Below are 72,089 nucleotides of genomic sequence, written 5' to 3' on the forward strand. Positions count from 1 at the left end.
TATCTGAACCTTGGAAGGTTTCCAAATGATCGGTAAACCCCCCAAAGCTCCTTCAGTTGAGACAACAACCTGCATGCATCCAGAATATTGATTCCCAAGCCCTACTCCAAAGGATTCTGCTTGTTGAAGGTCAAGTTTTTTTTCTTGAAGTATTATAATCTCTGCATTGATCAAAAGGATTCTTCTTTTGATCAAGTGTTTCTTGTTAGGGACATTTAGGCCCCTAATATTCCACGATAGGATTTTCATTTTTGTTCGGGAAGGGAAAACCCCTTCCTTAGTTTCAGGATATCAGTTATCTTCATTTTCCCATCATTTAAACCATCCAAGACTAAGTGTTCACTTAAAGATTTCTAGCCTCTCTTAAGGGAGACCATGCCAAAATAAGGCTTTGCTTTGCAAGCAATCATTTGCTTAATACCCAATTTCCTCCTTTCTTTCACTTGAGAATAAACGGCTGCAAGAGGGGTCTCCGTAACTTGATCTGGGACATCCTCTTCTTCCATATAATCATTCAGGAGATTGTGAGTATTGGGATCTAGATTCATATATGAGAAAGAAGCATGAAGACTAGGGGAGTCAACAAAGGGGTTTGTAGATTCCGGAGAGAGAACAATATGCTTTGCCTTCTTAGGGGCCTCTCTAAGAGGAGATGCTATCTTAAAGTGGGAGTTTACACAAGGAGCCCTCTCTAGATTATCTTTGACTCCCAGAGCAATTTGAGTCTTGTCTGGAGCTAGAAGGGAGACAAGCGGATTTTAAGGTTTCGAAACCTCCAAGCCTTGAGAGAGAGTACCTATATCTTTGGAAGAATTGAGCTCTTAAATTATGTCTGTTTTGAGGGTTTATGTCCCATAAATAAGATTAGAGAGGGTTAATTCCTTAGCCTTGTTTGAATCCACTTGACAATTTTTTTATCGCACCTTTATCCTTCTGACACGTTTTCTTTTCCTAATAGCCAATCTAGATTTAGCAAGGAAAGCATTAAACACACCCTGATTAAGGAGGGATTTTCTTTTAAGCCCATGTGTTTTCCTAGAGCCAACAAAGGAGGTTGGCTTGACAATAGAGAAAGAATTATCGTTGAAGTGTCTGTTGAATGTCCTTCCAGAAGAGCATTCAGAAGCTCCCAAGGGGGAGAGACCAGAGGATCTAGCTCATTTTGGCTCAGATTTTCCTTGCTAACTTCGACAAGGGAAGTACTATCTCTAGCCATATATGGAAAAAGCTCCTTAAGATTGAAATAACGAGCCAAGAGAACCTCTCATTGAACTTCCATCTGGTTTCTTAGAAGGCATTTCCTCGAAGTTCTTTCAGTCAATCTCTTGACCTTTTGTTTCCACCTCCCTACTTCAGAGACAATTTCCATTCTCCATTAAAACCTAAATCTAGGTCTATTTCTACATAAATATTAGCCACGTCCCCTTGTTTTCCATTTGAAAAATCATCTTCTATACCCAGCAACGAGCCAAGGGCATCTCCAATGTTCAAAAGGGCTTCAGCACACCAATATTCGAAAGGAAGCCCAACGAGTAAGCCAAATCGGGGATTTGTTGATTCTATGGTTCAACGGATCAAACCCAAGCTTCCAATCAATCAAATGAAATGTGAACCCAAGATAAATAAAATGGGGCTCCCATGCATAATGCTATTTTCCAAGCTTGAATCTATGCACTCTATGAATAGAAAATCATTTTGCAGGGAGCAGACCGAAACCATGCCAGGAAAGGATCAGAGCCACCATTCAATTATATCTTGTTTGTTATCTCCAATGCTACACCATTTAGCAAATATGACTTTGTCCTTAAGGCGCCCAATAGCAGGGTTGATGGCAAGACGTTCAGTTTACTCCCAGGTCCTTTTTTCTTCCATTTTGTAGCCACAAGCTTTGCCTGAATTTCCTTTGAGAGAGAAGAAGAATCGTTGCCTTTGACTCCCTAAAGCTCTTTGAAAACATGACGAGCATTTGAAACATTTTTCTTTTGTGTGAACTGAGAAATACCCAAAGATGAACTCTGTCTCTTCCTTCCCACACTCATCCCCTGCTTTCTGAATCCTTTTGTGCCTATGGAGGATGGATTATCCTTAGCCAGAATGTCACAACAAACGAGGGAATCTCGCCCCTTGCAACCCAGCCCAGGGATTCTCAAGCCTTTCGAACAATTGAATCTACTATTTGACTTATGTAAGGAACCACTTCCCTGTTGAATGCTAAGAGGACGCTTCTCTACCAGAGTAAAAACCTTCTTTACTCCGAATGCTGACTTATTGGGCCAAAAGCTTCTTACTTTCTGCAAGAGAAACCTATTAGCTCCTATTGCCACCTTATTTGGCCGAGAGCTATACCCGCCCACACTCCAGGGAGCCCTTAATGGGGAGAACTTCAGCCCCCTCCCTGCCCTAGAGGGGAGGTCGCTAGGTAAACTCTCTGTTTAGATGGTTTCCTCCATAATCCCCGCCAAAAATTTCCCCTCCAATGCTACCAAGCAGGATTAAAATCTAGCTTGGGAGGGGGAAGAGAGGTAGGAAAGGAAAAAGGACGCTGCAAGGAACGAAAACTGGGATTCATGTACGCAGTGGACGCCATTTGCTAGCTAGAAGCCAATATTAGTTTCACATATTTATCTCGTCAGGTCTAAGATAAATACCAACTCTGATAGCAGATCCTACAATCTTTGACATGTTTTACTCTAGAAATTTAAAACACTTAACTAAATTGACATGTTTTACTCCAGACACATGGATACATAACGAGAGCCGATTCCAAAACCACGCAGATCAATAACCTTCGTGTTATTGATTTTTGCGAAAATTACAAATCGTTGATCGTGATTAGCAAAATTACCTATGACTTTGCGAAAATTTTTGAAAAATCAATAACACAAGTTTTAACATGCAGTTTTGGAGCTAGTTTAGTCGCGTCCAAACGGGAGGGGGGAGGTGGGTTATATAGACTATGTATAGACCTACATGTACCGGAAAAGCTTGTAAAGCTATTGTAGATAGGGTGTAAAGAAATAATAACAAATAGATTGGTTAGTCTTAGGCTCTCAATCGATCGATCTCAATACACGTGCTACCTGACTATTGAGACAGGTCATTTTAAAGTTCTCTACAACTCAAGAACAGATGAAAAATGTCATTACTTCCTTCTTAGAGTTAGATGTGCCCAACAAGCATCTATTCCCCCTCCCTGACCCCTACGTTTACGGCATTCTTGATACAATGATCTTTACTTAAGTTGTAATTGTTGCGAGCTTGAATTTAAAAGAGGATAAATTGTAAATGTATATATTCAATATAATAAGGAAACAATGAACCCAAATAATAAAATAACTAGCATACAAATCTTCCAAGACGCAAATCTAAAAGACGTTAATCTTTATTATTGATGTAATTAAGATATCTGAACTAATTTAGCTTAAGATAATAAAATATATAATTATTAGCAATTGATTTCATTTTATTATAAAAACAATTCTAATTAAAACACACAATAAGATTTTAAAATTTTAAGTAGGGTTCATTTTGAATATACAGGGTTTCAACAACTCTAAGGAGACGGCACTGCCTAATATCGAACTTGTTCTACCTCAACCTACAATAACCAACCAGACTATAGATATCAACTAAGGAGACGGCATTGCCTAACATCTAACTTGTTCTACCTCAACCTACAATAACCAACCAGACTAGAGATATAATTCTATTAAGTTTAAAAGAATATAGCCAAGCCTAGTACTCTACCTAATACAATTTGAATGTGTGTTTAGTATATAAGAAATGTGATACTTTGAAAGCCTTTAAAAAGACCAATTGTGACATTTATCGACAAATCCCTCCGCTTTCCAAAAGTTTTTTTTTCTGTTTAATTATAAAGATATTAAACGAACGTCATTCTTTGGAAACTTGATATTTTCAGTGAATTTGACTTCAAAATATATTCATGTGAATTCCCATCTTTTTTCAATTTTTTAAGTTATTAAAATCGCATAAAAAAATGGAATTTCATTAAGATCTCTACATTTATTAATTTATATCAATTTAAAATTCAAAACATTAATATCACTTTTAAGTGATCCAACTTTATATTTATGTTAAAAATATCAAGAGTTCTAAACTCATACTCTACTATTTTTAAATAACTAAAAATAACAACACGAACATAAAAATGTTAAAATAGATTCTATTTAAAGGAATGTAGTATGTAGATTAGGAGCATGCCATGAAAAACATAATCACTTCAAAACAAATCATACCGCCTATTTTGCTGCTGCTTTTCTTTTTCCCTTTTTTTTTGAAAAAATGTCAGTCATATTGGTTTCACAATTTTTATGGGGTGTCCGCACAAAGTTATTCGAGTTTTTATTATCCACTCCTAACATTACATCTTTTGTTCCCACTGTATGGTGTCTGTCGTTATAACCATTTTCACTCAATGGATTTAGTACAGAAGGGATGAACACCTGAAGATACATACAAACACATTTACCCTCAACCACGGTGTGGATACAAAAAAAATCACCGCCATTCCTTTCTCCACAAAATTTACATCGGCACACAGCAACAAGTTTCACCATCGAACAAAACCTATACATACAAGTTCTCTTATACTCTTCAGTGATCTGCGCTTGCTTCTCCGGGTGCTGTCAAGAAGAAAGTCAAATAAACAATCATTTAGGATCCCAAAAGAAAAAATCATATTTTAATATAACAATCTAAAAAGCATTTAAATTTTGGAACTTTGAGTAGAGAATGGCTTCAGTATCACATCTTCATTCTTAAATGTCTCAATCTAGCTTCAATGAGAGAAAAAGAAGCCTGTGTGTACCTGACGACTCTTTTCTCTTAGATTTCTTTCGCAAATAGTCAGCAAATGGTCTTTCGGGCACAGGAATACATTTCACAACAGCAGCAATTGGCCAACTATTTCATAATAAAGAGAAAAATAATCATTCAAAATCAATTAAGGTTGTAAATATAGAGGGAATTAAATAAAGCAATAAAATTATTAAATTATAAACTAATCAGATGACAAGTAATTTCCAACCTTAGAAAACCAATCACTATACAAAGGATCCATTGTTTTGGATTAAGTTGAGTGGTTTTTGCAAATTTCTTGAGGAACTCAACGATGATAACCTAAACATTAAACAAAAATTGTGTCAGTGTAAAAGATTTATAACCTTTTTGTTTGGCATCAAATATGGCTATTGTTCATTGTGGCATTAGATAATTGAATAATTCTGGTTATGATTTGCTCATGAAATTTGTGTGCAGACAACCACTTCGCCTAATAATTATTAGAACCGAAAACAGCACTATAAATGGCACCCTACCTGAAGGATAAGGGTCATGCATATGATGCCAATAAACAAACGATTTTTGTGTAGTCCTCGAAATATGTTCTTTTGATCTGGCTTCCTTGCATTGAATTCATTGAATATCTGTTCAAAAGAGCTTTCTGAACAGTCAAAATCATATAACCATACAACCCAAAAAGGGTAAAATTTCCTCTTGACAAAAGCATATTAACCAAAGAACATTAATTATTCAGGCAACATGGACGAAGCAAAAGAAGAAAATTAAAGCAGAGATTTACCTGGCAAAACACAAAGGCATTAAAAATTATTGTGTTTCTAAGTTTGTCCGCATGACCTGCTACATTGCCATCCTTCAGATTTAGGATGTCCTTCCCCTTGAAGGTAAGTGTAAGGAGGACTATAATTTGATAAATCGCCTGTCAAGTTTTCTAGGAAGTTAGTGCAATGATAAATTGAAATAATACTGTAGTTGACATTCAGTACAGTAAGGAAAGAGAAAACATACTTGAGCAATAAGATTCCTCCACATTATATTTGTAATAAGTGGCTCCCTGCAGAAAATATTTTACAGTAAGCCAATAGGGTTTCAGTGTTCAGAATTTAATGTTTTGTTACTGAAAAAAAAACATAAGATAGAACCACCAAAAGTAGAATGAGACACAACTTTTTATGAGGAGCAACCATGCATGACATCTTAGAAAGTCTACACACAACTTGCTCGCAACTGTCTTGTGGATCTTGTCCTATCTACCGAAGAGAACTTACATTAATTTGAATATATCCTAGCTCCCGAAGATTATCAAGGAAATAACATGAAATGAATATCACATTAATTTTCTAGAACCCTTTGTAAAGCACATTTGCTTCTTCTAAATGTGATACTAGTAGACAGAAAGATGGCAGCCTGTAACTCTGGGAAAGTGGAGCTGCTTTCCTTTATAAGGTCCTGGAGGAAGAAAAGCTACAGATGCCTCTAATAATGATTTGTCTATACATTTTCACAGCAAGATCTAGCCAGTAACCAGATTAACAAAAAAAAACACTCTACAAGTATCAAATGGCTAAATGCAAGGCTGCAATGATTAAACTCGTTCCGAAAGATTCCACACAAAATGAAGGTTTAACACCGATTACCCCCTCAATGTCTCATAACCTAATATTACTAGGCAAATTAAGGGTATAGAAACTGAGTTACCAGCAAAGGTTCAGTTTCAGGGATGGGTATGGAGTTCAGATACAGGGGTTCGTAATTTTTTGGACCCTAGGTAAGGAACAGCTTGGTAAATCTATACAAGGAGGAAAAAATATTAAAAAAAATAAAAAATTGTAGAACAAAAATAGTAACCATAATATGACTTAAAGTGAATAAATTAACCACACAACACTACTGAGTTTTTCTCTATGTTACACCAAGATTCCGGCATGTGTAATATACTAATATGCAATCACAAGATGTGGCCAAGTCTTCTATTCCCATACCGTTTCATGTGGCAGGCTCTCCATATTTAGAACAAATGTTTTAAGAAGAAATTATCGTCAGTCCTTCATTAGTCCCTCTCTGAAGAGCATAAGCTATGCAATTCCCCCCATGATAAAGAGTATTCCAAGGTAAGCATAGTGATGGAGGAGATGAGACAACTTTCGACAAGGGATGGTTGCTCTATCATCATGGATGGGTGGACAAATATTAAACTTGTCTAAAAGGTTCTTATTTTCTTAGAGCCATTGGTTGTTTGAGAAAGAAGATGCAAAACATATACTGTTAGACTTCGAAAGATGTCATAGAAGAGGTTGGGATATTTAATGTTGTACATGATTAATTCAGTCCATGTACGTAAGTTGGCTTGATGAAGGGTGTTTACAAGCACATTTTTTGGACACCATGTGTTTGTGCATTGAACAATGCATTGAAAGACTGGAAAAATAGATTGGGTGAACGCAATGGTGGCAAAAGCTAAAGACATACAGATATTTACTTGCAACCATTACACTCGCTTTGTTCAATACCTTAAGGAAAAAGTGTGAAACAAAAAAATCCTCAACAATGAGTAGCAGTTCATAATAAGATAAGAAATTGTTGTTTTTAATAAATTGTTATTTTATTATTAAATTTCTAATTTTATTGTTTCTAAGTTTCTAAGTTTCTAACTTGTGAATTATTTTCATTCTTTGCAAATATGCTTATCATACTCTCCTAGCCCTAGAGAGATTTATAAGACATTTGACATCATCTCTGACCAGATTCATAGCAGACAAATAATGGTATTTTATGAAGAGTATATCAGTCCCATTATGATGTGGCAATGGAACACTATGAACATCCTGTTCACATGGCAACCTACACTTAAATCCCAAATATTATACAGCAAGGCTTAAAGAAAGCCCCCATTTGATGATGAAGAGGTGTTAGAAGGGCTCATGAAGACTCTTGAAGAAATGTATAGTGATGAGAAGTCTATCGTACTTAGAACACAGTGGCTAGCCTTTGACAATCTTTGTGGTCCAAAATTCAACCAAAGGCAAAGGACAGATTGAGCTAGATAACTCAAACCAATGTTACAAGACTTGCTTGGACTTGCCAAGACTTTGCAAGTCTCGGGGTCAGTGACCATGACAGCGTCATGGAGACTCAAGACTTGGTTACCCAACAAGTCTAGCATTCGACAATCTTTGTGGTCCAAAAGTCAACAAATCAAAGGCATGGACAGATTGACCTACATAACTCAAACCAATGTTACAAGACTTGCTTGGACTCACCAAGACTCTGCAAGTCTCAAGGCAGGTGACCCGATTCAGTCATGAAGACTCAAGACTTAGATAACTCATCAAACCCAACAAGTCCTACAGGCTAGACTTAGTTAAAGCTAGGAAAAGAAATATTTATAACAAGGTAATCAAAAAAGCATATAAAGTGTTCCAACAAATACACTTAAAATCATCTCTTACATCCTAAAACACATTCATTTTTTTTCAAACACATGGAGTGAAAAAGTAGTTTTTGAGCAAAAAAATATATACCATTGGTTGAGAAAACTAGCACATTGTTTAAGATTCCCAACCATGCAGTGCTTCAAGATATGAGAGCAATTAAGGTATGTTTGGGCATATAACCTCCAAGAAGCACAATTGGTTGTTAGTGCAAAGGTTGAATGATCTTATGTATACTCACTACAATCACTCCAACCTTCACCTCTGCAATAATAAAACCTTGGAGAATGACTTATCTCCCATTGGTCTAGAAGAGATTGATCCACAATCAAATTGGATTACCAAGGTTGCCAATCCTATCTTAAGCAATGAGAACCTTGCATGGGTTGATCAAATGGAATAAGAGGCAGAGACAAGTAGCTAAGATTGAGCACAAAGAGACCCCTTGGATGTTGGTGTCACCAAAACATGAGCAAGACCTATCTTAGACGCCAGCATACGACTTGTCATAATGTTGGGACAAGCAATGCAGGCTCCTTTGAGCCATAGAAATATATTTATAGTTTAATATTTGGTTTTGATGCAATCCATATGATTTGTATACATTTGAGAATATTAATAATTTTAAATTTATGTATCTAATCATATTGTTTCCTTTAGCTGAAGATTAAAATTTGTTTTTATACTCATTTCACTGATGTATACTTGCGTATATGGTCAAAGAAGCTTCTATTTGATTAGTTGTTATGTCTTTGAATATTATTTATTAAAGGGTGCATGAAACAAGTTTTAAATCCTTAAAAATCTTTAAATTTCATGGTTTTTTTCAATTTGCCGAGTCTTTGCCAAGTTTGGACACCGAGTCCAAGTCAGAAGTCAGAGAGGCAAGTCTAAGTCTTGTAATTATGGCCCAAACCAACCCTGTTGAGTGGTGAACATGGCATGGAAAGGATACACTGAAGTTGAGGATAATTGCCACTCGTATATTTGTACAAGTTGTAAGAGGAATTGTTCTACATAAATCTTCATCCAATCAATCAAGAGGAACAAGCTTACCTCTCAATAATTAAAGAAAATAGTGGTAATGCATGGTGGTTTGTGGTTTCATGATCAACAAATTCCTATGTATCGTCAAACTCCAACTCATATTGGGCATTGATTCCGAAGATGCCACACAAGTTGAAGAGGAGGCACAAGAGGGATTAATTGGGGTTCCATCGGATGAGGCAACTTTCCTCATAGTAGTAGTAAGTCCAACTCAAACACTAATTTTCATGCAATGTTTGTATGCTAGTTAGGGACAACAGCATATTTATATTTTCTATGCTTCTGTCATTTTGTAGATAAAACTTGTAGCCTTTTGGGCAATTCATACCCATCTCCAGTACTAGAAACACATCCCAAACTCAAAAGAACGTCCAAGGGTTGGAAGATGCATCTCCTTGCAACCATAACATTTATAAAAATTGGAAAAAAAATGTAGCAAATGGAGATAATAATAAATATGGAACTGTCAAATTGCAAGGCACGATGTGAATAGAACTATGCAATGCTAGTTGAGAGGATTGTATGTGGGTGAAGAAGATAGTAAAAGTGGGAGTGCAAACCATAGGTTCAACTTGTGTGTGAAGCACAGCTCAGCCTCCTCTGTGCCTAATGCAAAAGGAAGTGCAAGGAAATGATGCTGAAAAAGAAGGGAACTATAAGGATCTTTAAGTTCCTCACTGATATCTGGAGTAACGTGCTCACTTAGCCACTAGGTGGCTGGTTTTAGATCTTTAGGATTTTTAAAATATAATGTTAAGACTCTTAATCATCATACTTAAACTGCTAAGACTCTTTTTCTGTTTTTGTTTTGATATTGATATGCTGTTAGAGAGGTGTTAATGTTGTTAAAGTGCCTTTGGGCTGTTAGTGTAAAAGGCCAGCACCCTAGTTTTGCTACTTTTAATATCAAAAACAATATTTTTAGGGGATGCTTTTGTTAATATTAATATTGTTTTATTGTAATATTTTAGAAAGAGCTTCCAAAATAATACAAACAGCTTATTTATAGATTCAATATATTTATTTTCTTTATTGCCTTCAAAATCTACTGAACTCAAGATTAATATTACTCTTTGCTTTGCAACAAATGATCTATATTCTGGTGTACATTTTCATATGACTAGAGAAATGAGATTATTATGGGAGCCTTGAACAGCTTTTAAGGCATTGATACAAAATAAAGGAATCATGGAGCGTCAAGTATAAAGAAGGGGTTTTTCAAAAAGATTGATAATAAGCTCTATAAGAGAAGCAACTTGATGGAACCCACCAATTTATTTTTCTTTTTTTTATGTTTTTAGGCTTTTTTATTCAAGTATAAAGAAGGGGTTTTCCAAAAAGATTGATCATAAGCTCTGTGAGAGAAGCAACTTGATGGAACCCACCAATTTATTTTCCTTTTTTTAATGTTTTTAGGCTTTTTATGTCCTAGAAATCACTGGGCATGATCTTAGTTCCGCAAGGGCCCATCCCTACCATGCCAACTACCCTATGGGTACATCTAGGACAGCAAGGCCAAACCCTAGATGTCGCAATGCTGCTCTTGGTCCCACTCACCCTATCATTCCCATTACCATCCAGTACAGATACAAAACTGATTCGACAAGGACCAATAAAATAGGTTATTTAGTTGATATTGCATTGTGTGGATTTATCACATGCATGACATAAAATTGTGGTAGTGTTACGAGTCCATATTAAGTGTGTAGATTTCTTTCCCATGGATTATACCTCACAACTGTGCTTATATATTGCTGTTCTAAATAGGGAAGCATCTTGAATCATATTTTCTATCAGAGCTTCTGCTCCAAAGGAGATAGCCCCCAAGTAGAGGCCAGATTCATGAATATAAGCAAATTTGCAGCTATCTTCTGTTTGCATTGAGCATCTTGTTCTTTTTATATGTTATTTGTTCTATTGATAATTGTTTGAGAGTAAGATCATAAAATTTACAAGCCCTGCTGACCTCCTTTTCATTCTTCCTTTTTTTTTTAACACTTTTCAAATGCAAAATGGCCTGAATCCTGACATGTATGGAGATACTGGTCATTGGAAAAGAGTAATGGAAACTACCTTTTAATTCTTTGAAACTAAAAATATAAGAAACAAGATCATACAATGTCTTCAATAAAAGTGGCAAACCTAAAATCCAGAGGAAGAATGGTTGCTCAAAGCATCCGGAAGACTGATCCATGTTTCAGCCATTTTTTTGTGTTGAATATGACATTAAGCAGTCAATATAAGATTGTGTATAATAGAGTGATTCTTACCTGCGCCCTACTGGAGGTCGGTGCATGAGGTGATCTGTCGGTGGTTCTGTAGCCAACGCAAGAGCTCCAAGTGTGTCCATGATTAAGTTCACCCAAAGAAGCTGTACACACACAGGTTAAGGTCCAGTAGTGAGAACAAATAAATAACAGTCTGTAAAATGTTAAATCAAGGCAACACCTTAAAACTTAGCACTAACCTGCACAGCATTCAGAGGAACATTTCCAGATGAAATAGCAGCAACAAAATTAATCGTAAGTGCTGCAACATTTACAGTAAGTTGAAATTGAATAAATTTCTGAATGTTTGCATAAACTGACCGTCCCCAGCGAACAACCTGCAAACATGCATAGAAAACTAAGTTATATGTCACTTGTGGTATCAATTGTGTAATCTTTGAGATCTAATTTACATCTAGATATGCATCTGTAGCAAACCTTTACAACTGAGGAAAAGTTGTCATCTAGAATAATGATATCTGAGCTTTCCTTTGCAACTTCTGTTCCTTGAATACCCATTGAGAGGCCAATATCTGCCTAAATACCACAAAAATTACAAAACAGGTTCTATCAATTTGACTGAATAGCAATTCATATATTATTCCTATGTTAACACTTGCTTAGTGATTTGAATTCCAGCAAACTGCAATATTCAACCTTACCTCATGCAGTGCAGGTGCATCATTTGTTCCATCTCCAGTCACAGCTACAACTTCACCGTTTCTTTTCAGAGCTTGTACCAACAAAAGTTTATCTGTAGGAGATGACCTTGCCATTACCTGACATAAAAGAGTCAAAACAAAATGATGTCACTTTTCAATTATGATCTTCAGAAAACATGTTTATGTATACAGTATTACCAATGGACAAAAAAAACCACTGGCCCACGCATACTCACACAAATCTTATCCACAATTTTATTCCTCTCTTCTTCAGTTAAGGCACGAAAATCCTTTCCCTCAATAACAGTTGGCATCTCTATGCTTTGATCTGACTTGAGTATGTCACATTCAAGAGCTATGGCTCTAGCTGTGTAGATGTTATCACCAGTCACCATGCGAACCTGCAAGAATAATACAAGCACAGAATGTGACTGGAAGAAATTAAATGCCAAAACAATGAATTAAGAATATGTACTTCGCATAGATTTCAGTTGTTAATTATGTGCAGTAGCAGTCAAGTAATTATGTAACAAACTGCATATGAATCAGAATTATGTAGCATGACCACCAAATATTCATCATTTGCTCCAAAAATAATTTTATTGTCTGTTATGATGATTAATAACCCATAAACAACAACATAAAAAGGGTAAATAAATACAGAAATCCAAACATAAAAGAGATTATGCAAACAAGATTTAAGCAAAGGAAAAAAGTTGTAGACATGCCACAATAGGCTAGGTCATAAAAAAATAGGTAGTGGAAGTCCAAAAATCATAATTTTTGTACGTACAGGATGTGACCTGCATAATAAAATTAAAGGTAAAATTTATCTTTATCCTCGAGCTTAACATCAGTATCTACAAAGAATATCAAAAGGAAATTATTCACCATGTAAGGTTATGAGTGTCCAGTTCATCTGACAGCTATTCAAAACAAAAAAAAATGCACAACTAATCTTGAAAAAGTAATCATACATTCAATATAATTTAGGCATTCTAGTTTACTACACTGCATTTAGAATCATTGTGCATAAATATTTCCATGCTTCCTTCCTGACAGTAACATAAATGAGTTTTGATGTGCCCAAACATATATAAATTAAGAATAATAATGTTATATTGCTAAGCACAAATATAGGGATCGTTTTAGGGGCTACTATTCACCAGTGAACTACAGCCAATTTTCCCCAAAAAAATATTCCCCATTTGAGAACCTTTGAAAAAGATATCTTGTCCAACTTCTAATACAACCATTTTTCTTGGTTGATTCTCCAACTTTCTTTGTAAAACATATAGAAACTTAAGGAAATTGAAGAATTTTTCAAACTAATGTTGAGATTCAATATTACAAAGAATATTTACCATAACTTTTATACTTCAAAAAATGTAGGCTTCCTTGAAAAACACCCTTAGGCAAGAAGTGACTAATCAAAAGTTGATTCCAATTATGCACATAGTAAAACTATCTTTGGCCATTTTACCTTGACACCAGCATTCTGACACAAATTCACAGCTTCTTTAACACTTGGTCTACATGGATCCTGTACAAAAAATTTGCCATCAGGAACATACAATGATAATCAACATGCACCGGTTCACATTTCAACAGTTACAGATAGATGCAATAGTGGGCAGTAGATGCATGGAGAGAAGAGCTTGTACTCTCAAACTTTCTACTTGAAAATGCTACTTTTTCTCTGTAAAAAGCAATCTCAGTTTAGGTTTGCACCAAACTTGGCACCCAAACATAACAATAAGAGTATATTACAGTGAAAACTACTTAGCAATTTTACATGCTAAAATCATCTGACAGAATACCAAAACCATTATACAAAAATGGATCCTAGGTAAATTGATAGATTAGTGCCTTAATATTCACCTTTATACCAACAATAGCCAGAAGTGTTAGATTGTCTTCAGGAATTTCCCATGATTCAAGTTGAACCTCCTCCCTAGGAATGCTTTCAGTATCATATGTTCTGTAAGCAAAAGCAACACACCGCAATGAAGCAGCAGCCATTCCTTCAATGGTTGTCTTGAATTCATCAGACTGCAATAAAGGAATGGAAAAAGCCATAAGCTTGGGCCCAGGCAGACGTTATATATTTAACAAGCATCATGTTTATGAGAAAGACTAATATAATTAGCAACGCACAACCTTGGAAGGACTCATGTTTTGCACTACACCACTGCTGTCCATCCATGAGCTGCACAGATCCAATATTATCTCTGCAGCTCCTTTCCAGTGAATGTGTACTTCAGATGGAGACTGCAACTGCAACTATATATTCCAATTTAATTAAATATATATCAACACCTATTATATGTTCACCAGTAAATTAACATCTTCATAACTACAAAATTGATTGTACTATCTGGACACTGAAAAGAAAAGTGCAATCAATTATTACCTTCTTCAGAGCAACCCCCCCACGTTTCTTTTCTGAGTTAAAAGTGACCACTTGCAAGATGGAGGATTTTGATTTTTCTTCGTCAAAATTCATTCCAAACTATCAAAAAACAAAAAAAACCGTCTCAGAAATTTTGCCTTTACTAAGAATCCCAGTAAAATAACAAAGATTTTTACATAATATACATAAACAAGCAGCAAACCTCCAATGCCCAGGAAAGAATAGCCTTTTCAGTAGGAGATCCTGTCACTTCTGTCTGTCCCCCACCCTAATTAAGATCCAAAGTTCTTGTTAGGAGACATTTGATAGACATATAATGAAAAAGGTTAAAAAAATAAAACATAATGTTCCTTCTGCAGACATATTGCCATCGTTTTGTACTACAGTACCAATTCAACTGTAAGGAGTGAACACTGAATATTATAATAGAAAAATGAACAATCAGATGTAACAAAAAATGTTACAAATCAATGCCAACTAGGAGAAGATAGTCAATCCAGGCAGGATATTAGTTCATTTTCTTTGTTTATATGTAACAAATATAGTTACCAGGAGATGAGTACCAAGTTTCTTGACCCTTGGTGCTCCTCTCAAGTACCAGAAATGCATACCTGTCTCAGTGAGACATATGAGGACGTCTCCAAAGATGAAGAGAATTCATATGAAGTTTATTTGCATGTCTATGTGTCTCCTAGACGCATCCCTCGACAATGGGAAACTTACTATAGAGGTTTATCAGATGTATCATATATATTACATCGAGTTTTCCTAAATAGCTTGATATGTGGTCTAGCAAGTTCTTTTAGCAGAAAATTTTTTTAAATCCCAACAAAGTAATAGTACAAAGAGAAACAATAAGTCGTCTTCAGATGTGCGCATGCATTGAAGTTTGAAAATATAGTGATCTCTAAAGACCTCCATACAACATTTCTAAAATAATGGCATTCCATTTCCCGAGTGTTCAAAGACCTCAAACTTCTGCCTGAGAAAGTACACCCAAGTATTCATAAAAAGTCATCAATGAATATCAAAACATACCTAGCCCTACTAAAGGAAGGATGTGGAAATGGACCAGCTAAATCACCATGAACCAACTCCAAAAACTATGAAGCTCACAATGCCTTACCTTTATCAAACTTCTCTTCAAGATGCAACCCTAACAAACACCATCACAAAAGTGAACAAAAGGCACCCCTATAACCATGCTCTTCTGGCTGGGCACTACAAGTAGCAATTGTTAAAATGGCCAAACCATTAATGCTACAACTTACTTCATCAAAAAGAATGCACAAAATAGTCTAAGAAGAATAAGGAATAAAGTGAGAAAAGAGATAGAATCTAGAGTAATGATATGCTCTCCCCACTACAAGTATAGAACCATTCTACATATCATTCATAATCATTTAATTGAGAGCAGTGAAGTCAACCCAATGAGAGCAGTGAAGTCAACCCACAATCTTGGAACCTACATGAGTGGTTTGACAAACTAATAGGAGATTAGTTGACAATGAAAGCACACTAGTTACAACCTAAAATGTGTCATCCCCCACATCGAGAAGCCCTCTCACACACCTCAATAAGAATGTTTTTACCTATAAAAATAGTTGGCATAGAACAAGGCTCCAAAGATGCATCGACCTAGAATCAACTCCTCTTTCTTTTTCACACAAACCATTTAGAATAAATGTGAATGGATTTAACTTCAATCCTCAAGGGAGAGCCAAACAATCGTAGATCCACACCTAATCTGTTTCATGAAGGGGGTTGGGGTGGTTGTGATTAGAGATTGGTTGAATGCATATAATTTACTAGGTTGAATGAAATCAAAACAAACAAGTTTACAAAAGATCCACACCTAATCTGTTTCAAGAAGGGGGTTGGGGTGGTTGTCATTAGAGATTGGTTGAATGCATATAATGTACTAGGTTGAATGAAATCAAAATAAACAAGTTTACCAAAACATGCAAAAATGCAAAACTAAAATGCCAGAGAGAGTGCCAAACAAGAGAAATCAAATACTATGGTCCTGGAGTACTCTAATTCAAAAGAGAGTGACAAGAATGGTCCTAGGAGGTTTCTAGGTTGTCACCGTGCTAATCTCAGTTGAAACTAGAAGGACAATGTCATTGGGCACTCTGGTCCTGCGATTTTCATTCATTTGTGTAAAATCACTATGTACTTTGTTTGACTATATAATTGTCTCAATCACAATCATCAAATTTCATCCTGTACACATGAACAAAGGGGGAAAATGGTTGTGTTGTATAGGGGCTTGCCTAAGTCAAACCACATGGTGTTCCCACCTCCGCAACAACAATGATGAATGATAAAGAGTGTTTGCTCGTAGGGTAGTAAAGGCAAATAAATAATGATAATGCTAAAATGATAATGATTACCTCATATGTAACGCCCTACCTTGGATTCCATATAAGATGTTGATGAAGATCCTACAAATGTTAGTATATTACATGATAACAAATAAGAAATACAATTACTTCAATGGCAATTGATAATGTGCTTTGATAATGTACTACAATTTCTCAACTCTATAGGCTTTTGTTTGCTTGATCCTTAGGGTGCTTGATTGCATATGAAGATCCATTAGGAGAGTCAATAGACCTTCAAATGAGAAAAGGAGTCACCTTTAAATGTGACTTGCACCTCTCCGTCAATAATTATCCGAAGAGTAGCCAACACAGAAATACCAACATTCAGGGTCTAACACTGACATTCAAACATTTGAATTTGGAGCCAAATTGGGAGGACATGGGTGTTAGACACCTTAGTCCAGCTCAGTTAGGCTACACAAAGGTCAAGGCACTCGGGGGTTAGACCAAAGTTGTCAATTTGGACCCAGCTTGAGCTTGTTTGCATCAAATCACACTACCTATAAAATGAGTGCTAAATGTAGCATGAAATAGTAAAGGGTATACAATTTCCAACGTTACCAATGTGAAGCACCCAAATTAAGAACCCAAGTAGATGGTGTGAAAGCAACTGATATTAAGACCTTGCCCTTTCCTTTCCCTTTTTCTCTTGATTTTTTTTGCCATGTTAGACCCCTCATGTGAACTCTACTAACTCAAGAACATTGATATTATTCTTCTCTAGAATATGTCACAAGTGATCTATCTATTTCTTCAAACATTTGTGTTCATCATGACGAGACATTTCGCAATAGGCACATTTAACATCCTCCTTAAGCTTGTCGCCTTTTGAAGAAGAGATCCCATTGGTTGCTTTTGGGGCAACTGATTTCTAACCCTTTTTCTCCTTGCCATTTGTTTTGTTTCTTACCCTTACTATTCCTTTTTGTTATTTCATGTCTTGGTTGACAACTAGGGCATGTGACTGAAGAGGATCTTATAGTGCTCATCTAGAGCTTATCCTATTCCCTAGTGAGAGAGATGAAAAGTCAACCAAAGACATAATGGTAAATTGAGTACCAAGAGCACTCTTCGTATCATAAAAGATAGAAACAAAAACTAATTAAACTGAAACAAGCTTAGAAACGAAATCATGATAAAGTCATCCACCAAAAACCTCAAATTCCCCAAAAAAACCTCTTTTGGCCTAAAAATATCAAAATCAATCATCGGAATGTCACAAAACCACTCCATGCTATTCAAAATTTCTAAATTCAAAATGAAAACCACTTTTTCACAATGCGAGAACACCTTCCCTAAAAACAATTGTTTAAATGGAATATTCTCATATATGCCCCAAAATATCCCCTTTTGGTCTAAAAATAACAAAATCAATCATCGGAAAGTCGCAAAACCACTCCATACTATCAAAATTATTAAATTCAAAATGAAAACCACCTTTCCACAAGACCACCTTCCCTAAAAACAATTGTTTAAATGGAATATTCTCAGGTATGCTTAGTTGGATATGTTGGTGGCTTCAAATCTAGATGCTAAAGATTGATAGTGAGATGGTGGACCACTCAGTTATGGTGGTCAAAGTAACTACCACCTATAGGGGTCACAAGTTGTCATGTCCCCTTCTGTTAAAAACTGGATTTTGGTCAATATTAACCCATTTTATTCTTTTGTGGGTTAATTGGACAAGCTTAGGTAGAAAAAGTAATTTAATATTTATGAATGTCCAAATATTGTCAATATCAAAAGGACATTTAAATATTAAATTAAATATTTGGGAACATTTAGCATGGCATTGGATTTTGTGCCATAATGAGAACTTTGAAATATTTCTAATTAATGACTTTCCCACCAAGAGTGGATTGGGAAACTGAAATTTTCTAATTAATTATTTTCCCACCAAGAGCAAATTTGGCAAGGAAGAGTATAGTGGAAAATTGAAATATTTCTAATAAATGATTTTCCCACCAAGAGCAAATTTGGCAAGCAAAAGGGGAGTGGTAAGTTGTTGCATGATGAATTTTAGAAATTTCCACCGTTACAAGTGGAGAAGAATTTTGGACAACTCAATGATGACTTTTGGAAATTGTCATAACCAAATTAACAAGAATTTCCAAGAAGGCTTGTGGACGAAAACCCATTAGCAGCAGGTGGTCAGAGGACAGAAACCCTTTGTTCACAGCAAGCAATCTCATCCAAAGTTTGCATTTGGGCTGAAGGAAGATAGAAGATTTGTTAGCTTCTTTATTTCAGTTTGCAGAACTTAATGGAGTTGTTTGGAGTGGTTTAATGAGCATTTTTGTGTGTTTGTTGTTGTTGTGAGTTATTTCTGGGTGCAATTACAGCAATATGTTGCTGTTATAATGTTTGTAACAAACTATATATTCTGTATTTTGCATTTGGAAGTGAAACAGTGAAATTTGTGGTGTTTTAAGTGATTTGGGCAAATAGTGGGAGTGATAGTTTGTGCGTTTTGTTTAATACTTTGGAGTTTGGGAGATATTATGTTGCTGCTGTTATTAATCAGTTTCAGACCTGATTATATAGTGCTCATATCAGAAAAATCAGTTTCAATAACGTTCTAAGGTTTCCTTTATATTGGCCTCTTTAGTGCAAGACTAGCTATCTAGTTTATAGATAGTTATCAGTGTTATTTGCAAAATATATTGTTTATTTATTTTCAGATCTGAAATTATTGATAAATATTTGGTTGAAAGGACATTTCAGTGGTATCAGAGCATGATCTTGCTCTGATTGCAGGGTTAATTAAGTTGTTGATTTGAATTATGGGAGAAATCTTTGAATGCTTGAATGACTTGGAGAATACACTTCAAAAGCTGTATGATTGCATGAAAATTATAGAGCAATTGGGAGAGCTAAGTCATTTGAAGAAATGCAACACAGCATGCTATGTGAGGTATAAAGTTCTTGATCCTAAAAAGGTTTGTAGATGGCATACAGATTACAACTCCCTACCTGAAGAGATCAAATCTATAATGTCTTGTAGAGAATATGTAGAACATGCAAGGAAGAGTGAACCTCGGAAAAGAGGTCAAGGAAATTACAAGAATAAAGGTAATGAAGAGATGAAGAATAAATTCAAGGGAGAAGTATTGGCACACCATTATCATGGGATTGACAAATTTCTTGAGTTTCCTTGCAAAAAATGTTTAGGAGAGTTTCTCTGCAAGTGAAAAAGGAGGCAGCAAAAATACTCTTAGAAGACAAAAATTGTGCTTTTCTTGCAAAGAGCCTTGGGATACAAGTCATAGATGTCAGAGAAAAGTTGAGGTTAAGCTGGAGGAAGAACCAGAAGACATTAGTACCAAAAGAGGTGATGGTTACAATAGAGCCACAAAAGATCAAGGGAAGCTCGAACTAGAGCTGGAACTAGATCCAAAAGAGGTAAAGAGACCTACTATGGTTGTCCCAGATAAAGACTCCTTAATACATATCTCTATGTCCTCCAAAAATCTATCACATGAAGAAAATATTTGCAGCGATGAGGACATTGAAAAATCAGCTTTTCATATTGAAAAAAAAGATTTGAAAATAGAAGATAATATTCCAATGATTTTCGATGGTGTTCAAGAAACACCTATCAATATTTCTCCCATGGAAAAGATGGCACCATCAATATGTGAGATGGTCAACAGATTAACTATGCAAATGGATTTAAATATGTGAAGGAAATTTAGTTGATGATGTTCACTTTGGTAATACTGTTGCAAATCTTTCAAAAATGTTCAAATCAGCAACAAAAGGTAAGAGCATTAATAATTTCTTTGATCGCAGTTCAAGGAATAAAGAGGATAATAGTAAAGAGGAGTTATTGCACCATCTTGGGTCCATATCATTGCAAGGAATTTATCATCGTGAGTGAAAAATAAATTGAATGAATGATTCAATAATCGGATAATCTATTTAACAATATACAAGCGTATATAAGGACGACATTCTAAATTAAGAACAAGTTGTTTAAAGTGAACTACTAAAAAGCTAAATGCTGAATAAAGCTTAAAAGCTAATTAACTAAAAAGGAAAAGCTAAATGCTAAATAAAGCTTAAAAGCTAATTAATGAGCATTTTAACAATGTAGAAAAGATGAGTGCTGCGAAGTGGAATGGAAATCCTTTCTCTCAACTTCAAAATATCTCATGGATGATGTTGCAGGATCCTGATGTTTCAACTAAATCTAGCATATAGGTTGCAGGTAAAAATCCTTTGGTAATAGAAAGAGTTTTATTAACTTTTAATGATGGCATGTGTCAGCAAAACAATGATAAAGTCAAGGAAGAAAGAGGTTTACTTGTTAGATTTGAGGGTTTCAAGATGAAGGAATGTGCCCTATCCTCTATACTCTCAAAGGGTGATCCATTGATTGAATTTCATAGTAGCATCATGGATAGACATGCATTTGAAGAAAATGTTTAGAGTTACAAGGATATACATGTTGAGGGTATTCCTACCTGTTGTGACGTTTTCACACATCGCCCCATTGCAAATGGGGACCCTTGCTTTTTTTTGCTTTTTAGGGTTTGTCTTTTTAGGTTTTTAGGGTTTTGTCAGTTAGCCTTTGCATTTTGAGTGTCGCCCAGGGGATCACATGGATAAGCAAGTCCGGCTTGAGTGAGGTCCTGATCCTGAAATTTGGCTAAGTCTGGAATGTCCTGATCCTGAAATTTGACTAAGTCTAGAAACTGAAAAACCTCAAAAAACTAGATTTTGCAATATAACTCCTGGAGGTCTGAAACCACTCTCAAACATCCTGAAAGTATATATGGAATATAACTTAAAGTATAAGACTTATACTTAAATGTTATATTCCATAAAAGTTATCCTGATAGAGAGTTCGAAAAGTCAAATTTCGCTCCTGTCCTTCACTGAGGATCCAGAGCGAATTTCGCTCCTGTCCCTCCCAAGAGGACCAAGGCGAAGCGCTTCTGTCCCTCACCAAGGGACCAGGGCGATAATACTTATTTGAGCCATTCCTGACCTTGTTTGGACGAATTGAGACATCAAAGGCATGGTGAAGGGCAAAATGAGCATGATAGAGCATCCAGACTTGATCAAAAGCAATGAAATGATGAAGTTTTTGCCTAGAAGGTCAAATTCGCTCCTGTCCCTCACTGAAGGACCGGAGCTTGAAATCCAAAATTGCCTTGTCCTTGAAAGATTTGAACGATTTCACAAATTGAGAAGATCAAAGGAGATACATTTTATCAGTTGAATATAACTTGAAAGCGCAATCATAAGGAAAATTAGATTTAGAAGAAAAATCGCTCCTGTCCCTCAGTCAGGGACCAGGGCGAACTTAATGGTAGCTCCCGTCCCTCTCCCAGGGACCAGAGCGATTTTCCTTGTAAGGCAAAATTTGAGCGAAGATCAAGTAAGTTTTGAGTTTGAGGCAAGTAAAGGTGGCGTAACGAACCCATTGAAGATAATTTGAAGATTGCAAAACGCCAGGTGAACTCCATATTGTCCTAGGCGCTCCTGTCCCTCAGCCAGGGACCAGAGCGATTTCTTACTAAGGAGAATTTCTCACTAAGCTCAAGCGAATTTCATGCCAAGGATGAATGAAAGGATGCACAACGAGTCCATTGAAGACAAATTTGGGAGTTAGCAAAACACAATTGAGCCTACAAGTGCAAGTTCGCTCCTGTCCCTCAGCCAGGGACCAGGGCGAACTCAAGGTTATTTAATATTCCCCCCAAGCTTAAATCACTCCAAGCTAAGACACAAAGGGGCAATGATGTTTGGAACGCCTCAGAGAGAAAGTAAAGTATCAAAGACCGCAAAGGTGATGGAAATGCTCAAGTTCGCTCCTGTCCCTCTGCCAGGGACCAGAGCGAAATGTTCAAGTGTGTTCAAATTTAAGTTGCCACTCACATTTCAAGTGTTCAAAAGGGAGTAAGGAACATCATTTTACACCGTGAAGATAGTTGCAAGTTGATATAAACAAGGATGAGCACAAGGAACAAAGGTTCGCTCCTGTCCCTCACCAAGGGACCAGGGCGAAAGTACTTTAAAGCACACTCCTTCCACAAAAGGGACGAATTAAGCTCAAGATTCCCAATTAAAATGCTATTTTGGACGTCTACGACAAGAATTTGAACGTGAAAAACATGAAAAACAAGGCCAAAATGAAGGAGCGCTCCTGTCCCTCTCCCAGGGACCAGAGCGATGTGGTTAGTGTCCCTTATTCCTCCCATGCTTAGGCGCCAATATTTTCGAATTACATTAAAATGCCAAATTCGATAAAAATGTGAAAGATTTAATTAAATTGGTATTTAAAAATAGCGCATGGACATTCAATAATTAATTTAAAGCCTTTAAAAATCGAAGTTTTTAATTACAAAGGCATTTAATTAATCATTATTAAATTAAATTTTAAAAAAGGGAGCGCTTGGGGTATTATTTTGCAAGGTCGGCCCCCTCTTTTATTAAATTTTATTTGTTTTTTGGGCCTATTTTCCAAGTCGGCCTAGGGGCAATTATCAAGATGAGCGCCTATCTAGGAGGGGTGTGTTGAGCATGTTAATCCATCTTTCAATCATTTGTCCAAGTGCGATTTTGAAGGAGCAATAAAGGAGTGCGAGTTGAAGGCTAGAGGTGGAGCGAATTTTCCTCAAGACGTTGAAGGCTAGAAGTGGTGAAGTTGATAGAAGAAGCACATTTTGAAGACTTCGATCCACATTTTGCCTAGCAAACTTGCTTAATTTTGCATCTTTTCTTAGAGTTAATTCCCAAGTGGAGGTATGGCGAGATTCTCCTAGTCTCAATTTTCAATTTTCAATTTTCAATCTCAAGTGGCTTAGTTAAATTTAGGAAATGATAATTCAAAGATTTATCATGAGGTTTCCTAATTTAAAACTTAAATCCTCTTTCTAGTTTATATTTCCACGTTGCAAAACATGTTACTAATTTTGAAATGTTGTGTAGGTATCAAGATGGCGACTCCCAAGCTCAAAGGATTTACAAGTCGAAAGGCTCTCATCAAGGAAAATCAAGCCAAATCAAGGACGATCAAGCAAGGACAAGGGCGACCTCCTCCAGCCTAGCATCGACAAGGACGACCTTCTTTGGACTAACGTCATCAAGGACGACCTCTTCCAATCTAGAATTCCAAGGCGAGGTACATCATCATCCTACAAATCAAGGACACAAGAAGTTAGAACAAGGGTTCGTTGAAGAAGCAGATAGTTCCAGATGAATTAATTAAAGCTAGCTTCTCAACAACATCAAGTTGAATATTTACCAAGTTACAAGTGTCAGACGAGGTGGCATCCTAGTCATCACTTCTCCGGTTAGTGTGGTCCACCTCAGCATGTCCAGATTCAATGTACCTAACTCATGGAATGTGGCACAAACTCCAATGTACCTACCCCGACTATCCATTGGTCGATTTTTCTAGAGAGGACATGTGTCCAAGCAATACAATTTTATCATTGGTCAAGCATTAAATGTTATGTAATGGTTGTAACAAACCCTAATTAGGGTTTTCATTGTTGAATCTTGGCCATTGATCTCGAATTGATCTTAGCCATCGAATTGTATTGAGGGCATTATATAAGCCCTGGCATTTCATTTTGTAAAGGCAATTAGAAATAAGATAGAAATAGTTGGAAGGAGTTAGCAAATAGAGAGTAGTTAGCTAGTTGATAGAATAGTAATTAGAGTAGAGTAGAGAGAGAAGGCAAAGATTGTTGCAGAGATGTTGTTGTAAAAGACTTGTAACTTCATTGAAGAAATGGTGAAATTTATGGGTCGATTCGACAATTTGCATGGTTTTTATACTTCTCATATTTGATTTCATGTTATTAGATGAGTGGAAGAAATGTGCTTGATTGAGGGTGAAATTCGTATATCCATACTACTAGCAGTTTGTTGATTGCAGACTTGCCTTGTGTAGTCAACTGGAATCGTTCAGCTTAAGATTAACTTCAATTATCGCTTCTTCATTGATATGCATCAACCTGATGGTGTCTATGCCTGCAGTGATGATTTGAACATCATAAAGCTTCCCTTCGAAGATCACACTAGCCTTGTGGAGATGGTCCTGCGATGTCAAAACAAGACCTAGTTAGAATTTCATCAAAGATCAATCATTGCTCTTACATTTTTAGTATTAGGATTAGATCCTCTCTTCGCCCTCATCTTTTTTCCATTTTTCAAATCTAAGGCAGTAAGATCCTGTGTTCCAGCAATATTCAAAGGCAAATCAGAAGTTCAATCATCAAATGTAAGTCCCCTTGTGATTCCAGCAAATCACATCATACCAAAGAGAGCTTATCCACACGTAGAGACCCTACTAAAAAGAACATTGGAGTCATCCTAACTGATCCTTCTTGCGATATCTTCAGCAGTTAGCAACTTTATTCAAGAGAGGATAAGATGCCTTTGGGTATTTTATTTTGTGTATGATTGTGTACAAAATACCTCATCAAAAGAGGTTGAGCTCATTGTTGGCAGGCTAAGGTATGCAACTAATGATCAAATTTCATATCCATTACTTCCTCTTTCATCACCACAGAAATCTATTCATCTTGGAAAGCATGCTAACAAGGGTGATAGAGTAATGGTTATAATTCTCAGTATAGGGCATGAGGATTATTTGATTCAAATTCAATATTGTTTTCACATATGTGATCCTAGTGATCTTTTGAGGTTCAAAATGGATACATGGCTTGATATAATTGTTGAGTTCTCCATCTCTCACATTTGGAGTCAAAGGAAATTTATCGAATTTGTTGTGCATTCTAATTGCCTTGTGAAGAGTCAATGTTCACAAATTGCAAATAACTTATGGTAACCAAGTACCACAATTGAGGAAAAAACTATGAGTAATGGGCAAAAGGAGATAGTCACATTGAGAGTTATGATTCTAGACTAAGTTACCGGTTCTTCCCCTTTTGGCCTGGGTCTCGGTCCTGGTTCGTGCCCGGGTTCGACCTGGGTTCCACCTGGGTCCTTCCCAGGTGGTCGGGTTCCCTGTGGGTCCTGCGTAGCAGAACCCACAGGGAACCTGGCCACCTGGGAAGAACCCAAGTGGAACCCAAGTCGAACCCAAGAGGACCCGCGTGAACCCAGGAGGACCCTCGTGAACCCAGGCCCGTGGGTTCCCAAAAACAAGGCCCACGAGTAAAAAAAATAATAAAAACAATTAAAAAAGACTTTTTCAAATAGTTTTTTAATAATAACACCCTAATTCGCCCCTTTATGACTTTTTAAAAAAGACTTGAAACTTGAATATTATCTTTTTTGCAAATTATGAATATGATATTAGACTTCAGTTATTAGTTTACTGATTACATTTGCGATATATGAATATTTATTGGCATTGGCAATTATGGATTTATCATTTATCATTTATGATTTATGTTTGGAAAGTCACATTGTATATTTTATTTTTGTATGGATTGTATATATTGAACATATATATAATATATGTGTATATATATATATATATATATATATATATATATATATATATATATATATATATATATATATATATAATTAAAATATATATATGTATGTATATATATATATATGTATGTACGGATGAACCCGTACCCGTACCCAGGAAAAAAAAAAAATTGCCGAATCCGCAAATCCGAACCCGAACCGGTAACTTAGATTCTAGATGATGGTAAGGATAAGAGGTATTCTTACATGGTACAAGTTGTTTGGGCAGAAAATTGCTTAATCTTGGAGAATATGCATACTGTTTCAGGTTGTGGTGAGAAATATAGTCTTTACGTTGATTTTCAAATGCTTCCCAATCAGCATAGTATTGTGTGCAATATTTTCTCAGGATCATTATCAGGTAGGGAACGACAGCATACCATCAGATCTGAAATTGGTTGTGGGCGTGTGAATCAAGTTATCATCATATCTTTGTTTACATGGGTTATGCACAGAAGATAACCTTCAAGTGCCTTATCGGATACATTGAAATTTTGAATTCTTGCCATCTAATATGATTAATGCATCAGCCACTTTTCCATCCATGACGAATCTGGTATATAGTGATCAGTTGGACAATTTATTTTGATATATTTTGATGATTTTGTTATGTGTACCAAAGAAAAAGAAAATGATTTGAGACACCAAAAATTAATCACTGGGATTCTAGGCAATGTGAGAAATACAGGGGCTTTTATATTGATGGATAGAACTCGTGAAGATTGTGATGTGCTTCAGGAGGTAATCATCTCATATTTCATATTTTTCATTTCAAAGTTCTCACAACCATTGGTTATAGAATGTGATGCATCAAGAAGAAGATATGCACGAAATGTTTGTCCTATTGAGGAAGCACATGGCACCATAAGAAAATTTCAAGTAATCAGTATAGCATAAAATTAAAGCTGTATAATCCTGGAGTAATGTATTCCAAAGGTGGTAAACACGTCATAATCAGAAAGGGATAAAAGTTCACCATAGTTCCTAATGGTTATAAAGGTATCTTCATATTTAGCTACTACAATCCTCTACATGCAATTGAACAAGCATTTCCAAGGATGATGACCTTGAAGGGTTTGAGAAGTATGAAGATGCTTTCAAAGACAATTTCATTTTTTACATGGCTGGCCACCCATTTTACATTGATCACATTGATTAGTATTACACACGTTTGCTATTTTTGCATTTGTTACATCATTTGAATGTTGCTGATTTTGATGACTTTAGTTTTGAACTATATAATGTTGCATTTGGAGATAATTTCCTTGCATAATGATAATGGAAGGGTTAGTGTCAGATACTCCAGCAATCATAACTTTAATTTGGAGGAGATTCAAGAAGGTTGTCCCAGTGGTACAATATGTATGTGTTGTCTACGGGTTTTGAGTGAAATTGTGTGAAGGTTTGTAGGTGTTGGTACGAGTATGCTGACGGTATAGATCCTTTTGATGCTAATATAGACCATTTCATATTTATATTTTCTCAATTCACATCAGCTTCAAAAGTTGTGGGTTTAACCATTTGGTTTGGAACAGTACAATGTTGGCAAAACAGTTGGATTTGGAGTTATTGTTCAGCTTTTGGAGAATTGTGGATTTTAAGTTGCTATTGTATGGTGCTATTTTCTGCTCCTCTCCTAAATTCTTTCTCTTATAGATCAGTCCATGAAACTGCAAGTAACATCTCTCAAGTTGAGGCTAGTATGGGCCTGTTGTTATAAATTCCTGGGATGTATATTTCAGCACTGTAGAGGTAAAAGAAGTGGCTATTTCCAAACTTCAAATTTGCTGTATCGGAGAGTATATTGACTCTTGCAACAGTCCTGAAAGTAGCAAATATCAGATATATATTGTCGGGAGAAGTTAAAGGAGTTTTAAGTTAGACTTGTCTCATGCTAGTGCATATACACAAATAGAAAAGCAAGTTGCAAAAGGAAGGAAGATGGATGAAATTACATTTGGTAAATTTCTTTGGGAAAATGTGGTTCAGATTTGGAATTGTAGTCGACGTATAGAAGGTTTGCATGGATATCTTTGTTGATTTCATGAAACTATCACACAGGGATTTGATGTTTCAAGTTTGCATGGTGACTCTTGGCGTAAGATGCTACTCCACACAGGAAAAGGATTAAGGTTTGGTATACAAATTTTCATGAAAAAACATTGTTGCATTAGGAACTTGGAGCTCTATTTTTGTAATTGCTCGAGGACAAGCAATTTTGGGCAGGAAGACTTGTCATGTCCCCTTCTGTTACAGATTGGATTTTGGTGAATATTAACCCATTTTATTCTTTCATGGGTTATCCCCTTCTGTTACAGATTGGATTTTGGTCAATATTAACCCATTTTATTCTTTCGTGGGTTAATTGGACAAGCTTAAGTAGAAAAAGTAATTTAATATTTATGAATGTCCAAATATTCTCAATATCAAAAGGACATTTAAATATTAAATTAAATATTTGGGAACACTTAGCAGGGCATTGGATTTTCTGCCATAATGAGAAGTTTGAAATATTTCTAATTAATAGCTTCCCCACCAAGAATGGAGAGGGAAATTGAAATATTTCTTATTCATTATTTTCCCACCAAGAGCAAATTTGGCAAGGAAGAGTATAGTGGAAAATTGAAATATTTCTAATAAATGATTTTCCCACCAAGAGCAGATTTGGCAAGCAAAAGGGGAGTGGGAAGTTGTTGCATGATGAATTTTAGAAAGTTTCCACCATTACAAGTGGAGAAGAATTTTGGACAACCCAATGATGACTTTTGGAAATCGTCATAACCAAATTAACAAGAATTTCCAAGAAGTTCAATTTGAGCGCCAAAATCTTAAATGCAGGATGGATACAAATATTGTAATTTTGGTCATTTGGAGGGTATTCTTGATATCACTTTTTCTCTCATATCTGCAGATTTGCAAGAAGATTCTTCAATGGACGAAACTCCATTGGGGTAGAAGGCTTGTGGACAAAAACCCATGAGCGGTGGGTGGAAAACCTTTGTTCACAGCAAGCAATCTCATCCAAAGTTTGCATTTGGGCTGAAGGAAGATAGGAGATTTGTTAGTTTCTTTATTTCAGTATGCAGGACTTAATGGAATTGTTTGGAGTGGTTTAATGAGCGTTTTTCTGTGTTTGTTGTTGTTGTGAGTTATTTGTGGGTGCAATTACAGTAGTACGTTGTTGTTATAATGTTTGTAACATACTATATATTCTGTATTTCACATTTGGAAGTGAGACAATGACATTTGTGGTGTTTTGATTTGGGTAAATTGTGGGAGTGATAGTTTGTGGATTTTGTTAAATACTTTGGAGTTTGGGAGATTTTATGTTGCTGCTGTTATTAATCAGTTTCAGACCTGATTATATGATGCTGATATCAGAAAAATCGGTTTCAATAGCGTTCTCTAATGTTTCATTTAAATTGGCCTCTTTAGTGCAAGACTAGCTATCAGTTTAAGATAGTTTTCAGTGTTATTTGCAGAATATAGTGTTAGTTTATTTTCAGATCTGAAATTATTGATAAATATTTGGTTGAGGACATTTAACAAGTTGTTGCCTCTATTCTTTGACAATCTATCATTTTCAAAAGGTGGTACGGTGGTACTATACAGTCCCATTCACCTATTTTGGTCAAAATTATAAACATTAAAATGATTTATTTCTTACTTTCTTTCTATTGTGCGCCAGATATAAACTCCTTATTTTGGTGTATGCATTCATTTCCAAACGGAAGAAACAATTTTCTGGATGCAAGCACTGGATTAGTCACTACATGCTTGTTACTAAGGCAATTTTTTGCTTCAACAGATAAGAATTTGATTTCAACTGTCTTCTCTCCCTAAAAGTGCTGCAAAATAAGGATTCAAAGAGGTCACCTAAAGAATGAAAATTGCTTAAGTTTTTTATTATCCATAAATAAAGAAATAAATATATCATAATTTATATACATAGTTACCAAAAATTGACGTCTCCTCCTAGAAAACTTAGGGCAAAATGAAGTAAAATGGTAAAAAAGTAAAGTCATAGGGAAATGGTTTCACAGGAAGACAAAAATCCATGCAAAGTTATAGTGATCGGATCTACTAACAGTGTATACCTTTTGAGAGGACTGATTTCTTGTCATTGTAATAGTCTAAGGAGAAATTGCCTTCACTATTTAGCCGACAATATTGAGTGTGCTCAACACTTGTATTACATTACTTTCACTAAACAATTTAGACTGCTATGGTATCAGCAGTACAAGCAATTTTAATTTCAATTTTTGTTCAATTAATGTTAAACTTTACAACTGTTCTTGTTTTCAAAGCTTTGTCATGATACTTTTTGAAAATTATTAAAATTATATTGAAAAAAATTGGCATCTCCAAGTCCCCCATCTCCTAAATTTTGAAAATTAGTCGTACCAATACCGTTACCAGTCTCCAAAATCTCCAAGTACCCGTCTCCTGGTAACCTTGTTTATATATTACATGTGAATATTTTCGTAATAAAATTAGGTTAATTTTCATATTGCTGCTCATCTCTTCATTTTCATTTCTAGATTAATCTAATGAGACTATCAGACCCAATCAAATACAGGGCACCAGATAAATATCAAATGCACACCTTATCTTCTTCTTCTCCTCATAGAAGACATTGGTAAAGTTCAATATGAGCTTAAAAAGGCATATAGCATTGCAACTGTTTCAAGAAAGAGAGTAGAACCTTATAAAGGTATTTGATTCAGTGTTTTGCCAAGAAAATTTTTAACTCAACTGCACAATTGGCCTTAACCATCCGCCTAAAAAACCTTTTAAAAAAGCTAAATAAACGTTTGAAGTTGTCATTTCTTGATACAAACATATTCTAGAATTACTAAAAAATCTTGAATGACATGCCATGCTTATCCACTTTCTCCCTTCTTACAAACCTTAACCAGAGTTTTTTAAGAACACAAGCTTAAATTGGTTATATTATTTCTGCTACTCAACAAAAGGCATTTTTAACTTTGAACCCTCAATATATAATACACTGACAACCCAATATTTGATTGGCAAAAGCCTTAACAGAAAAACTGACACCTTCTAATAAGCTTAAGTAAATAAAGCTAATAAAAATTCTACATCACCATTTCTTCACAGAAAAACTGTCCTAGTTTATGAATAACTCTGAAGGCTGCTACATGGAAAAGTCACGACATGTCGAAATTTATTGCTAAGATTTAATGTTGTTCTGTTTGTTCTGTTGTTTACAACATAAACAAACGTTTTAAACAATAAGAACTATATTGATAGTTACTAAATATACTCGTATTTGCTAGATGGAAATCTAATTTTCACCTCAGGCTTAAAGATGCTTCCTGTCGTATTCTGTGAGATGCCCTCCTTAAGAAGATTGTGTGCAACAGATGTACTCTCTGGTGGCAAGTTCATTTCCCCAGCAACACATGCTTTAACAACTGTCATCTGCAATCAAGTATGGTTTGTTGGTAAGGATTAAATATGGCTAATGATAGGAAGCGTGCATTGCATGACAATAAGGATCTTTTGTTTAAGGAACCAAATTGTCAGTGCTGATCAAATAGTAACTATGACTAACCTGATTCAAGGTAAGAGTCCCTGTTTTATCACTACAGATTGTTGTAGCAGAGCCCATAGTTTCACAGGCTGATAATCTACGCACCTGCAATGTCATCAACTTTTCAGAGTTTGCATCACAGTCACCATCAAACAATAGCAGTAAGCTTTTAAGATAGAATACTCACCAAAGCTTTGTCTCTCATCATTTTTCGCATTGAATAAGCCAGACTGAAAGTAAAATTAGAACGAACATGTTAAAATTGATTAGGGGACAAGAAGGCATCATAAAAAAAATGATTGTCACAATCTTAAAATGGGTTATTTAATTGTCCTGCAGTCAGTCATACGTTAAGGTGACAGCCAATGGAAGCCCTTCTGGAACGGCAACAACAACAATGGTCACCTGAACAGAAATAGTTCAATCAGTAATTAATGCTTTTCACGATTTTGTAAACTAAAATATTTGTTGCTATAGAGAGATTATCCATTCAAATATAAAATGACAGATCACTTGAAATTACAAAATGCTAGCTCACCGCAATGGCAAATATTTCAACAACTCCATTCATTGCATCTCCAAACTTCGTCTTGCCTGCCTTAAACTTGCTAGTGTCTGCAGTCTCTTCTGTATGTCCAGTAAAGTATCTGAACAAACAAAAAATATTCAATATCCGAAATGCATGAAAGTAACAAAGACAATAATTTATAACTTAACAGTCAAAGGTACTCTTACTCACCTTATCAAAAGGACAATTAATACAACAACTGCAACTGTAAGTCCAACCTTACCAATAAATGTGGCAACACCATTTAGACGAACCTGTTGCAACAAGGAACCATTGTGTGTTCAAAATCTGAGTGTGAAAGTAACAGCATTTGAATAGATATAAAGGATAAGTCAGGAAGGGTCCAGGACAAACCTGTAGTGGAGTTTCTTCCCCATTATCCTCTGATATACTTGCCATTAAAACACCCCACTCAGTATTTAATCCTACTCCAGTAACCTATAATAAGCCAGTAGAATTTGTCAATTGATTAATAATAATCAGAAAGCATAACAATATTTTTTTCAGATAAACACTTACCAGCATTGTTCCATAGCCATCTGCTACCTTACATCCAGACATCAAAAATGGATTTTTCTGATCTTTGTGAACCTGCAGCCAAAATGGGGCAGTTAAGTTGATGACAATGTCCTTGCACTTAGCGTCAGAAACTTATAAAATATCTATCACTTGGCAAACAAACCATGGAAGCCACATAAGAGAGAGTTACATACAAATTTGCTTTCCCCAGTCATGCTAGATTCATCAATTGACAAGGAGTGTCCTTCAATTAGAATGCCATCTGCAGGGACCTGAAAAGAAATGATAAATGTCTAAGAAAACAATAATCTATTTTCCAAAATGGACTAAAAGAATGTATTGGATAATAATGTTAGGCAGTTTATATATATACCTGATCACCGATATTTAAAGGTAGAACATCACCAACAAGAAGATCAAAAATGGAAACTTTAAATCGTCTTCCCCCTCGGATAACCTGAATAGGTAATGCAAAATACTGTCAAATCAAAGCAACTGACAGTAAAAGAAACAACTTGATCAATTCGTCATAACTGTTGGTGAAATATAAGATGGAGGAAAATAGCAACAAGAAATATACCTGCAGTTGAATGTTTCTTTTTTCTTCATTCAGATTTTGGAACTGAAGAGATTGCCGGTAGTCACTAATAGCTGTAAATCAGATAGACAAGGCACATAATTGTTTGTGAAATACGGCACAAAGCTCAACAAAAGAAATTCCCATGTGAATGCAAGTTCTCAAAAATAGTTTTCCACATAACTTAAAGTTATTGGAGAAGATGTTAGCAGTAATATTCCTTTAGCTAGCTAAAAAATTTCAGTACCCTATATAAAATTCAAGACTTCAATTTTGAGTTTCAAATTCAATTTAAGAGATCTTTTATTTCCAAGGAAGATTATCTACATATGAAAAGTAGCAAGCACGCAGATGAACAAAGCGTTTCAAATTATATCCAGCAAAAGAAAAAGCTACAGCACGCAGAACAAAATCTTACCTGTGACAAAAATTACAAGAATAACAGCAAAAGCTATACTTCCACCATCATACCACCCTTCCTTGATGCCCTACATATTGCAAAGTGAAAATTTGTTACAGAACTTCAGGAGAGGGACATTTTAGCCATATTATTAGGAGAAATGCAAGAGGTACAAAAGACTCTATGGCTTACTTCAGTCTTTATTTGAAACCCAAGAGACAAAGCCGCACAAATCATTAAAATTATTAATGTCGTATCTTGACAAGCTTCCCATAGAAAAACCTAAATGCCAAAGGAAACAGCACATTAATAATCAAAATATCAATTATGTAAAAAACAATTCACAATAAGAGTAAGTGTTATTGAAAGTACAAGAAAGTAAAGATTACAAAGAAATTGCGTGCAGCCTTTTGGGGATAAGTATTCTCCCCATACGCATTTCTACGGCATAGCAATTCTTCAGGGTTTTCTTTAATACCCTTATCAGCATCAGTGTGTAGGAGCTTTGCTACCTCCTTTACCTATTACCAGTTAAGTCTGTTACAACCATAACTACCTTAACAGAAATTTCTTTGAAAAACATAAAGACCAATATTACCATGTGCAGATCATTTTATTTTCTTACCCCTCCTATCTGCTGTAGACTATCAAAGTCTTTATCCCTGACTAACTGTGCAAGCTTTACTGCACTGATTCCAAAGCCCTCTGGGGGCTTATCTGACAAATGAAAGATCTTATAAGCTTCAATATCATATGATGTTTTTAATGTTGTCAAACCACAAAATGGAAAAACAAAAGATAAAATTGAAATGCACTTGGTTTGCAGACATTCAAAAATTTAAAAAGATCATAAAAGCATCACTTAAATTGAAACTAAAATAAGGCAAGTAAATCAAGGACTATCAGAAAGCAAATAAATAGAAATTCTATATCTAGAAACAAATTCTTTCCAATATATGTATCCATCCTTCAAATTGTGTGGTAGAATCATATATCAAGGGCAAAGTTGCATGACTTGTACCAAAAAAACATCATTTGATCACTTTAGAAACCCACTAAATAGACATTAAATGAACATAAAAACATGCATTGAGTACACAAACATCATTGTGATATAATGCACAATCATCAAAATTAAGGTATTTGCCAATTAAAATTCATATTATTATATTTATATTATGTCTACGAAACACATCAATGCAACTTGGACTCAAAAAAGACACAACAAAATGAAGAATAAAAGTAGACTCAAAACTTTACGAAAAAAAGGCAATATCTTAGCAAAAAGTTGGCTCTGATTCTTTTCCCCAAGGATGGAATCAAATCCACAAGTACTTGAAATATCAGAAAGAGTATTGCGACAAATAAGAACCCTGTATTTTCTAGAAAATCAATACAAACAAAATGCATAAATATATAATAATAATGAAAATTAGTAGTATTTAAGAAACAGCAATGGTGATACCCAAGCTGCTTCCCGTCTCTTCCTGGAGTATTTGCAACTTAAAGATTTTTTAAAATTATTGAGCAATAAAAAAAATGGATACGCATGATCGATAAACAATATCTTAGAAATGAATATTTTGTAAAAACCAATACAAACAAAATCATCTATAGCCTACAATGGCATAAATATAAAGTAATATTGAGAATGAGTTGTACTTAAGAAAGAGCAATAGTGATACCCAAGTTGCTTCATGTCTCTTCCAGGACAGTCTTTGCAACTTCAAGATTTTAAAAAATTATTAAGCAATAGAACAAAATGAACACACTAAATTCATCTTCCATGATCAATAAACACCATCTTAGAAATGAGTTTAATTTCTTCTCTCAACATAGGCATACCATTTCTTAATTTTGAAAAAAATCTTAAAAGAGATGGGCAGTGATTTGGAATTTTAAAGCATTCCCACAAATTATGTATAGACACCATCAAATATATCATTCATTTCGGCAAGAAGGCTTATAAGTTTATAACCTACAACTATCCAAATCTTCTATTTCTAAATTCTCTTAAATGTTTTCACTTTACCTCATACAACATGTTAACCAGCAGTCATGACCACATTAAGGATAAAACCTGTACAAAAAAAATAACAAGGAAAAGTCACGTACCGTCGTCCTCTTTTTTTTTCTCACCCCCAATCTGCTTAAAACGATGGGCTGCCTGACAAAATGGGAAAAAAAGAGTTAAGCAAGATGTGTGCGTTAATTTATGCCTTATAAAAGAGCAATGACAGTGGCATGTAACTTACCCTTACAGCTTGAGCATGGGCTCGGATTTTGCTTATTGTTTCTTCCCTTTGCTCTTCCCTTTTAAGATTTAATGTATACCTGAACCGCCGAGTTGCATTCAAGGCTAATGTTGCTTGCTGCATATGCACAAAACTAGAAATTTGTTAGAAACGTTAAGGAATCAGAAAAGATTAAATCAAGTGTCTTAGAAGGTTGATGATTTGGATATAGGTGAAAAATAGTGTAAACAATAATCCCTCACTGTTGTTCTTAACAGGTTTAAGACACAGTCCTGATAAAAAGCAATTTGACACATTCTGTAATTTAAGCTTGAATAGCCTCAACTCTATTTCAGTTGAACAATCACAAGTTCATATACATAACTTGATTAAGCAATAATCCACAACAAAATCCAAATCAAGGCTCCTATATTGTGTTACTGTTAATGATTATAAATTGAATGGTAAAGGAGATAAAAATGAAATCCCTATTCCCTCCAAGAACATTTTGACAGGATGCAAGCATGCATATTTGACCCTACAAATTCTTTAGTTGTCCTCAACTGTTCCGGCTGCAAGGGAATGACGACAAACTAAGAACAACAACTAAAGCACATAAAGGAATAGTTCATAATACATATTACTTAAGGCAAAATGTATAGATTTGCAGGAACAAACAATTCACCAACTACATTAAGCAACAGCCAAGGTTCTTCCAAAATAAGGTTATCAAGTTGATATATTGTGGCATGGAAATAATTTCAGAACACAGCTCGGTATGATGGATTTTGGGTGTCCATGGTGTCTGCCTACGAACCCTAATGGCTTCCAACCAATATGAATCTCAAGCAAATTTCAGTTGTTATTCTCCCTGCATTTATTTAAATAAAAATGTTGATGTAGTATTGACATACATTCAATTCAAACAAATAATAACTGCATAAGCAAATTCAGAGTGAAGAAAAGGAAGACCTGCTATTGCCAGTGGGTATGGTAACAACCCAAATCACTGTTTGTAAAGAAACTCATATATGTAGTCAACTAACATTAACTGAGCAACAACTGATGAATCAATGGGCTGAGAAGAATCACACGCAAGAATGTATGCCACATAAAGAAATCCTATACTAGCCTATTCTCCTTGTGTGAACTTGTAAAGCTATCATTTCCAGCTTAACATAGGTTAAGACATCAAAGAAAAAGGAAGGATGAAAATCTTTAAAGAATATATATGGCATAAGTTTCTCTGTTTAAGGAATTCATAGATTATAGCTAAGTCACAAGGTTCGAATTCGACAGCCATGAAATTTGGATGAGATTCTTACAAGGGATAAATTGGAAAAAAAAAATTCGGATAAAATTCACCTTATATAGTTTTTTTTATTTTTAAATATATGTATACTTCTAATAAATTATAAGTATGCAGACACTCGCGAAAATCCAACTGCGACCCTTGTTGCAGACACCCGCGAAAATCCGACGGTGACCCAGTAGATGCCCACGACACCCGCGAAAATCCGACGGCAACCCAGTTGTAGTTGCAGACACTTGCGACCCAGAAGATACCTGTGACAAAGATTCAAGAATACCCACGACCAGCTGAGTTGTGTGTTTAGAGGCGGATAGCAATACTTTATAGAAAAAATCCGCCGAAAGTCTTCAAAAAACCCTAAACGCTTTTCAGAAACCCTAGAAAAACGCTTTTTAAATTTTAACTTTAATAAAAAAATGATGTCCTGGCCATGCGAATTTATGGCTGAATTTGAACGATTTTTTTATGAAAGTTTGAAATTCAATTAAATTCGAACCTCATCCATGAAAATCACCGTATTCTATGACTTAGGATTATAGGCGTTAAAAACAGTTGCAACTCCTTGGGCAATCAATGTTGTCAGAGGTTGGAATCTCATATTTGCCTATTAATTTTATTGAGGTAAACAAGTCCGATTTTTTCAGCTGTCTTAGCAAGAATGAAGAATCGTTGAAAATTGTATTCAAATTCAATGCTTACTTCTATAGGATACTTAATCTTTAAATTATTTAATATAATAATCACATCATGTAGCATGCATTACCTAAACTGTAGTTGAAATACCGGTTTACATAATTACAAAATCACCAGCATACTCCAGTTTCGAGACAAGAATTGTGTCCCTCTATCTACACCCAATTTTTTTGGCAACTACATTTGTATATAAGTATAGCTATTACCTTAGGGATAAGCATAGTAGCCAGAAACTCATTTGTCCATCCCTAGGCACGCATATCCCCGTATCCATTTTCCAAAACAAATACGTATCCGATACAGCCCGGATACACGTCGGATATTGTACCCACGCATGCCCAAAAATCCTTGATTTCCAACCATGCTAGATACTATGCGATTTGATTTTTTGGAAAATTTGACGTAAATCTTCCTAAATTTAATTTTAAATAACTTCATTCATGCATTTTTTTTAAAAAAAAATTGGTATTAACAAAACCTACACCAAATGAGAAAGACAAATGAAATGTTTTTCTATTTCAGTGACCCATTTTGGGGGTCATCTTCCAATGCAACTCTACTATTTTTGCATATTGTAAAATGTTATATCAACTTATCATTATTTATGTAGCAATTATGTGTCTATATTGCCTTTGAAGTAATTAAAATCTCCTCGAATAACTTAGAAAATTGTGTTAAATATATGTGTATGTGTTTTTTAATGAATGACGTATCCAGCCGTATCCGTATCCGATACCGTATCCGTGTCCATGCAACTTTGGGGATAAGGTAATGCATACTTCAGCTTTTCATTATTTAATATAAAAATACATCATGTAGCCCCCATTACCTTAATTGTCATGGAATCCCAATTCATATACAAACCATAATTACCAGGAAACTCTAGTATAGAGAGAAGGACCATGTCCTCATTGCCCATCCCAAATTTTACAGCTACTATATTTATATATGAAAGTAGTCGTACCATTGAAAAAATATGTTGCTCCCAAAATATGATTCCTCAAAGAAGAATTAAACTATTAAGATTTTTTCTCATATCTTTTCCTCTTTGGATTTCCCAACACTGCATGCTGGGAATTCAGCTGAATGTGTTGGGGATCCACCTAATGAAGGCTCATTAAAAATTAAGAAAGAGAGGTGGACTGCTGGTTCGAATATGGTGGCTTTTAGTGACAGCATGACAATAGTTAAGATGATGATCCACCCCACAACAATGACAAGTTTCACACAAAACCCTATCCTCCCTCACTTTCACATTGATTAATTAAGATGGAGATGGCTACATCTTTGGGGCTGACATTTCATCCTCTTACAAAAACCTTTTGATGTAGGACTCTAGTTAACTATGCCCAGCACTCAAAGGCTTCCAGATCTAGGGTCTCACGAGATCGGAAGGATGCAGCATGTAATATCCCCTGTTGAGGGAGTACCTAATTTTTGTCCAAAAATAACAAATCTGATAATACAATTTATTTGCAAGACTACTCTTTCACGAAATTAAACAATAGCGATTGAATCTAGGAAAATAATAAATTAACATCAAACAAAATGATAATGAAGATTCCTATTGTAAACATGCACACCATACTTATTCCTAATAACCAACCACATTATAAACTTGAGGGGAAAGCATAATAGGGCACCAAGAGACTGTCCTCCACAACTAATCCCAAAAGCGCCAAACAACCAACCAAGTAAATCTGACCCCTTGGCCCACAAGCAATCCAATTCAATGGGTGGTCTACTTAATTGAGGGAACCCATACTCCTGCATCTCCCTGTAACATGTTTCAAATTGATTCCAAACATGATTGCCGATGGAAATTAGATAGTCATTTACTTATCCTAAATTTCTTGATGGATTGCAATCAATCCCTTGAATAAACTTAATAAAGGATTCTTTAGAAACTTGCTATAATTATACATGTATATGTATATTGCTGCTTACTTTTTCAGACTTTACTAATTCAAAGGACAATCCTCTTGATTGATATCCTTTATTAATGATCTGAAGTACTGATCTGTTCTTATTCTTATTCCATGTCTTGCATATTAATTTCTTATTCCCTTTATACCTTCATATCTCATTGAGGAGACCCATCTCTTTGAGAAGAGAGACTCATTTAAAGGATCATGTCTCCTGATCACTGCCTCATTATTCAGGTCAGATCTGTTTTTCTGATTATAGATCAAAAAGCTTATTTCCATTCATTCCCTCTTTTTTCCCTTGGAGAAAATGTTCTTTTTATCTTTTGTTTGGGTAGGGTCATACCTCTTCAAAACATCCCTTTTCCCTTGGCAAAAGTTGTGTCTATTCAGATTGAGCACTTGACTTAGCAAGTCTCAGGTCGGCTCCTTAAAAGGGATTATTATCATTCAAATGTTGCTCATATTGTCCTTAGACCAGTCACTCCCTCAAACCATCATTTAATTTAGTTTTAGTCGGCCATCTCCAAGATAATCTAACTGAGTTTAATACTTCCTAATTTAGATCGGCCCTTTCTCATAAATTCAATGGATTACATTTTTATAATTTTATTAGTTAGGGCTGTGATCCAGATCTCAGGCAGGGCATGACAGTCTGCCCTTATCAAGATTGCTTGCCCTCAATAGGAAAAATGGCTTGGTCCTTGCAACTTCTAACCTTTTTTATTGGCAATTGTTTTTCTGAAGGTTGATTTTGCAATTCATCTTTCGCTGTGCTGCACCCCTATTGCAATTTCAAACCAGGAAATATATATTTCTACTTTTAATTCGAACATGAGTTATAACTAATAATTGAAAATTGGCAAGGTTGGTAATTTAAGACAAGTTTTCACTCATCTCTGTGGGAGAAGAAACAAGGCCGTCTTGTAATGGTGCCACTTGTTATTTGCAAGAATTGATTTGGTTGGCCCTATGTTTGCACAATGGATATCTTGTGAGTTGAAGCAAGGGTAAATTTTCCACATATTGACATGAGGATTAGATGCATGACACACATCTATGGCCTAATATATAAAGATTTAGAGATAGTTTTAGGAAGATAACTTTGCCTTAAGAGTACTTTTACATTTTGGATAGATCTTGCATTTACCTTATCCTTTATACATGTTACCATGGTATGGTAATCTAAATTGTAGAGTGGTGATCTGTTTGCTGGTTGGGGATGGCCAGAGACGAGTAGGTCTATGTCATCAAAAAAGAGTTGAGTCACACCATCATAAAGAAGCAAAACCATGTTGCTCAAGGTGAAAGTGCCAAGACATTTGAGAAGTTATAAGTTGTTGGAAATGCCATTTCACAAGTCTATCCACATATATGTCTGAAGTAGCACTATCTAAAGGTCATTTAGAGCGGTCAATCTCCCAAAAGGGTTGGAAGGAGGGGACCAACCTAGGGGCTCTAGAATCCCTAAAATCCCTTTACAAGTATCTATGTTGAAGGTTGACAACTCCTATAAATAAGGGGCCAAGCACTGTCGGTTCAAATATCTAGAGGTGGTGGTATCTCTTGCAAATCTCATAATAAATGGGGTATATGTAACTAAAGCACTTCACAATCTCCACCTCCTAAATAGAGCAAAGATAACACATACAATCTTGGCAAAAAAATATGATAATCCATCTCAACTTGTAACTAGTGGGAAAACAACCTTGATTGACCCAAGAGAAACCTACAGTTGTGTGACCAATGACATTGGAAAAAGTGAGGACAACATAAGATGCCATCCTCCACCTTAAGAAATGATCTACATATAAAGTAACCATCAAGCTAAACGGCACAAGAGAGAAGTTCTATGTGACCTAGATAAAGATACTAATAGAAAGGAGCAAAGTACTCTTAGAATATCATCAATGTTGGCATCTATTCAAACCCAATGAAGGAATCCACTTAGAGGAATAAAGAGCTAAATATGGATACTTCATGACCAGAAGTTGAATCGTCCATGGATTTGTCATTTGAGTCTACGAATGTAGAAAGCAAGTCGAAAGATAGTCTCAAGACATAGTGACTAGGCAACAACTCAGCCTAGACGATACTCTAAGAAACAATTTGTTTGCAATAGATCATGTTTTGCAACATGACAATTTGGACCCTCACCATACAATACCAATTGGCAAATCCCAAGCTAGGTCCCAAACCTCAAACCCATAAAAAAAATATGGGTTTGATGATTGTATCAAAAAGACATATTTGAATGGATACCTTAGAAATGGATCTTACAAACACTAACACTCAAAAGATAAAGAGAGACATAACCCTTGAAAAGTCGTAATCCAGAGGCAAGCCTCATGCTGAAGGATAAACCAAAAAAGAATGGACTCCCAAGTATATGTAAGCCAATGTGATCCCCAAAGTTGCCCCTGGAAGAAGAATTGGAATCTGGAAAGAGAGCATCTAGAAATATTAAATATCATGGTATTACTTTTTACTAAGGTTGACCACAAGCTAGTGTATTTCACAAAAAAACACAATGGCATCAAGTTGCCACTGCAAACCTTCATCGAATGAGAGAGAACATCATCATCAACAAAAATTAGTATGGCTATAACCACCTCATGTAAAATACAACCATCATACATATGAATATGATGCCAAAGACACTCCTCCAACCCATCAACATAAATGTCAAAGAGGGTTAGTGAGAGAGGACACCCATGTTTAACCCCAACAATGTTCTTCACAAAGTCAAAAAAAACTAAGTGTAGGACCATACAATAAGCATCTCATAAAACCTCCAAGTTAAGATAATGAGAGAATCAGCAATACTAACATCATGCATCCTCTAGAAAAGTGAGTGTCTCAAAATGAATTCAAAGGCCTTCTTTAAGTCTAAAAAACAATAAAAGATCAATGACAAGCCACCTCAATAATTGCTTGAGTATAGAGATGTGGTAAAAGGTTCGATAATCTATCCTCAAGTTAACCCAACCTTAAGGTCTAAGATAACATCTCTTCGAGTGCTTAGAAAACTACATGTCTAACATTGTGGCATAAAGTTTGGCAAATATATTCCCAATCACAATGGTCCAATGTCTAACATTGGCAAAAAGTTTGGCAAATTTATTCTCTATCACAATGGTCCAATAGTTGCCAAAGTTAAAGAGATCTCAAAATTTCTAAATAGGATTATTTGTGTAGGGACAAAGATTGAAGGAAGTCTAAAATAAACACACCTTGTTAATAAGTTTTGCCAAAGGGAATGCAAAGGGTTTCATACCATATTCAATAAATTAACCTTGGAGACCTTCACAATCTACTACTTTGTTGGTACATAATTTAAAAGTAGCCCTCTTCAATTGGGCACGTCATGAAGAAAGATATCATAGGAAACCCACACACCAATACTGATGTCAAAAACTAAAGTTTTTTTTGTGAGAAAGTTTGATAGGTCTTGGGGGAATGGTGAATATCCACAAGGAGGGCAAGTCATCAAGAAGCAAGAAACCCTTATTCCCTATGAATGGATGGTATGGAGAGACGCTCGTGGGTTAGTCAGAACCAAAGTCTATGATGAAGACATGGAGTCGGTGGAGGAAAGAGGGAGGAAATAAAAGTAGGACAAAAGAAGGGAGAGACTGGCAGGATAGTTGAAGGTGAAAACATTGTCAAAGTAAATTGTGGTATGTCTAGTGCTGGGGGACATGATGGTGAAAATGATGCCAACTAGCATGACAGATGAAAGTCAAGACAGCATGGTTTGCAAATGGTAATGACGAAATTGCAGCCATGGGAGATTAGAGACCTGTAAGTGAGAACATAGTCCACGACACTCGCAATACTTCCATGAAGAAAGAAAATAAAGCTATTGGAGTTGGGGAAGCAAGGGAGCCCTGGCCAAACAAGCTCTACACTTCGTCAAGATCTCAAAAGAAACGGTAGAAAGCACATAATACCATGCTTTTCGAGAGACAGGTGCAAATCACCTAAACTCTCCTTTTAAAATAAAATCCAGAGATTATTTAGAAGAACTGGACATCAATAAACAGATACATTCAGACAACATTCAAAGCCTTTTCTGAAAAATAAATTCATCTATTTGTTCAAAGCTAGTGACAATAGTTGGACAAAAATATTACATTTTTATGTAAAGCATATAGCAAATACTTAATACTTAGACATCGAGAGATTTATAGTTTATTCAAGATTTTCACCATACTTAAATTCATGTCAAAATTTATGAAAAGTTAGACTGACACTCGCAGAATTTATCTCCTTGTAAACCCTAGAATCTGCAAAGTGAACTACGGACTTCCGCAGCAGTTTAATCTATGTAAAACTCTCGTAAATTTATGTAGACATGCACAAAAATCTTCTAAAGCCTCATGGCAAGATTAAAAGCAATAAACTATTTAAGATGTTAACAAAAATTGTATCAAGCCTAATCCACAAATCATTTAAAGATTCATCGAAATCCTTATGAAGAAACTGAACTCCAGAGTTTATTTACAGCATTTAGAGATGTTAAGGTGTTGTTATGTTACCCTCCATTTCTTGAGCCTCTCGAGCGGCGCCTTTTTGTTCGGAATATCGAAAACATCAGTACTCATTGTTTTCTCTTCCTCATCGTCAACAAAAATCCCTTTCTGATAGTCATCCAACGATGTACGGCCAGGGGAGAACATCCGCGGAGTCCTCGAAATGTTTGACATTATTCTTGAAAGCGCAGGAGAGATGACACTAAAATTCACAATACCTAATATAAGCTCAAACAGAACCGCCACGCAAAACCAACAAAAAATGCAACCACTTAATTGATAGATTCGTCTGGGAAGAAGGAAAAGGTCCTTAAGCTGTCGGAATCACTCTAAAGAATAGCTTCGGAAACGCTCAAGAATTATCTTGTATCTGCATCTGCTCGGCTCCTTCCAGGGTGGGGTTCCGAAATTTCAAATCTGAGCCTCGATTTGCATTTATAGGTTTCGGTGCTCCTTATTAAAACCAAAAGGATTCCGAAATACGTTTAGCAGTAGCTTTCAAAATACGAAACTGACACGTAGCCTCTTGACTCACGAAATATTGCCAGAAGATGCCGCGGAAAGCGCGTGAAATTACGCGCACAGCGGGCTTAAAAGCAAATAAAGAAAGGTCGGCGTTAATTTTAGGAAAAACAATCCTCGAAATCGAGTAATCTCTGCTCTCCCTATGCTGAATTGTCGCTTCAAATTTCTTCGAATTTCTCTGCAATATTAAAATTTCCAGCTCACTGCGTTCGATTTTTTTCCGTTTAACAAGGTAACTGTTGATGTTCTTTCAGCTTTTCTTCTCTCGATCTTTCCGTTTTTTTAATTGTTTTTTCAACTATTAATAACGTATTTATTTGGGGGAATCCTTTTGTTTCCATCTATCTATCGCTTTCCAGCTTTTTTCGGTTACTATACACTGTCTTACCGCTTTCCAACCATGTTCCGAACGATTTTCCTTTTTTTATTTTTAGTTTTTAAGTTTTTAGTTTTATGCATTTTCAAAAAAGTAGGGAATATCGCCCCGAAGTTTCAAGGAAGGTGCGGCCATGACAGCTTGACATTTGTGGATCACGATACTCTTGTTCTGTCTGAAATATAGGACGCGCTTTCTCCCCATCGGGGATGCTTACCTAGTATGGAAGGGAAGTGGTCTACTTCCCTACCAGGAAAGTGAGTTCTTTAGATTAAAAAGAATAAAAGATTAATATTTATAAGGTCAAAGATGGTTTAGGACAGGGATCTAATATTTTTGTGTTGTGTCTATATTTTCTCCTCAATAAATAAATCTTGATAAGAAGTTACCACTAGAGGGACAAAAATATTTTTGTAAACTTTGTAATTCAAAATAAAAAAATTAGATTTCTCAAGAGGGAATCAAGAGACATACTCTCTTTGTAAATTTCTTTTGACATTTTTCATCTACCTCGAATTGATAAAACCAACAAAAAATAAACCATAAATTAATTAAGAGTGAGGACTAATATTGAATAGGGAGAAAATGACAATTTTAAAATTTGTAAAATATGAATCTTTCCTTGTTTAAAATTTGGACCCCTCTAAAAAGACCATTAAACTTATTCCGTGATTTCTTTATCTAATCTAAGCTATCTAAGCTCGAAACATTGGTTATCTCACCCTCACCTTTTCTTTATACTAAACCCAAACCCCTTTTTGCCTTTTTATTCCTTCCTAAACTCGCTTACAAGTTCACGACCCTTTTTTTTCAACAATTGGAACCTTGAAAACCACCACAATAGTTGATTCTCCATCTACCCCCAACTAAACAAGATAGCAAACATATAAAGGACCTTTAGAACTCCAAATCCTTGGAATCAATCATTGACGAGCAACTCATCAAGGGGACTCTACAAGAGGTAAGGTGGTTTCTTTTGAGCTGCCTAATAACTTTAGGGAAATTATTATGGATTGCAATTATAGATCTATGAAAGTTATTATGGATTGCAATTGTAGATCTATGATTATTGTATTCCTCAAAGGATTACTCGTTAAACAAGAATTTTCCAATAAAGCCCTCCAAACTAAAAAAACAAAGGTTGGACAATATAATATTTTTAAGGGTTGGTGGGGGGAGTATCATGCAACTTTGTGGATCCCATTCATGCCCGAGCTACAATACACTATACAATACAATGTAGATCTTGGTAGAAAAATGGTATCTCAATCTTGCATTTACTTAAAGTTACTAATTATAGTAAGTTTACATTTGAGCACAATTTGGTCCAAAATTTTCCCCAAAACTACAAATTGGGTAAAGAAGCATGTTGATACATTTCCGTTATAGATGTGAAGATATTAAAGTTTTTGTTTTTGAAAATTTTGTTTGAAAGTTTCAAAGTCAATTTTGAAGGCCCTAGAGGTAGTTTTTCAATCGGAGAAGTTATGGTCTTCAAAAGTTGGGTCTCTTGAAACGAGAAATATGAAAACTTGTTGGACACATAAATGAGCCGTAAAAAAGAGTTACACTTGTTGGTGTCTATTTTGGGTTGTCCTCTATTTTGACACATCATAAGACATCTTGGATTGGAGATAGGTTGGGCATCACTTTTTGAATGATTTTAGCTCATGGTTTTATAACACTGTTTATAGGTGAAAACGATGGGTGAGACATGATGGGTGAGACGGGTGGCAATTAGCATGAAAGGGGAATGTTAAGGCAAAATGGTTTGCAAATGGTAGTTGGGGGAAAATATGGAAAATTTTAACCATGTGGGATGAGGGGCCTGTAGGTGAGAACATAGTCCACGACACTAACCCCACCGCCATGAAGAAAGCAAGTAAACCTGCTGGAGTCGGGGAAGCAAGGGAGCACATTGAGATATACAGTAATATTGCAGCCATAGGCTAACAAACTCTACACTTACTCGTGATCTCAAAATTAAGGAAACGGGAGAAATCACATACTTCCATGCTTTAGAGACGTGTGCAAATTAGCTAAACTCTCCTTCAAAAACAAAAATCCAGAGTGTATTTAGAAGATTTTTGGACATCAGTAATCAGATGAATTCAGACGACATTCAAAGCCTATTGTTAACTAAATTCGTCTATTTGTTTAAAGCTATTGACAATATTTACACAGAAATTTTAAAATTTTATGTAAAACATGGTGCAAAACTTGAACACTACATAGATTTACAGTTTATTCTAGAATTTCATCATACCTTGATTCAAGTAAAGATTTCAGAAAAGTTACAGTGGCACTCACACAAATTATCTCCTTGTAAACCCTGAAATCTGCAAAGTTATCTATAGACTTTCACAGCAATTTAATCTATGTAAAACTCTCGCAAATTTATACTAACATACACAAAAATCTTCTAAATTCTTCTAGAAAGATTAAAATAAAAAACTAATTAATTATTTAAATATTTTCACAAAAATCATTTCCATCCTACTTCACAAATTATTTAAAGATTCATCTAATCTATATGAGGAAACTGAAAGTTTATTTACATCACTAAACTATTTAAATATTTTCACAAAACTCGTATTAATCTTAAAATTATTCAAAGATTCCTCTAAATCCATTGAAGGAAACTAAACTTGAAAGCTTCTCTACAACATTAAAGATGTTAAGAGTGTGTTACCCTCCATTTCCTGAGCCTCTCGAGCGGTGCCTTTTTGTTCGGAATATCCCAAATATTACTTCTCGTTGTTCCCTGTTCCTCGTCATCATTAACAATCCCTTTCTGATAACCATCCGTCGATGTACGGGCAGGGGAACTCATACTCGGAATCCTCGGAGTATTGGACATTATCCTCTAGAGCGCAGGAGAGATGACACTAAAATTCAAGATTATATGACCTCACTCAGAACCGCTGCGCGAAACCAGAGAAAAGTGTAACCACTTAATTGATAGATTCGTATGAGAAGAGAAGAAATGATGCTTAGCTGTCAGCGCGGAGGCGTAAACTAAATGGAAAAGATCCATTTTACTTACTCTCTTTCAGATTCGCTACAAAGAAAAACTTGGCAAACACTAAAGTTATCTCCGCCCACTCAAAATTCCTTCCAGCGTTCCGAACTTTTAAATCTGTGCATTTCAGTATGCATTTATAGGTTTCGGTCTACTACTTATTGAGCACCAAAAGCTAGGTAGGTAAACATTTTCCTCTCGCAGATTCTTTTCGTGGATTTGAAAACATGAAATGGACGCGTATAGTATGACTCACGACATAGGGCTAGAAGGTGCGCAGAAAGCGCATGAAATTAGATGCACCCCTTTCTTTTCAACAAAGGAAGAGTAGGCGGAAACTTTGGAAAAATTAGTCCTGAAAATCGAGCAACCTTCTCTTTTCCTGTGTCAAATTGTTGCTGCAAATTTCTTCAAATTTCTCTGCAGCTGCATCTGCTGTACGAAAATTTCTAGCCTAATGGATTCTTGACAGTTCTTCCAGCATTTTTCCCTCGATCTCTAAGTTTAAAAATATCTGTTCAACTATTTAAGACGTAAGTATGTAATTTGGGGATATCTTGTTTTTCAAGTAAATTCCTTTAATTTTTATTTTTTTATCGATTTTAGTATCAAGGAAGGTGCAGCGATAATAGCTCGACTTGTGTGGATCACGATAGTCTTGTCTGTCAAGTAGTGGGGACACGCGTTTTCTCTCCACCCGGGGTACGTCCATAAAAATTTTAAGGAAAATGCGGTACTGAGGAAAGTGGATATCATCAAATAGATGGAACCATCAAAGAACGAATAAAGCTATATATTAATTAGGAAGGGTTATTATTGAATGAAAGGTAACATGACTTGGACTGAAATTTCTAAGAAATGAAACTTGGGCATTCTTTTTCTTTTTGTAAAAGAAGGTTATCTTGTTAGATGTTTGTTTAATTTTCAGATATTGGATAATGAAAAGAATGTGGCATTCTTAGTTTGAATGGCTTCTAATAAGTTAGGGGAAAGGATCTAGCCGTTGTGCACTCTAACTTCGTGCTTCTCAAAATCTTACGTGGAAATTTCAAATCATTTCGATTTTTTTACAGCAGCTTACATGGTAAGTCCCCTACTTATAACTAAGGTTTCAGGGCCACACCATCAAATATGATGCCACATCAGTATGTTTTTTGCCAAGGTGTCCAAAACAGCCCCAAAAAAAATGAGATCAATAGGTGTGCAAAAGGGCCCGAATACTTGTGCAGCTGATGTGACATCACATGATTGGTTACTTTTCACAACAAATAGTATATTTCATTCAATTATTGGTACTTATCATACAACTATTGGTGCAATGTTGTACAAAAGTTGGACATTAAATCAACAAGTATGGAGGTATTAGATCAACTTCTATGAGAAAAATTAGAACACACTCAACTGCTAGATCCTTTCCCCTAATCATATTGAGGATTCTTTTATATAATTAATTTTTATTTAATATCATTTTATATCTTTATATTTACATATCATTAGTGACCTCCTTCTAAATTGTCTTTTAGAAGAATCTTCTCAAAGGCATTATTACAAATGCCTCAATCTTCACCTCAAAAAACAAGCTCAATGCACTTCAAGCAAGGAAGGACATTATGCACACCCTTCCCCATAATGAAATATAAAACGCTGCTTCATCTAAATATTAGGTGAGACACTCTACTCAAAGGTCAAGGAGTTAAGTCTAATTGGATAAAACGTTGGGCTTTCAATATGGAAAGCCAAGTTCAATTTTTCATAAAGACATCTAAATAGGAATTCTAAGTTGTGATTCTCGATCTTCCATTAAATTGACTTAATTCTAATATGAAATTGATTTCATAAATTATTTCCAATGTATTTACATACTTTCACAACAGTATAATCTATGTAAAACTCTCCCAAATCTACACTAACATGCACAAAAATCTCCTAAAACCTATGACGAGATCACAATTAAAAACTATTTAAATACTTTCACAAAAATCATCTAAATCCCAATTCACAAAATGTGGGGAAACTAAACTCAAAACTTTTATTTACAGCATTTAAAGATTATGAGAGTCGTTGTGTTACCCTCCATTGCCTCAGCGCCTCGAGCGATGCCTGTTTGTTCGGAATATCCCATATTTTAGTACTCTGCTCCTCATCACCAATCCCTCTCTGATAGCCATTGATCGATGTACGGCCAGGGGAAATCATGCCCGGAACCCTCGAAGTATTATTGGACATTATTCTTGAGATCGCAGGAGAGATGACACTAAAATTCAAGCTAATATAACCTCGCGCAGAACCGCTGTGCGAAACACACACTTAAATGATAGATTCGTATGTAAGAGAGGAAATAATGCTTAAGCTGTCAGCGCGGAGACTTTAAACGAAATGCAAAAGTAAAGATATTTACTTTTTCAGAATCGCTTCAAAGTAAAACTTCGAAACCACTCAAGTTATCTCCGTCTAGTCAAGAGTCCTTCCAGGATTACAAAGTTTTAAATGTGTACATTTCTGTATGCTTTATAGGTTTCGGCCGGCTACAACTTCTTGCTTTTATATCTTTATTCGTTTCGTGGATTTCAAAACACGACATGGACGCGTATTGTCCGACTCACGAAAGAGTGCCAGAATTAGCCAGAAAGGCGCATGAAATTGGATCCACCGCTTGCTTTCCAGCGAAGTAAAAAATGTAGGCGGATTTTAGTAAAATTAGTCCTGGCAATCGAGTAACCTTCTATTTTCCTGTGCGAAATTGTTTCTTCAAATTTCTTCGAATTTCTCTGCATCTGCATTTCTTGCTAAATGTGTTCTTGACATTTCTTTGAGCTCTTTTCCTGGATCTCTTGAGTTTTAAATGTTTTATTAACTGACTTCTTAGAACGTATTCATTTTGGGGATATCTTGTTTTCCACTTATTTTCCTTTATTTTTTTTTTTTCAATATTGTTTTATGCATTGAAGTTTGAAGGAAGGTGCAGCGATTAGAGCTCGACGTGTGTGGCTCACAAGACTCTTGTCTGCCTTAAGTTGTGGGACACGCGTTTTCTCACCATTGGGGGTACTTCCATGGTATTGTGGGAGCGCCGTACTTCCCTGGTCGGAGAGTGGATTTCATACCATCGAGAACAAATCAACCTAGATGGTTAGATATTGAGTGAAAGAAAAGAAAGAAAGAAATAAGTATTCAAAGGATATTTGGTTTAATGGTTAGTGTATGTTGTAGGTATTTGGATGGTATGAATTCAACTACGATAAAAAAAAAAAATGTTTTTAATTTAGTCTAATGTAAAGAAGATTATTTGATTAGACCTATTAATTTTATTTCAAGATATTAGATAATGAGAAAATAAGCAAAGGAAAATTGGAATTTTTATTTAGACATTTCTTAATTGAGTAGTCATATAGAGGATTCCTTTAAACCATTACAATTCAATTATCTAGCATTACATTGTGTTCATTTTTTAGTTTCTTTATTTGACCTTAAAACATTAGTTATTCTACCCTCAACTTTTCTTTTTCTTAGTCGTAATCCTCTATTTTCCTCTCCAAACTCCCCCATAACAAGTCCATGACCCTTTACTTCAAAAATCAGAAACCTTAAAAATCGCCATAATAGTTGATTCTCCATTTCGCCATCTAAATGAGCAAGATATCATACATACAAAGGACCTCTAGAACTCCAAATCCTTATGGTTGACCATTAATGGACAACCTAATCAATGCAACTCTACAAGAGGTAAGGTAATTTCCTTTAAGCTCCTTGATGAGATTATTAAAGCTAGTGTGGACCACAAGAGTAGATTCATTATTATTTTCTTCTGAAATTAATTCTCTATCTAGGAAAACAAAGGTTAGATAATAAAATATATTTTAGGGTTGTAGATGCAGACATCATGCACTTTTGTGGATCTCAATCACGTCCAAGCTACTCGACAATATGAATCTTGGTTCATTTATGGGGCAAACCTTTTATGTTTAAGTTAGGAGTTGTACTTACATGCAAAAGGCATTTCCAAGTCAACATATCTACCATTCCTCAACTTAGCATTCCACTCATTTCTACATATTGTTACTTCCTAGTTAGGAAGAGTAATTTAATGTAAACAAAAATAAAAACAAATGGACATTTTTTTGTATTTAACATTGAGTATGTAATGAAATGGATCTTACTTAGCCACTCCCTAAATCTATTAAGATTATAATCAACCCAAATGTTGAGTTTGATCGATAAATTAACTATCTAAACAAACCAAATGCATGCTTCTACAAGTAACAAGAAGGATACCTTATTTGGGACTACTCTGCCCATAAGCAATGGTGTCCACTTCCATCAGCTACTGGTCCTCACACTATTAAGTTTACCTCTAATAAAGACTGTAAAATCCCTAATTTTCAGTCACCTCAATAACTTATCCAACAAACCTCCCTCTACAAGCCTCTACCCTTTCCCATCTTAACCCTTCTACTTCACACCAACCCCATACTCCCCTAGATTCCCCATCCTACAAGGAATTTGTTCTTGAATGAGAAGTCCATAAAAGGTCTAAGGAATCTCTTACACCCTTGTTACCACCTCATATGACTTTGCCACCTCCTCTTAGCCCTCAAACCCATTAGAAACCTCCTCCCAATCTTCCTTGTAGGATCATCTTCTCAAAGGAATTATTATGAATCCCCACCTTCACCTCATTAAATAAGTTCAGTGCACTTCAATCAAGCAAAGACATTGTCCACACCCTTCCCTTATGATGAATGTAAAAGACCTCCTCATCCCCTTCCATAAATATTAGATGAGACACTCTACTCAAAATGATCCTAGAGATATACACATGTTTTAGGGCTAAAGCACATTGTTGTGTCACACTTAAGGCCAACTAAATAAGTTCAATCGAACTTAGTTTGGTCGAACTAGGTTCAACCAAACCTATGTGGTGGTTGTGTGGGGCCTAAATGGCACAATAAGTTCGACTAAAATTAGTTTGGTCGAACCTATTTTCAAAGCAATAAGTTTGGTTGAACCTGTCTATGTGTCATGTGATGTGGCAACCAAATCGTCATTTCCTCTACATTTCCAAAACTTTCCACTTTTGTTGTGTTTATCTTCAGGCAAAATATTTTTTAATAAAAATAAAAAAATACCATAGAGCTCGAAGTGAGGAATCTAGACATATAAATTTTTTATGTTTTGATTATTTTAATATATTTTATTTTTTAAACATTGCAAGTAGGTTTTTTAAGTTCAAAAAGAGGCCGATTTGAAATTTAAAAAAAATATATTAAATGACATTTAAAAATTTTACAAAATATGTTTTTCACTAGATGAGAGAATCTTCTCCAAAAGGGTATAATTTATTTTTTGGTAATGATAAATTTAATAGACAAAAGGTGACGTCGAATGAAAACTATCAAATTCAACTATGTTGGACTTAAAAAATTTATTACGAGAAAAATATACATCAAAATTTAATTTTTCTTTTTTTAGTACTGCATACATGTGTCATCTACTTGGGAAATTTTAGTCAAAGAAAAATAAGCTTGTTTTCATTTTTTTGGTGATGCCAACTAGAACCCATGATTTTCAACACTTTCCAACAATAAAAAATCTGTCTTTGAATATATAAAAAAAATATCAATTTTTTTTTTTTAAATTAAAAGATAACAAACATAAATTTCATTAATATTTCTACATTTCATCAGTTTACATCGTTTTAATATTCAATTTAGAAATGTCACTTTTGTGCAGTCGAAGTTAAACATTATTAGTTATGTTAACCACTTCCTTTATAAAAGTTTTATTGTCGTCTTCTTAGATGCCATACTATAGCCTCCATTTGGTAAAAATCTCAATTCTTCCATTATGATCACCCTAAGGACAATGTTGCAGCTATGATGACCTCCTTGCCATAGAAAAGATTAACAATGTTATGTGCTATATTGTGCAAGAGAAGAGGCCTAGGATGGATGGTCTCCCTTCTGAATTTTACTTACATCTTTAGCCCTACGTCCTAAAATAGTTCTACTATGCATGTCTGGAAGGACTGGAATTAGTTCTCTAGGAGCCACAATTAACTAGGGGTTAATCAAACTCATTATTAAGGGTAAACAAGAAGACATTTCTAATGGATGGTAGCCATTCACCCCACTAAATATCTCATCCAAAAATATTAATAAAGTGTTGGCTCATAAAATTAAGTACATTACCTAAGAAGCATTATGGCTAAAACAATCTAGTTTCTTACATGGTATATTTATATTGCATAAATTTGTTTTGGTTTGGAAAATGGTTGTTTGGGCACAACAAAAATCCCAAAATGTTCATATCCTCAAGTCGATCTTTAATAATTTACATATTATTGTCTCATATGGACCCCCATTCTTAATATGATGTGATGATTAGGATTTGGCCTCTATCTCTTTTCTCACATCTAAATGTTGTTCACAAATGGTAATATAACATTGTTGATAAAAAGGCTCCCTCTCACCTTAATCTCCCCTTAAAAAATATATCCATTAAGGTTGTCCCCTTGTTCCTTTACTTAATGTACTTGTAGTTGATGCCCTTGGATACCACTTCTGTCATGTGTAATGTCATAACCTCATCCATGAAATCTCTCATGGGTAACGCTAAGGCACTCAACTCACACTTTGTTGATTATAGCATGTTGTTCATCCAAAATATGTAGATAAGGTGACTCACATTTTAGTTATCTTAAGCCTCTTCTATGTAAGTTTTGGGTATAAACTAGCCATGCATAAGATTGATTTCATCATGACATAGTATAATTCTCATCATAAATGAATTCTCAATAATGGTAAGATTTAAAACCTAACTCTATCACTAGATATATATTGGTATCCCTTTTGGTATTAATGTCACTTTAAAGGACATGTGGATATGGTTTCTCAACAATTTAAAAAGAAAACTCATGAATTGGATCAACTAATTCTTATCTATGGTTGGGTGCAATAAAGTGGATAATCATGCTAACATATCTTTATTTCAATTGCCTTTAAAGAACCACAACAATTAATTGATTCAACTTATAAGGGTCTTTTATGTGGATTTAGTAGGTGAATAAGAAAGATTTTCCAATGACTTCATGGATACATTATATTCAACTAAAAGACAAAGGAGGCCTTAAATCATAGATCTCTTCCACCTTGGAGAAGGTTTAATGGTCAAACAAACTGTTAGAGCTCTAGATGGGAGGCGCCACAGAAACACCTAGTTTAATTTAGCATCCAATATCTTATTGTTGGACACCCTTAGAAATTTGTGAACTAGAATCACAAGATTATTTTAGTACGATTCTTCAAAACTCAAGGCTTTGACCCCTTCAATAACATTTATAAGGACTACCAATATGTCTTATATCAATTGATTTGATCTAATCAAACCTTAAGACATGGGCTAAGCTTCACCACCTATTTTATCTAATGGAAAAAATGATCCAATATGGTAACAAACCCCTTGGAACCAATCACAAATTTAAAGGCATTTGCCTCTTTAAAAATCCATTCAAGTGTTCTATGATATTTGGGATCATTCTGATTTCGGGTAGAAAAATTGGTAGTAGGTAAGGCATCAATTCCATCTTAGTTATTGTGACAAGTAACCAACAATTTAAATTCAATAACTAAACCCTTATTCCCTTATCATCTCGCTTTCCACATTCTAGCATAACAAGTTTACAAAGGATTAGAGATAGTCTAATAGTTGTATCAAATTCACTCCCCTTAATCCACTTATATATTTCTTTGTCCCTATATTCTCCCAACCCGATATCTCAACACCAAATGAATGTAGAAGCTCTCAAGGTCCACGTTGAAAAAATTATCGTGGTATGTTGTAGTCCAAATTTGATGCATAATCAAAACTTGTTAGTTGTAAGCTCCTTCAAGATAAATTGCACATTGATGCCCATTTGAAATTCATTTGTCCACTGGTACCAACTTGCATTTATGATCCACCTAAGTCTATTAAATATGCCTTGTAGTTTTTTCCTATACCCAGACGCTTTTTCATCTCTATGTATTTGTTACTTACTCTTTCCCCTCTTAAATGACCTTTGAAAATTATACTTTAAGGCTTATATGCACCTTACAATACCACCATTGATACTCCTAGTTATGTTATTATAAAATTCATTTCAGTATTCTATTGTAGAATTGTTTTCTCTCAATCTTAAGTCCTTCTTTAAATTGAAACTTTCAAATGATTAGTGTTAATTTTGTACTCCGAATGACTAATTTACCTACAAGTTTGAAGGAATAGTTGAAGATGAACTAAAATCTCGAATATAAAATACATTGTATTTAGACTCAACTTAAAACACTAGAAGGCTTGCATTAAGACTTGAACACAAAGATAAAAAACATGAAGTAATATGTTTGCATCCATCTTCCATTATTGATGAGCTTGAACTTAACATTGCCTTTCACTATTTTATTAATAGAGGGAATAGTTAAAGGTACTCCTATACCTAGCTCACAATTGACTCATCTCCAAAATCAACTTTATGATCTCAAGGATTATTAAGACAACATGGATAAGAGGATTAATAAAATTGTTGATGTGGCCTTTAGTTTGTTTGCTTCTTTGGATTTGATGATCAATTTTTTTCATTTTTGTTAATGGGCAACTATACAGTTTTGGATTTTCATGTCGCTTTTGCTCCAACTCCTTTCTTCATTGATTTTCTATTTGAGCTCATGAGTGATCTATTGTTTTAATTTATTTATTTCTGCTTATGTTATGTGTTAACATGTGTATGGTTGTAGCTAAACTCTAGCAATTTCCTTGATTGTTGGTTGATAGATTAACTTTGGTTTGTATCTAATTATTATATATTTGTATTTATTTTAGCTTAATTTAATAAAAGCAAGCTTAGATTTATTATGAGAGTTGTGGGACTGATAATAGAACAATTTAGGAAATTTGAATTTAAAGAGGGTCAAGGTGCTTAGTTTTAGACTTGGAGAATAATTTTGATATGGTTCATGTGGATTAGTAATGTTTAAGTTCTTATTTGTACCCCATCTTAAATATGAAACATTGTATGTACTATATGAAGAGTAAATCTACAAATCTACATATGCGAATATGATCTATAGTCGCTAATTGTACAATGTGGATTCATGGTTTGCTCAACTCATTGGTGTTTTTTTTGTTTGAAAGACATGAAAATATCTAAAAATATCTTTAATAGGCTTGTCCCTTGGTTGCTTTTGGATTTGATTGTCTCTCTAATTTTTAGCATCGATGTTTTGGATCACACTCTTTTGGATTTGATTGTCTCTAATTTTTAGCATTGACGTTTTGGATCACACTCTATTATCCATCATCGAGATGTAATAGAGTGCAAGGAGATGTAGAACGGAGATGTAGAACAGTGAGTTGTAAACGTAGACTGACTCGAGGTGGTATTTGAAGGGGTGAAAAGAGAAAATGGGAAGAAGCACATGGAATGAGGAGAATAAAAGAGGATGGAATTAACACATGGCTTAAAAAGAGAGAGGGAGACAAATCAAATTGTATAAAAATAATTAAAGTCAAAGCAATTGTATAAGCATCTTATAAGTAAACATATTTATTCATTTATTATTAGATTAAAATATATAGTTCATTGTAAGGATTCTACAATTATATCTTTGATTATATGATTATATATTAAATTATGTGATATACAAATGTATATTTATGATTACTTGTATGATTACATATTATAATGTATAGAAAAAACGTATATTTATTTAGAAGGTTGTTGAATCACTGGGGTACATGGTTTTCTAAATCAACTGATTGAAAAGATCGACTTTATGGTCATGCAAAGAATTAACAAGTAACACCTATTTGTCCAAATGTCCTAGATGAATGTGCTAGTTAAATGTTGTTCTTTTTACTACACCAAAACTAAATGTTCCTAGGATGCTCTTTGAATGTAAATGATATTCAAATAATGCTCGTTGATGAAAAATGAATCCAATAAAATGTGCATTTAAGTACAGATACATAGCAATTAGTTGCACAAACATATATGTAGTCGGTTTGTAACAACAAGGAAAGTGAAAAAGAGTGTATTGAATTTCATTTTGAATTTTAGAAATTTGGGGGTCAAATCTGAAATGCCTAGGATGATGGTACAATATAAGTTATTCAAGAAATAACTATATTGTCATAGAATATACAATAAATATAAAGTAAATAAAAAATTGTGTACATATGAAAACATACAATATATATAAGAATGCCTATAACAAAAATACGTAAAATTTAAGTTTGTTTTCAAATAAAATTACACCACTTATCAATATATAAATACATTAAAATATTCTCAAAATAAACATGAAACTAAATACAATTTAACACCAATATACAAATTACATTTAATTTCCATGGTTTTTTTTAATAAATAACTTACATTTTTTAAGGTATGATCTAGCTTCTTCAAGTAAGCTTTATAGTCAGACCAACCGCTGTACGGCGGGACCAAGAAAGGTTATTTCCGTGTTCGCATGGTTTATACGTGTTGAATTTGGTCAACACGTATTACTCTTTGAGGTCATGTGGACCCCGTCCAAGCTTGCTAGTTAGGTACAGCAACGCGATTTCCACTTTTGCCTTTTTTATTTTAATATTTTTAATTCGATTTTCTATGTTCTTAGGAGGGAACGGATTTTTGCAGATATTTCTGCTTGCTTAAAATCAATTTCGAGGGGCCCTTATGTGATATTTTAACAGCCGAATCAATTCCTGGAGGAACACCTCTCATCTCGAGATATGAAAGACTAACTCATTCCTATAATAATATAATAAAAATAATAATAATAATAATATAATAATAAATAATAAAGTACAAACAGAAATATCTACAAAAATATCTTTTTCCTAAGTTTACTAAGGCTAATTCATACGATGCATTTATATAAATAAATATAACTGATTTAAAATAAATAATAATTAATTGTGGGAATTTGAAATACATAATTAGTAAATACATTGATTTAATGACTTTCTACCAAGATCGTGTGGGACACTTCAATTTCTCTTAAAGAGAGGGATGTGGTTTAACATGAAGCCATTGTAAGCTTTGAACATTTGGGGGATTGATTTGCCTTATCTATTTCTATATATTTGTTGCATAAGTTCTTCTTTTGTTTAATTTTTGTGGATAGAGATTTTTAAGAGAGAATAAATAACAATTAAAGGAGGAGATGGGTGTAGATTGGACTAATGGGAAGTAGTGTAGTGAATGTTTTTTCCTTTTTATGTTATTGTTTAGAATTTTAAAAAAAAATGTTTAATGTTTTTAGTTTGTTTATTTTTTATATTAAAAGCAGTTAAAACAAGGGGGCTGATTCAGGGACAGAACAAGAAAAATAGTGGCAAGGTCAGCAAAGCAACAACAAAATCACAACCCCTTAAACTTTTCCTCTATCAAAAACTTTAATCATTCTACGCATATTAACCAGGTAAATAAAAGTCTTAATAAAAGCATTCCACGTAGGGCAACAGATAGTTAAGTTCAAGCATATTCGGAAACTAAAACTATAAGTCGATAGGCCACTAGGGCCGAACAAAAAACCAATAGAAGATAGCTATTTCTTTTTTCCATGGCTCCTCTTGGGGAGGAGCTTCCTAGACCATTCCTTGGTGAGGAATTTGAAGAGGTCCTTGTAGTCTTCGTCCTCCTTTCCTTTGCCTTTGATTGTGCTTTCCTACAAAAGACACAGAGTGGTCGTCGAGCAGTGCATTACATTCAGAGAAAAGCTGGAGACGTCCTGCAACTTGTTCTCAATGGCCTCCATTCTGTTGGTGATTTCCTGCAAATTTTCAAACATACCCTCCACTTTCTTACCCAATTCCACCAGATTGTTGTCCTCTTCCTCCTTTATGCTACTCACTTCCTCCGCCACCATCATCTTATCGAACCTAAGAGTAGGGGACGGAGAGTTGGTCTGGGATTTGGGGTCGGCCTTCGGAGTCATGGAATTATTTGGATTCTCAGAAGCGTAGGTGGAGTTGATAGAGTGGGGGGTCGAGGTAGACTGAAACGGGGCCACATTGTCAGAAGGGATGGAATTCCTAGTTTCATGGGATGAGGAGGGGTCCCTTAAGGATTTCTCAGGGGGTTTGGAGGCCAATCTCACAGAGCGGCGGGGAGTGTTAGCCTCATCCGTAATCTCCACATCAGAGTCAATTTCCTGAATTCTAACTTTCTTAGGGGTTTTAGCATCCTCCAAATGGCGCTTTTTATTCTTCTTATTGCATGAGCCAATTTCAGGTAGCCGAGGAGGGCTTATGTTGGTTTTATCAATAACAATGGCTAGGGGTTGCTTTTCAGGCACATTCTGGACATAAATCATGCGGGGGGGGCAAAGGGCTAGGTGGAAATTGTAGAGGTGGAGGATAAGGCCTTGGTGCAGAATAGGAAAGTCCTTGCCTTTTTTCTTAGCCTCCGCAATATCTTTAACATTGGAGTCCAAAGAGTGCAATAGAAAAAAAGGAATGGAGATAAGATATTTATTCCTAAGATGGTTAAGGAAATGAAGGTGATAATAGTAGAAGACCCCATACCATCCTTCAAGGGTGAAATATTTCATTATGATGTAGTAGACCTCTTCCCAAGGCGGCAGAATCTCCTCCCGGTTGAAGCCGTCAGCCCTCTTCACAGGGTTCTCCCTCTCACAGAAAAACTGGTTCAGGTTGGTGGTATCTGAAATGCGGCTTTGTTTCTTCCATTTCCTTCCCTCCATGGATAGACCCATTGCTTGAACGATCACCTCTTCATTGATTTCGAAGGAAATACCACCCATGGTGACCTTTCTATCCTCCCAAGAGGCGAAGAACTGCTTAGACAGTCTCTCATCATTTCCTTTCATGTTTTTCATAAATTTATCAATCCCGCCTTCCGAGCAGACAAACCACATCGTCAGCCTGGCTTTAAAATCATTCGTTTAGTTTGTTTGTTTGTTATGATGTGGGGTTTTTTTTTAAGAAGATTTCTTATTTATTTGTAATTATGTTTCATTTAAGTATTATTTTTTATCAACAACTCTTCATTTCTTATAGTCTTTAGGTATCTAATGATCTTCAAATTTTATGTTTTCTTTCAATTAACATAATAGTTGGGTCATATAGGTTGCCTATTAAGCAAAAGTTCTTGTTTCTATAAGGATAATATTGTAGAGAATTATTGTCTCAAATTGTTATTTTTTTGTGATTAGACACTTTTGAATCCTTTCTACTAGTCTTTATTAGAAACTCAATATTTTATGTTGGGAAAAGTGTGTTGTATACCTTGCATAATATAATAATGCTAAAATATAAATATAAATATATAATTATGGTGAATCTGGGGGCATCTATGTAAGTTTGTATCATGTGGGCTAGACATTATTGAAAATACTTTGTATGTCGCATCTAACATTGTTTGATAAATATTTAGTGTGGGTTACACTAAGAAAATATTTAATATTAGAAAAACTTAATACCAAGAAGTTAATGGGGAGATCAAGTTTTAGTGAGCTCACAGTTTAGAGGCACATGCTTTATGCAATACCACTTAGTGTTTTTGTGCAAGCATTTTTTTATTAAAGCAAACACACAAGTAGTTTTTGAGGTTGGCTTCAAGGCTAAGGTTGGATTAAGAACCTCTTGTAGGTTGCATAAATGAGAGAGGAAGGATGGATTAGGATGTGTGGCCATATGTTTCTCATTTGTATATTCACACAAAGGAATACAACTAGGGTGTTTTATGCTTCAAAAGTCTTATATGGAGACTCTCTTGGAAGTGTATTGTAATCTTATTTTTGAGATAATACATTGAATATATGGGTTCTTTTGAAGGTTAGGTTTTTTACTTGTGAAGTTTTTCTTATTGTACATTTAGTGTTATTTTGTGATATGTTTGTCTTTATTTTACATTATGAATTTTAAATACTTAGTTTGTATTTTTTTCTCTAATGAGGACTACGTGAAAATGGTTATTATTGATAGATAGCTATTTTTAGATTAAACTATGTAGCAAATTTTTATATTAGCATTTTGGATCACACTCTATGATCCATGATCACGAAGTGTGATCCGAAATGTTGATACAACAATCTTGTACACAATTTAATCCAGAAACAACCATCTATCTATATTATGGATTGTGGAAATCTATTATCATTGATGGTATTAATTGTTGTAAATTTAATTCCATTATACTAACTCCATACCTAACAACCATCAAACACCACTAATGTGACGAGTATAAATCTCTAGTGGTCATCCAATCCCATAACTCAAGATTCTTACACTTGTTTTGAAGTACATAAAGAGAATTCATGTACTATTTTAATCCTACATGTGCCCCAACTAAGTTTGATGTGAAATTTGAGGCTAATATACTTGTATTCTAACACTACTTCAAGAGACTCACCTTCAAACTAAAGGTCAAAATGCTTCTTCTTCCCTTTCAATGTGAAAATTAGAAATTTAGTTTTGTTGATATCCACTTGCATCCCTACTTCTTTGCAATAAAGCTCTAGAGTCCACAGGTGGTCTCTTAAATCGCAAGCTATCTTTATCATCAGAATTAGGTCATCAACATAAAGGATATTTTACCACATACTTGACCAAGTCAACCCCTTCCCCTTTGAAAGTGTTTATCTCAATTATCAATCACTACATCATGCCTAGACATCTAGTTGAAAAGGTTTGTTATAAAAAAGGATGCACATTTTTTCTTTGTGGACTTCAAGAAGGCATTTGCCACAATGCCAATGGGGAAATTATAAAGCAAGATGGAAGAATTAGGACTTTAACTACCCATGAGAATTGTTAGGCTTGGCCCCACCATCACCTATTGGGCATTGTATGCCATGTGGCCTACACCATACCACATCAATGACCTTAGTATAGGGTCAATAAAACATGTGGAGGCCCCACATCATTGTTTACTATAGATTTGACTATGCATGTTGATGTCATATTGTATTCATTGGGCCCCACAATAAATGTTAATGGAGTGTGAATACAATACTCTTCTTGGCTTGTGGAAGGGACCATTCTTTATTGGATTTTTTAATTTTTGTACTCTGACTTCATATGGCTATATCTTGGTCATTTATATGCTCATTTATTTATAATTTATTGTGTTGGCTTTTTTTTGCTGACTACAAGCCTTAGTAAAATTGATTTTTTGAAACAAATGCTCTCATTTTCCAAAATTTGATTTTTATTAAACATTTTTCTCAATAGTTCTTGTTTATAGAACTTGTAATGCTCAAAAAAATTTCAAGCCGACTTAGTTTTTAGCCTTATTTTTTTAAGTTCATTTTTTCGCTCCATGTAGTACCACAATTTCTTTATTTTCACCATATAGTTAGTTTATATTTTTAACATAATTGCATGTTTAGGCTTTATAAAACACAAAAAAAATTCAAGCACACTGAAACAAACTGCTAAACTTAGTAATTTTTAGGGGGTTATTGCACCAATTAGTAATAGGGGTTGTACTTATTTTCCTATACTTTTTCACTTTATTTTTTATTAATCACTTTCTAGTTCCTCTTCTTACTCCACATAATTATTTTGAATATAAATTTAAAATGCTAATCTCGTTGAGAAGTAAAGGGGTTATTTAGAATGTAATAATGATGTCATTGTTGCCCAGAGACACTCTCACAACTAGGGTTTCTTTACAAGTGTAGGAAAGATTTGCAGGCGTGAACTAGTGGAATAGGGAGGGGATTGGCATGTCGTGCATTTGCAATACTCCACAATGGAAGGGGAATGTGTTTGATGGTACCAGAGAGGTGGGGAAAGTATTGGCAAAGGTTGGGGGAAGGTTTTTTGAAGGTTTTGGTGGAGGACGACGACCCTCAAGCAACCTCAGGCCATTAGTATGGAAAAACTTGTCAAAACCTGAAGATGGTGAGTGTTCAAAGTGGATGGATAGGGCATGGTCTAAAATATGCAAGTTGAGTGTAATAACAGGGATGGCTAGGAAATAGACGAGGTAAGGGTTTTATGAAGCCAAAGGGTGGAGTATCAGAGGTGATGCAGTAGATGGTGGTTTTTAAAACCTATATTTTAATCCAAGGATGTTTGATGAGATGACACTCGACAAGGATATTGGTACCTTCTAATGATGGTTAAAGATTATTTTTTATAGGAAATTCATGGTAAAATTTACAAGAAAACTATATAGTAGTGATCCCTAGTAAGATTTATGATTCAAAGAGACCATACACACTTTATTTGTTGTTTTTCCCATTTCTTTCAAAATGTAGTACAATATTTTTTAATTGAGTATATAACTATTATCTACCAAAATATTATTAACCTTGAGATGGATTATAACTTGTGAAGATAAGCCAAGACCTTGCTTATATATATTTTTTTCATAGCCCTTTTTTTTTCACTACGAAAGATCAATGAGTATTTGAAAATTTAAATTATTGATATAATTGATGTTTATAAAAGTTCCTTCTTCAATATATTTTTTTGCATAGATATATTGTTATTTTTTTAATGTTTATTTAATATAATTTGTGAGTAACTTATCTATTATTACATTAAGTAAATTAAATTACCTTACTTTTAAAACTATTTACATTGGGCGAAAAGGTGAATTACAGAGATAGTAAATAATCATCATTTGAATTCATTAGAAATTAGCTTAGTAGTTAGGGATTTAGGATTTAGGTAATTAGGATCACGAACTAAATTCTACATATAGTTATAATAAGCTTGTGGTGGCATGTGTGTCTGCATGGGTGACCAATGGATTCTAATGTATCCTACATATGAGAAGGCTTGTAGGCATGCATGTTTTCTATTCTCAATCAATAAAGTTTCATGTTTTTCTTAATTGTTCAATTGTTGCATTGAGTTTTGCTACAAGGTTGGATAGTATATTCTAGGCCCTCCACCCTTGATTGCATCAATAAGAGATTCTATTATATTGTCATGATAATAAATTTGTCATAATCTAATTATCAAGTTAGGTGCCCTATTTTAGCTCAATAATCTCCCTCAATAGATACTTTATGATGCATCGGTTGATTAATATATTTAGTCAACAATTTAACTCTATAATCATGCTCAAATGTATCATAACATTTCTTAGAGCACTGACATATATGATCTTGTGCATCCTTCATGATAAGATACTCTCTTACACATTACAAAACATACACATGGTATGATGGCTAGGTCTTAAGTGACATGCACTTTTTTATGTGGGATCATAAATAATAAATAAATATAATATTAGTTAATATATATATTAGAATTACAAGGTTTATGACACATCTATCCTAACAAATTATGCAATTTATATTTAGAAATGCATTCCTTACAAAGAATCAAAGGGGTTCACTCCTTTTAAATCTTGGAAAAATTAAAAAACTATGATGAAACATTTCAAATTTTTTTGTTCTTCAACATGGGTTTACATTCTAATAGAGAAACATAAGGTTGTGGATCTATAGAGTAGACCTTTATATTTTTGAACAATCCTAACATTGTTAAAGGATATCAATTTCTATACTCTATTGCACAAAAAAAATTTCATTAAGAGGAGTGTTCACTCTAAGGAGGGCTCATTAATCTTTATTTTTACACTTCTCCACCATCAACATATGTACATTAGATTCACTTGACATTAGTGACACTATTAATAAGGACTTAAAGATACACTTAGACATTTATCTAATTATGAGGATTTTCATTCATTTATTCTAATTAAGAAGAGCAATGAATAGAATTCACTCCCTTCCTCTCCTAGTCGATATCATAAGGTTGAGGTATCTCCTCACAGTTCTCCACCTTTAGGTCTAATTTGGTCTAAACAAACTTTACAAGTTGTAGGTGATTGGTTTGGGGGTCCTTTAGAGACCAAATAGATGAGATCACAATGAAGGACATTCACATGTTTTCATTTCCTTTGGTTTGGATCCATAATCTATATAGAACACATATGTTGTACATAAGGGGGATGCAATCATGAAATAGGAGTATAATCATATTTTTAATTGTTATAATGTATCACTGGGAGATTCATCAAGTGGATGAAGAAGATTATTTAATACATAGATATCTTGAGGAGGAGATATATGTGGAGCAGGCACAAGATTTTTATAGGTTTCTTCTATGGTTTGTAGGCTTAAGAAATATATTTGCATGGCCTCAATTATGCCCCTTAGGATTGGTATGCTAAGATGGATCCCTTCCTATCATAGTTATAATCTCTAAATACCATTTTGATCTATATATCTACATCTTATGACAAGAATACTCTAGATCCTACCTCTAGTTTTGTAAGTTGACAACTTAATGATCATAGGGAGTTCTCTATCCTCTATTGTTTTAGTGAAAAATACCCTGCATGATAGGTTTTATATGATCAACTTGGGCTTTTTGCATCATTTTCTTGGAATTGAGATCTATATTAGTTTTCTTCTAAGATCACTATTGCACAATCTAAGTTTATACTTGAATCCTCTCATTGTTCTATATGATTGGATTTAAACATATTTTAACTCTATTTCTCTAGAGTCCAACTTGAGACACAATGTTCTTCTCCATTAGTTAATGCTAGTTTGTATCAATATCTTGTTGGAATTTGCATATTCTTGACTCACATATGACTTGATATTTCATATTCTATTAGGATTATCTCTTGGTTTATGCAACATCTCCTTGAACTAGGCTAGCAGACAAACAAAAAAATTCTCCATAACATCCAAGGCACTCACAAATTTGAGATTCATTATGCAACAATTATTGATATATCGACTTGGTTAAGTATAATAATTTAAACTAGGTAGGTAATTCATAGGATCACAAGTTCACTTCAAGCTACAAATTATGGTTTAAGTCAAAGTGTGGTGGAATTTATGTACATAGCTATTTCATAGAGATTCACCAACCTAAGCTATGCTCAAGAGGGATGTTAGTGTAGGTTTTTATTTTTATTTTATTGAGGTGTTATGTATTTTTCCTATACCTATATTTATCTTGCTCAAGTTGTTAAGATTGAATCCTGTAGTTATTTGTTATCATCTTCCATAGGAGTTACTCCCTCCTATTTTGTAATATTTAGGAGTTAATTTCTCTATTGATTGCTTTTTCCACCTCACATATTCTATATGTACTTACTTATATTGCATGTTATTGTGAGCTTCTAGTTTACGTGTAATATTTTTTGTCATTATTTTCTTATAATATTTTTGCATGTCTCTCATTCATAGAAGCTATTTATAATCTATTATTTTGGTCCTAGTATCATATATCACATAGAGTTTAAATATTCAATTATCATTGCACTAGATATAGGTTATTCTTGTTTTTTATAATTTAAATGACCCTCTCTCCTTGAATTTATTTGGGCTATATGTTGGTGTAGCGTCATAAATTGTCACTAGGCCAATTTACACCTCATGTTTGTGCCCCTAATTTAGAATGTCTCCCCCTCATCTCCTATCTGGGTTCGTTCAATGCCTTGACTCCATTTTTAATGCTTAATACGCCTACCAAGTTATTCCTCAGAGAGGTGTCCTCCTCCTTTGGCCCAAAATAAGGTCCCTAATTGAGGAGGACTAGGGTGCTAGTGCCCCAGTCCCCCTCTTTGGGGCCCAATTTTCAACAAGGGGGTGAGACCTACTTCTCCGATGAGAAAATAAATTGGTGGCTCTATATGACCATTGGAGGTCAGCCTAATCGGTAAATTAACCTATACCCTTATATATAGAAACATTAATCAATTCATTTCAATCCTAAGACTCCAAGAATTTGACCTAAAGCATTCAAGCATTGAAGTTTTCACCATCACGAATTTCCAAAGATCTTCAAGGCTGCATTTCCTTCATTCAATCATTGTGGAGCACAACATTCATATGCAAGCATGTGTGTGTGATTAGGGATTTTTCATTTTCATGTCATTTCATACAACATATGTGATTACATTCAAGAAGAAAAGCATCATTATCAGTCATTGCAGACCTGAGGTATATCCTTCCATTATTTATAATTCTAGTATTTGCAATATTTCATTCAAGGTTAATTCCTAAAATAGGGTTTGACTTAGGCAAACCCCTATTTCCAAGCCATTTCCCCTTATTTTTGTGTGTAGGAAGAAGATATGGAGTTGTGATCTCCAGGATAAGCTTTATTTACAGAGACAAATCGATCCCCCATTGGAGTGCGAAAAGTGTGAGGATCAAAGCAGTCGTCAAATTGATCTCAATAAATTAGGAGCTCCTTCTAGGAACAAGTTTGGATTCTCTTACAATCCTCAGATCCAAGTTCGTGGCTCGATCCAACGACTGTAGCTCACTATTTGTGCATATTTACCTCAATTTCAATCCATTTACCCTAGTTTCAGCATCATCAATAAATTAATTCAACTCAAGAGAAAGAAGAGCCTAATCCAAGATCCTTGGAATGTGATCAACATTTAGACCTATTAGGTTTAGATCTATCAAACTCATATCTTTCTCTAGTGTAATGGTCCCCAAGTCATAAATCAACAGTTTCTTTCTTCTATGGTGGAATCCCTAATTGTTCACCATTACATTTTGGTGAACCCAACTCCTTACACCTTTAGTTATGATTTATGTTCTCAAATATAAATGTTTATGCAATTTAAAATTCAAATTTACATTTGCAAGTTTAATTTTTCATTGAATTTCAAAAATTTAGAGGTTAATTTCACAAAAAACCTAATTTTTAATTCTAAAATTGAGCTTGTGGGTTGTCTAATTTGAATTAATTATTTCAAGTATGATTTAGAAACATTTTAAAATTTAAATTCAAATTCATAGATCTCATTTTAATCAAATTACATAAATTTAGAGGTTTAATTAATAAAAACCCTAATTTATTTTGGTTAATTGGATTTATGGGTTGCATTATTCATCAATTTAATTTTCAAACTTGATTTAAAAAATCAATAATGACACTTAATAGGTCTGATTTATTTGCTATTTTACATATGATTACTTTGCTTTTCACTTATATTTGTCATAATCATGTGTTGGATATTGACTTATTTCACTTCACATTGCTTCTTGTCATCCATAACACTTTGGCATATTGTGTTTTTCAAATTTCCAATTTTTTTCCTTTCAATCAATTAGATCTCAAAGCTTTCATTTATGGTGCATGTTGTTTTATTGTGACATTTCTAGGAAAATGCATTGCATATATGTAGATAAAATTAAAGCTTTTGTAGATCCCAATCCTAGAGATGTTCATGGAAAAACTAATACCTGTACCTCTCTTAGGTATCTAATGTGAATTCAAAGAACGAGCTAATACTCCTACCAATGATCTCTCTAATGGAGAGAAAGCATTGAAGAACAACATGACACCATATTCTTCTCATGCACATACCCTAGCACAAGGGGGGTGAGATCTAAATATTGGTGTTTCAATCTCTCTAGATCTTCCTTCTTCTCCTAGAGCCTATCTCAATCATCAAAAAAAAATTAGAGAAGATGATGTTAAGCATTTTATTCATGATCTATCTCCCAACATAACATTAAGAAAAGATGAGGCCTTAGATGAGGATATGCATGGTTATAGAAAGGAAAATCCTCCTCTACAAGATATTTCTTCTTCATCTACTTGTCCCTTTGTTCCTTCTAGACACACTTACACTAAAAATTTCAAAAAAAATCATTATAATGTTCCTCCTTTTCAATTAAAATATTCTTATAGGAGTGGCTTTAACATAATATCAAAACGATATTTTAGAGGACAAGGACTTGGAAAATTTGAACAAGGATTTTTAGAGTCCCTGTAAACCCTCCTACACAAGCTAGCACAAAAGGCCTAGGACATTATCATAATTCTCCTTTGGATGAGCTCCTTAGGATTCAAGACTTCAAAGATCATCTTGCAAGACAACAAACCTATCATTCATCTAAAAGTGCTTCTTCTTCAAAAACTCCTTTTTGCTCAAATCACCAAACTAATGATCATACTTCCAATGATTGTCTTGATTTTCAAAATGGAATGCAACGACTCATTGATAAAGGCATAGTTAAAACTATAGATGATAATCCTTCTTCTTCTAACAATCCTAATTCTACATCACAAGAGACAAAGCCTATTCCTATTGATCATAAGGAAAGATTAGCAACTAGAATCTTTTGAAAATTAAAATATGATAAGAATGTGTTGGCAAGAGACACTACACAACTAGTCAAGTGTTGTCATTGATGGCAACCCAAGTCAGTGATCCCATCCACATTGCTTCATGTGCTCATACTAGAAGTCGGAGTGAAGGTTTGGTTAAGTCCGACAAGCCTAGAACAAAGTATTTGATAGAGTTCAATATTCTGGTTAGAATTTCATTTGTATTGTATATTTTGTGTTGCAGATCTGAAGCAAGGTTTATGGATAATTGGTCTACCTTATTCCAGAGTTTTGGTATCTGGTGATAATTGGTGTGCAAGTTAAAAGCCGCTGAGTATCGATATTTGGGTTTAATAGTCCAGTATGGCAGACTTGTGTAGTTGATTGTTGTGTGGATTTGATGGAGCAGTTTTGGTGATTGATTTTGTGCTCTAAGAAGTTTCGCTGACATGTGTGGTGGTGTGTGGAAAATTATTTTTGGTCCACATTAGTATTTGAGATCAAATTCAGCCAACAGTTCATACACGTTTGGAAAATGTTCTAAGTCTTCATGAGCCGACAAGCGATGGATATGATTTCAAGTTGCAGATATATAAGATCGATTTAATTGATCATTTTGAGTATGGAAGAGGTTGTGTGATTGATTGTCCACAGTTTCACGTGCGCAAGATAGAGACCTATGCTTCAGATTTGTGATAGAACTGTGGAACAAAGTAGAATGAGATAAGTGTGGAAAGTGTGCTTATTTCTCTTAACCGAAACTATTATCAGGCATTTGTAGATGCTACTCTTTAGTTCAAATACTTTAGTAATCTATTGTAATTGATTTATAGGTAGTGAGCCTTCTTTGTTTGAGCATTGAGCTCTAGGCAATGTGCCTGAATGCATGTGCATTTCCATTGTAAAACTTCTATTTGAGTATACTTATTTTGTGGGTTCATCCCCATAGTGGTTTTACCCCTAACAGGGTTTCCACGTATAAAATTATTGTGTTATGGTGTTGTGGTTGTTCATTTTATGTTCATGCATCTTTCTTTTAATCAATGCATTAAATGGTTAAAGGAGCAGACTAATAAAATCAAGGTTTGCAGAACACTGATTCACCCACCCTCTTAGTGTTCCTTGATTCCAATAGAATGTTGTTTTTCCTTTTGTAAAATTTAGTGCAAAAAGCATAAAGAAGATAGTGAGCATTGATTTTTTCATTGTAGTTATGCATTCTCTTGGAAAG

The 72,089-nt window shown here is 34.7% G+C and overlaps 1 protein-coding gene across 6 annotated transcripts; it reads right to left on the bottom strand.

Moving 5' to 3' along the window:
- Nucleotides 1-4,166: 4,166 nt before the first annotated feature.
- On the bottom strand, nt 4,167-51,193 carry LOC131065141 (calcium-transporting ATPase 5, plasma membrane-type). Of its 6 annotated transcripts, none has more exons than XM_059221539.1 (35): nt 48,761-49,283; nt 48,407-48,602; nt 36,370-36,486; nt 36,230-36,281; nt 34,740-34,831; nt 34,504-34,635; nt 34,307-34,396; nt 34,133-34,202; nt 33,718-33,788; nt 33,511-33,594; nt 33,332-33,409; nt 33,138-33,209; nt 32,973-33,056; nt 32,790-32,872; nt 32,589-32,697; nt 32,400-32,455; nt 32,238-32,280; nt 32,072-32,155; nt 31,813-31,938; nt 14,844-14,909; nt 14,642-14,740; nt 14,389-14,511; nt 14,110-14,280; nt 13,712-13,771; nt 12,465-12,629; nt 12,229-12,345; nt 12,005-12,103; nt 11,767-11,904; nt 11,570-11,670; nt 5,830-5,875; nt 5,603-5,740; nt 5,340-5,447; nt 5,051-5,142; nt 4,832-4,926; nt 4,167-4,646 (listed from the first exon to the last, which is right to left on the bottom strand). In XM_059221539.1, exons 2-35 carry the CDS (start codon nt 48,572-48,574, stop codon nt 4,618-4,620), a joined length of 3,258 nt encoding a protein of 1,085 aa, XP_059077522.1. In that variant the 5' UTR covers nt 48,575-48,602; nt 48,761-49,283; the 3' UTR covers nt 4,167-4,617. The 6 variants fall into 6 exon arrangements, with proteins under 6 accessions (XP_059077522.1, XP_057855558.2, XP_057855560.2 ...); XM_057999575.2 differs by having other exon boundaries at nt 48,407-48,638; XM_057999577.2 differs by lacking the exons at nt 48,407-48,602; nt 48,761-49,283 and adding an exon at nt 50,807-51,193.
- Nucleotides 51,194-72,089: the final 20,896 nt, after the last annotated feature.

This window comes from Cryptomeria japonica, chromosome 5 (genome assembly GCF_030272615.1).
Source record: "Cryptomeria japonica chromosome 5, Sugi_1.0, whole genome shotgun sequence".
In the NCBI taxonomy this organism is placed as follows: domain Eukaryota; kingdom Viridiplantae; phylum Streptophyta; class Pinopsida; order Cupressales; family Cupressaceae; genus Cryptomeria; species Cryptomeria japonica.

Coding starts and splice junctions, on each gene's coding strand:
- LOC131065141 (XM_059221539.1), bottom strand. CDS start 48,574: ATGTCCAATACTCCGAGGATTCCGAGTATGAGTTCCCCTGCCCGTACA. Junction 34,636..34,739: donor GTCTACAGCAGATAGGAGGG/GTAAGAAAATAA, acceptor AACTGGTAATAG/GTAAAGGAGGTAGCAAAGCT. Junction 4,647..4,831: donor TAAGAGAAAAGAGTCGTCAG/GTACACACAGGC, acceptor TCTTCTTGACAG/CACCCGGAGAAGCAAGCGCA.